Source organism: Lutra lutra, chromosome 10 (genome assembly GCF_902655055.1).
Source record: "Lutra lutra chromosome 10, mLutLut1.2, whole genome shotgun sequence".
Taxonomy (NCBI): domain Eukaryota; kingdom Metazoa; phylum Chordata; class Mammalia; order Carnivora; family Mustelidae; genus Lutra; species Lutra lutra.
Genome location: NC_062287.1, coordinates 15696224 through 15767775, shown reverse-complemented (window position 1 = coordinate 15767775; position 71552 = coordinate 15696224).

Below are 71552 nucleotides of genomic sequence, written 5' to 3'. Positions count from 1 at the left end.
TCATCACAGCAGAAAGCGGGACAGGAAGCACTCTTGCCCTCGTGCAGTTCTTAGTCTAAGAAGCAAACATCGATCTAACAATCAAGTGCATAACTGTGGGTCAGATATATCAAATACAACGCCGTGTGATTTCTTTAAGGTACAGATACGACATGTAAATATCGAATGTGAATCAGGAGCAGGGCTATGAAGGGGAGCTGCCTGCCAGCTGCTACGGAGGCCTGTGATAGAGAGACTAATTACTCAGGGAGGTGGGAAAGGTTTTCCAGAAGCACTAAAAATGAGCTGAGAACCCCTGGACAGGGGTTCTCGCTCTTGGCCCCTTGAATGTTGATAGCCTATTTGAACCTCCTTTCTCTGGGTTTGAACTTGACTTCTTAACTTGGTCCCCGGCTGGGCTGGATCCCCTGACTTTTCCAACTTTCCCAGCCTGAGCTGAGAGGGCCATTCTTCCTGCCCCTCCCAGGATAGACTCTGGCCTTAGGGCAAAGGGAAGCCACGAGAGGGCTTTCCACAGGGAAAAGATTTTTCCGCACCTCCAGCCCCAAGTCCTCTCTGAACTCCACACTTGCCAATCCATGTACCTGTGCCCCAACCTCAGTTGGGTTAAGACCTCCCAAATCCAACTTGGCCAGATAAAGTTTCCAGAAGGAGGGAGTAGTTAATAGCATCAAACGCCAGGGAGAGTAATGGAACGAGAAGGGCTGAGAAGAGCCCGTTGATATGCAATATGGAGTCATATGTGACCTTGGCCAGACAAGGTCAATGGTGTGCAAAGGGCAACAGTGGGCTACATGTGGAGAGGGGCTGGTGGAAGGAGTGTGGTTCCTGGGGCTGGAGGGAGAGGGCCAGGTTCACAAAGTAGAGGAGGGGTCTGTGCAGGGCAGAGAAAAGAGGCTCCAGAGCCCACACTGTGACTATAGCTCACTGAATCCCATCAGGGTCAGCAGATAGGACAGGAACATAGGAGAGATACACACAGGCCTCCCACGACAGGGGCCCATGAACTAGGGCCCAGCCAGCAGCTGCAGGACAAAGTGATAGATAGATACAGCACAGAGAGGGACGAAGGGGTGTTGACATGACCAGCCATTGGGTTATTAAAGGGGCCCTCTCTGGAGGAAGAGATATTTAAGAAGGATGGTAAAGAATGCAGGGCTTGGGAAAGGACCTCCTGATCCAGGAAAAAGGCTGGTTTGGGGCCTCTTAGAGAGGCAGAGGGCAGGAACTGGGAGCCCTGTCTGTCTTGACGAGACAGACACACAGACACACGGATGGAGGAAGAGTCCAGTGTAGCAGAAAGAACATGAGTTCTGAAGGCAAGACACTAAGTTCAGCCTGGCTCAGCTACTAATAAGCCGTATGAGTCGGGGCAAGTTACTTAATCTCCCGGTACCTCAGTTTCTCCTTCTGTGAAGTGGACACGATAGCGTATGGGAAGAGCTTGGGGCCGTTGTTTTCCAGGTTGTTATTACATGGCTCACACTAGTGCTTAGACAGCCTCATACTCCAGTCTCTCTGTCGTATAATATGTAGACAGACAGATGGACAGCGAGAGACAGGAGTCCTAGACCACACTGATCACCTAACCTGCTTCCGACTTTATCAGAAAAAAACAATTTAGGCACCTCTGCCTCTGAGGCACATTTCTGAACTATGGGTCCTGAAATCTGAGAAATCTGGGCAGTGGGCTGCTTGGTCCGTGGGAATGGAGGAAATAACGGGAAGGGGCAGATACCAGCGTTTACACTGTTACCTTCTCTTCAGGTCTTTGGCGCAAAGAAACATGGCAATAAAAGGCTTTTGAGTCCAACAGGAAAACATGGATTTTGACCCGCCTCTCTTCCCCTGCCGTCCCCCACTCCGTCCCTCGGCAGAGATGCTGGTTTTCCTTCCAGCATCCGTTTTCCTCTCCTTCCAGGGCAGTAGAAATTTCCTGGGCACGTGCCACCCAGAGCGAAGACTACAGAACCCAGCGTCCCTCACACAGAGGGGTTACCATGCGTCTATGTTCCGCCCGGAGGCAATAGCATCTTCTGGCAGCTTCTGACAGTCTTCCCTAATTACAGCCAGCGAGCAAGCCCTTTGCCCCTTTCGTACTCCTCCATGAAGCCACCAGGACCGTGGCTGGGACGGCGGCCATCTTGAATAGTGAGGACAAGGCTGTTCTGGGTCCTTCCCAAGTGGGAAGGACCATGGGGGTCCTGAGTGATATATGCACCAAAGTTTCCATCCCTGACATTCCCTGGCTGCCTCCAGATTTTCATGTGAGGGAAAAATAACCTCCTACCTGATAGGAGCCCCTGTTCTTTTGGTTACTTGTAGCTGACTCCATCCCACCTGGAGCGGAGCCCCCAGGCAGCTCAGGCTCCAGGGTCGATGTCTGTTGCAATCTTGACTGCTCCTGATTCAAACGAGTGAACAGAAATACAGCTTCTGACCCCCAGCCTCCATCTGGCCAGAAACTTCCCTGGAATGATAATAGCAACTTGTATAATGCTTTATTATTTACAATGCGCTTTCTCAAACATGAGCTCATTAGATGCGCACAGACACAGAATGAGACGGCCAAGACTGGTTATGTCTATGCTCCCCGTTTTCAAAGATAAGGAAACTCAGTGAAAGGAGTTTAAATATTTTGCACACACCACACAGTTAATAAGAAACAGAGTCAAGAAACCCAAATCTTGCCAGTCTCGGCTCAGGGCTCTTTGCAGAACACAGTGCTGCGTGTCTGCAGTGGGTCCTGGGCAGGAAGGAGCGGGAGGGAAGAAGGCTGCTGGCCCCGGAGAGGCATGATGGGGCGTGGGGCTGTAAAGGCTGCTTTGTTTTTGTTTTGTTTTGTTTTGTTTTGTTTTTTAACAGATTGACTACTTTAATTCCTTGAAACATTTTTCCTTCTTCTTCTTCTTTTTTTTAATTAGAGGGAAAAGAACCACACAACATGAGATTTACTCCCTTGAAATTTTAAGCATACTGGGGCGCCTGGGTGGCTCAGTGGGTTGGGCCGCTGCCTTCGGCTCAGGTCATGATCTCAGGGTCCTGGGATCAAGCCCCACATCGGGCTCCTTGCTCAGCGGGGAGTCTGCTTCTCCCTCTGCCCCTCCCCCTGCTCATGCTCTCCTTCTCTCCCTCTCTCTCTCTCTCTTTCTCGTATAAATAAACAAAACCTAAAAGAAGAGGAAGAAGAAGAAGAAGAAAATAATATGCTATCACAGCAATAGGTTGGCTTGGCTACTCACAATAGCCAGAATGTGGGAGCAACAGAAGTACCCACCGACAGATGAATGGGTAAAGAAGATGCGGTGCGTGCGTGCACTGGGACAGGGCCTCAGTGAGGCATTGGAGCCCTAAACAGGGCACCTTCCGCATGCATCTAGGTTACCACAGGTCAAAGAGAACATCCAAGGATGCTCGTGGGAGACCGTATCCAGAGGGTTCGTCCAAGTGTTTGGCATTTGCGGCAAGGCACCTTACTGATATTGCTGGGGAAACCACATGGTGAGTAAGTTACAGAACAAGAGAGAGAATATAATTTGCAGTGTAAGGCAGAAGGCTGTACGTGCCATTGAAGATGTAAAGATAAATTTCAAGGCTCTAACTGAGCTATATCTTTTGTCCACTATGTGATAGGTTTGGGGCTAGGTACTAAGAACTGGAGGGTGAAAAGACAATAGAGTTCCCATCTCCTGGACTTTCCATCTGGTTCCATCACCCTCCAAAGAGCGAGTGGGTCCCAGAGGAGGCCACTGTGAAGCCTGGGAGATATCTAGATATGTAGAGATAGATCTGGAGTAAGAGATGCAAAGACAAGGACTCTACAGGTTGGGTTACAACACTGAGCTGTGTGTGCCACCAGAGCAACAGAAGTGGGGATTGGAGTAGTCATGGAGGACTTCCTGGAGGAGGTGAAGCTCGAACTGGGACTTATGGAATGAGTAGAATTGGAAAGGTGGAAAGGGCAGAGGGGGGTTTCATGAGTGTTAGGAGTGAATGCTGAAATGTGCCATATGGCAGTGGGCGAAGGAGGAATGACTCATCTGGCCTGAGCCAAGGATGCAGGCTGAGGAATAAGCATTGGGCCAATTGGCAGAGTCAGTTTGGGCTTAAACACCAAGCTAAGGAACTCGGACCCTTATTCCCTAGGTGGTGGGGAAACATTGGAAATGTGCTTTGCATACAGGAGGGATGCGCTCAGGATGGTGTCCAAACTTCAAACAGGCCTCCAGCAGGGTGTGGGAGGACTGATGTGAGGCCAGTGCGGTGACAATTTCAGAGGCAGGTGTGTGGTTAGGTCCTCAAGTGGCAACAGGGCTGGGTATGAAAGATGGCAGGAAGAAGGAGCCCATAGGCCTCGGGTGTCTCCATCAGAGGGGCAGACAGCTTTCAGAGAAGGGCCCGGCTTCTGCAGAAAAGAACAGTCCTGAGCTCTGTTGGTTACAGATGGGGGCTCCCACCTCATGGGGAGCACACCATGTTCACATGACCCTGGCTCTCCATTGTGTGGCCACTCCCCGGGGAGCAGTTTTAGGAGTTTTCTGCAGGAGGGGCGGAGGCCAGCTGGGCCTCTACCCAGTCACTGGGGGGGCCAAGAGGAGGCCCAGCCCATGAGAAGTCAGGAAGGAGGGGAGTCCCCTGAGAGGGGGCCAGGGTGAGAGGCCAACTTCCTCTTTCTACGAGACAGTCACTCCCTCGTTACTACAGCCCCCCTGGGCTCAACTCAGAAGAGTCCAAGTTGCAAACGTCCAAGAGGGGCTGCCAAGAGTCACCGCCGTCCATTTGTCTCTGCCAAGAGTCAGTATGGAGCGCACTAAGGAGGGGCTGCCCTCAGTGATTGATGGGGTTTCCAGAGGTTATTAACTGAACTGGACTTGGTCTCTTTGGGCTGATCTATGATCTGGGGACAGTTTTAAAGTATGTGGCTTTCTGGCTCTGGATTATCGAGAAGAGTTAAAATTGAAGTAGTCACTCAAAGCACCGCCATCTGTCACCGGTTGCTTGCGGGGCCTCTCCGGGTGGGGTGGGGGAGTGGGTGGTGCGCCTTAGCCGCCCCCCATTCCAGGTGGCTCCCTGGAGCACGCGGATGCTTCCATTGTCCTCGCTGATGCCATGGGGGTGCCTACAGCTGAAAATCTGCCCAAAGCAGAAGAGGATGGTGCTTTGGCAGGGGGCGTCTACACCCCAAGCTTCACTTTCTTTGGGTGAGTCCCGTCCTCCTCCTGACGGATGAAACAATGTCACTGATAGTGTTACTATTAACCTGTGCTGAGAACCCATCATGCGTCAGTCCTTTACTTGGGATGACCTCACGGAACCCTAACTGATAACCCGGCCAGGAAGGTGCCACTACTGTCATTTTGCTGAGGAAGACACTGAGGCGCCAAGTTAGGGTAAAGGAACTTGGCCAAGGTTGAATCAAGGGCAGATATAGTCAGGACCCCAAGTGAGGAGTCTGGTTCGGGATCCTGGACCCTACTGACCGCCGTGGGCGGCAAGTGGATGGAGGACACTCACAGACACACACATGCATGTGCACACATGTGCACACACACACGTGCACACATACAGGCATGCACGTGTTCACACACTCTCCCCTTCTCTTGCAGCCACTCCCAGCGCTCTCTCAGCCTCCCCAGCCCTCTGCCTTATCTGGCTTACCCTCCGTGTTCCCCATGGCCACAGAGCCTCCTCCAGGCCCAGGCTCCGTCCCTGCCCCTCTCCTGCTCACCTGCTCCCACCGTCATGCCTCCCTTCCTGGGACACCTCCAGTATCTGTCAGATCTATACTTACTGACCTGCCTGCCTTTCCTGCTGGGCTTTATAATCTAGGAGGTTGGGGAGAGTCCTGTAACGGAGCTCCTGCCTGGGAGGCAGGAGGTGCTGGAGTGGATTCAGTGGCCAGTGCTGCCCCCCCTTTTCAGACACTAATTTTGGGTCCCCAGAGCCTTTCCTCTTCTCCCTTCACACGAGCTCCCCAGAGCCCTCCATCAGAAACACGAAATATGAGTGGGGGGGGATTCGTGCTGGCTACTGGTCCTCCCACCAGGAACGCGACCTACTCGTCATGATGAGGGCCAGGGAAAGCCTGGTGGCTGGCGGGGGTGTGGCAGAGGCCTGGCCCTCACCAAGCTGTGTGGGTTCAGGGACCGGCAGCCTGGAAAGGGGCCTCCATAGGCCATTTTCACCCCGTTCCTGGTTTGGAGCAGGACATGACCGCACCGATTTCTGGCACAGGCCGTGCCCTGGGCTGGGGACAGGGGCAGCTTTAACCCCGGCATAACAGCCTCGGGTCTCCACATTGTCGTAATAATATGTGTTCTCTGCTGTGGGCAATTGACATTTCTCAATCTTATGTAAAGCATGTGAATAAGAGCGAATCTAAAAAAAAAATTCTATTTTTGTCCATTTATAACAAACAGTCTCTGTAAAAACAGTGTGCACACGGCATGTGCGGCTTTGAGATGGGGCCCAGCCCTTCTCACCCCCGCCCAGACTGATTAAGGTGGCTGTCTTACAGCCCCTCTGTGGAGACCCCGGCCAGGAACTCAGGGACCCTGCTTCTGTCCTCTAGGGGAAGGGCAGCACAGGTGGGCACCGCCATCCCCCGCCTGGGGGCTGTGCTGACAGAGGCCTCTCTGGGCTCCCTGGGCCCACAGCACCCTGGGCTTCCTGCATCCAGGTACTCTCTGTGTGTGAGTGGTTTGCTACCCACCTCCCGAATGGCTGTGGTCTCCCCTAGGGCAAGAGTTCTGTGCACCATTCCCCTCCCCCTCGCTCAGTGACTGGGCGTGTTGGTGGCTGCCCCTTCCTTCCTCCTCTCCTCCTGTTTATTCTGTCATTTCTCTGAGTCCTCCCACTCCTCCCACTCCTTCCCAGCTCCCTGCTCCTCCCCACTCTCTTTTCCCACCTGTCTACACCTAGTCTCTCCATTGCCTCCCTCTCCAAGCCCCTTTCCCCTGCCTGGCTGGGTCCACAGATGACTCTTTGGTCAGGATGATGAATGGGTCATGAAAAATATGGCCTGTGGATTGGAAACATCCATTTTCAACTAATTTTCAAGATAAAAATTATAAAAAGCACAGCAGGCAGGTTGGACACAAATCAGAAATGCTTAAACAGAGGGAGGAGACTGCCAAATGGAAACATTCCAGAGTCTTTGCCTTAAGAGTGTCTTTCTTGGTTTTATTTTTTGTTTATGCTTCTTTTTATCTTATTACCAAAAAATATACATGATGGGAAATACAAACAAGCAAAGGGAACAAAACAAACAATTATAAGCCCCTCCCCCCATTCAGACACAACCACTGGGCATATCTTGGTATAGACACCTTGGATTCCTTCCTCCATGTGTGTGTCTGTGCGTATGGACATTTTACCGCTTCCCAAAGAAAGTTCCAGAACTTCAGTCCCTCCATGCTATAACACAGGAACATGAACAGCAACGACAAACCTGGTCAAAGTTTGAAAAGTATTACGTATTCTATTTTCTTCTCGGAGCTTGTAATAGTCATTGTAATGAATATTCATTGTGATATTCCTCATAAATGAATTTAAAGCTCTGGAGAGATCCCCGGCTAAGGAATCTGTTTAACTTTGTTGTTCCCTAAACTCTTTGACTCTCGAGTCCCCTTTTCATCTGGTAGCTATTAATATCCACATTCGTGTTTCTGAGAAAACACTTCACCAAATAATGAGAGATAAATATCTATATCTACAGATTTAGTTTACAAAAATAGAATCTTATCATATATCCTGTTTTGTAATACTGGATAGGGTTCCAACTAATACGGTATTCGGTATTTGAGTTATTTCTAAATTTTTATGACCATTTGTGTTATCTGAACAGTATGGAATAGCAAGAATACGCTGAATGTAAATTAGAAATTAAAAAAACACACAAAAGGAAATAACTCAGGTTCTGGAAAAAGATGGACATAAATGTTTAAAAATGCATAAAAGATTGCCAAACCATCTCCATGGTACAGCAAAATTTTCTAACCCAGGTATAGAGAGCACCCATTTATTTAATAAATATTTATTGAGTACCCACTACATACCGGGCTTTATGAAAGGTTCTAGGGAGGCAGTAAGTTGGAGAGATGGGAGGGGGTGACCCGCAGTTGGGAGGGCAGAGAGTGACGGAAAGAGACAGGTGGAAGAAGGGAAGCTCATTGCGACAGGGGAGGGGAGAGGGATGGTGAAGCAGGGGCAATTTTAAATGGGGTTTTCAGAGAAGGCCTGGCTGACAGGGGACATCCCAGCAAAATCCCTTTGGGGTGTGGGGAGCAGGCCACGCAGACTGCAGGGGAAGGACCAGTCCGGGCATGCTAAGGGCCAGTACTGAGGCCCTGAGGTGCCAGGGAGTCCTGTTCTGCCCCTGCAAAGAGTCATTAGGCCTGGGTCCCCCGAGGAAGAGCTCGTCTGGATTTGCTGCTTTCATGGCGGGCACAGGGTGGGAGCTGGGCTTGAGCATCCTTTATTATGGGGCAGGACAGAACCCATCCGTACCATCCCAAGCTCGGAGGGAGCAGTAATCATTATATCTCACCAATTCATTGTTTTACCCAGAGTTTTGTTGGTACCCATGTGCTTTCAACTCAGCTACCCCCTGTTCCTCTCCAGCCCATCACTCTTTCCCCAAAGGCCAAGGATGCTTTCTCCATGCTGACTGCCCATGATCAAAGCTCCTCGCTCTCCTGAGAGCTCCTCTGCTCAGCCCAGGACTCTGCCTGCTCCGGCTGGGCTGGTCCTGCCTCACGCCCACTCCGAATTGGGCTCCGGGAAAGGGAAGGAAACTGGCCATGCACAGGGGGGAGAGCCTGTAGGATACACGTGCGTGCAAGAGCTCTCTCAAGCACATCACAGCAGATGACCAAGGGCTTTTCTGCAAGGTGTACGAAAACGACAGACAGGGGAGACGGAAGCAAATCCAGGCATGTAGAAAACACAAAAAAAGAATATAGGAAGAGAGAGGCAAGACACGGGCTAGGACACAGGAGGTAATGACAGAGGGGGAGGGGCAGAAGCTAAGAGGAGCACAGAGACAAATAGAAAGATAGACAGGAAGGAAAGAGAGCCAGGATGCGGGGGAAGAGAGGGAAATAGGAGGGATGAAGGGATCTACCCTGGGAGGGGCAGCGAGGTGGGACACAGGCGTTCTGCAACTCAGCTGGTCCTCACCCCCTCTGGCACAGGGAGCCCAGAACCCTCCTTCCAGGAAAAGGGGAATGCCCAGGAGTAGGGTAGACCTGGCGTGCTGAGGGGCAGCTGGCCCACCACCCCCAGCCGATGCCAAGAAGCCTGAAGATTTGGGGTTGCGAGGTATCGTAGGATGGGGGCAGCTCAGAGGTCCAGCTGCCAACAGCTTTGAGAAGCTGTTGAATCAGAAGAGTTTAAGGATTGTCCTTGGACGAAGACTACCTAATGGAGTAGGGTTTGAGTTCTGGAGCCACACCATCTGGGTTCATATCCTGGTTCTACCCCGTCAAGGCTGTGTGACCTTGGCCCAGTTCCATCACGTCCCTGAACCTGTTTCCTCCTCTTTAAAATGGGCCCACTCTTCTTGTGCGGTTCAGATGAGGCAAAGCACACAGCACTGAGCACAGTGACGGGTGCGGAGTGAACATACTGTCGTAACTGCTTGTTGGTGCTATTGTTCTGTCTGGCCCCCTGCCTGGGAGAACAGTGTCTAAGCAGGGACCATGTGGCTGAGGGCCTTGTCCTCTCTTGGTGTGAGTGCACTGGGGCCTGGAGGCTCTCCCAGCTCCCATCTCACTCATTCTCCAAATTGACCCTGACAGGTACACTCTTTAAATCCCAGTGCCGACTGTAGCTTCTAGCACCCTTTAGGCAAGCCACAGCAGGTGCCCGCCTTTGGAGTGCATGATGGCTGGGGGCGCAGGGTCTCGCCAACACTCGTGCCCACAGCTGTCCTGTGCATCCTTCTAAGCTCTCGACCAGCCCATCTTAGCAACCTGGGGTGGAGAAGATCCAGGCAGGCCTAGGTTGGGGCCGTGGGTCCCTGGACCTGCTGGGTCCTGACCCCTGCAGCCCTCTTCTTCCCAAGGCTAGGATTTCTTGCTGCACAAACCCCCCTTCCCTTCCTCCCAGCTGTAGGCCGCACCCCAGGCCCGGGTTCAGCAATAGGACTGGTAGATCTTAGGGGTTCTGGCCTGATGCTCGGGGTTATACCAGCATGGTGTGTTGTTCTTCGTGCCTCTGTCTCCCTCGTTTGCTTTCAGTCCAACAGGTTCAGGTCTGTCCCGGCTCCTCACAGTACGAGAGGTCCCTGTCCCTCCACACCCCTGGGCAAGAACCAGGGCACAAAATCAATCCAACGCCACCATGAATTCATCCCTCTGCACCTGCTCCGAATGGACCCGGGGCCTCCTGCATGCCGGGCTGTGTCTCCCAGACCCTGCGTGTGTCTCCTCCTCTGCTCCTCTCTGACTCCCCCTCTCCCTCCCCCCCCCCCGCCCCGCTGCCGGGTTGTCAAGTATTCCCACCGTCAGCACTTGCCGCCTCGAACATTCTTCCACTTGTGCAGCGAGCCGCGTGGGCAGGCTGGGTAATGTCTGTTTTACCCTCTCTGTAATGAATCCCATCTTCTTCTCTTCGCGGTGATGGTTATTGATTCTGTCTTGACACCTTGGTTTGTTTTCTGCCAGCTCCTGCCTTCCCTTCATCTTGCTGTGGCCATTTCTCCTCTCTTATCTGTAATTTCCTCTCTTGTTATGGCTGCCTCCCCCCTGGGCTGGTGTGGCACTGGCCCTGGGGGTTTTGTATTAACTTGGTAGTGCAGCTCTGTTGGCGCCTCTTTCTCTGATGCACTGGGTCGGGGGTGGGGGGGTGGCCGGGGGCAGGTGAATGATGACCAGGGGGGCAGAGAAGAAAGTGAACCTGGGCCCTCCTGCTGTTGGTTGTTCTAAAGCAGTGCTTGGACCATGCTGCCCTCCCCCGCTTGAAAACCTCCTGGAGCCCCCATGGACCCAGGCACAAAGGATGTGATGCTCTCACGCCAACCTGCGTTCCCAGTCCCATCTCTCAGCACTGCAAGTTTTGCACTCCAGACACAACACACACATCACCCCGGGCCTTTGCTCATGCTATTCTCCCCATTCGTTGTCCCCCCGACCATCCGTTGTTCCCCCTCCCCACCTCTCACTCTATTTTTCACCTGGAAAAATCCAATTCATCCTTCAAGGCCCAACTCACATGTTAGTTATCCCTTCTCAGAAGCCATCCCTGGCAGCCGCCATCTTGAGGCAGACTCAAGTCTTCTCTCCATTGGGCTCCTAAAATTCTTTGTTTCAAAATGGTAGCTCTTCATTTCCCTGGCTCTGGAGGAACAAGCTGGGTCTTGTTCCCCTAGTCACCTAGGAGGTACTCAAGGGAGGTCTGTTGGGTAGAACTGAATGGCATCTTTTGGGTCATTGCAAATCCCCTCCCAGGGAGGTGGGTCCAGAGGAGGTGGCAGCAGGTGCAGCAGGCATTAGATTTGCTGAGGCACAGATGCAGACCATGGGGTCTTAGCTGAGTCTGGAGCCAGGGTCTGGGCACACATCAAGGCATCCTGGTGCAGAGGTGCCCCAGGAACCAACCAGCTCTCTCTGCCAGGGGGTACTGTCTCCATCCGGGCACTGGAGCCAGAGACAAGTGCATGGTCAGTGTTGAGCACTTGGCAACTTCCTTGGGACCTTGGCCATAGAGTGCTGAGCAGATGAGCTAAAGGGAAGGGGTGAGAAGGACTCAGACCCAAAATCCCTGAAGTCAAAGCCACGGACATCCCCCATGCCTCCTGCCTAGCACAAGCTCAGGACCTCGGATCAATGCACCTCCTTCCTTTGCTCCTGTCCTCCCCCACCACCCCACCTGGGGCTGGCTCTTCAGCAGTTCCTTCCTGGTGCTATTTAAGCAGCTGCTTCTAGCAGGCATTAGCATTCCAAGCATTAACAAGTACACTATTATGGAGAGTAGGCTTGTGATTCCCCCAGGCAAGTGTTCACCTGGTGGACAAAGGAGGCAGAATTTGGGGTCCATGAACCATCTTAGAGCATTTCAACCAGACCAGAAGAGAGAGAAGACATACCTCTCTCTTCCCAGCCCTCAGACTCCCATGTGGTGAGCTCCAGGTGCTTGTCCTGGTTAGTGGCCCCCAGAAGATGGACGGTAGGTGGCCAGAACACTTGTGGGGTTCATTGTGACATTGGGAGGACAAGACACTGAAAGGAAGAAATGATCTCTTCCTGAGCCTGACTACGTGTTCCCTACCCTCAAGAAGGGCAGAGCATAAGGCAGGATACTCGTTCTTTTTAGCAGATGAGGAAGCTGAGGCTAAGAGGGCAAGGTTATTTGCCCAAAGTCACACAGCTAGCAGGTGACTCGGTTGGGATTCAATCCCAGATCTTTCTGACTCTGAGGTCAGTTCTCTTCATATCATCTCCATTCCCTAGTCTCCCAGTCCTGGGAGAAGCCTCATCCTGATGCCATCCCTACCCCAAGCCATTTCTCATCCTGGCTGTGATGCCCAGATTCCTAGATGACCTCATGGATGCTCTTGGACTTGGGCTCTGGTGTAGTCCCCTCCCACACTGAAGCAGGCCTACACTATATGTCCAGTGGAACACAGTGGGAGTGTGGGATTTTCAAGGTTAGATCATAAAGGGCGCCACAACTCTGCCTCGGTCTCTTGGATTTCTTGCTCTGGGGGAAGCAGGAGCCCCATGGAAAGCCTGCATGAGAAGAAGCGACTTGCCAGCCATGTGAGAGGCCATTTTAGAAGTGCCCCCCGCACCTGTCCCAGTCCAACCTTCGGATGACTGCAGCCCCAGGAGCATCCCAACCGCAACCTCATAAGAGACCCTGAACCACCCCACCAAGCTGCTCCTGAGTACCAAACACTGGGAGAGATAATAAATGATTAGTGTCATTTTCAGTCACTAAGTTCTGGAGTGATTTATTGCACAGCAATAGATAACTAATATGACCGTCCTCCTCAGAACAAAGGGCACTAATGTCTTCAGAGCTTCCCACACAGAGCCCTCAGCCTGAGGGATAGATAGTTTCTGGATTCTTCCCCTGAATGTAGGAAAGGCCCTAAGGTGCGCACAAAGCCAGAGACCCTCTCCCGGGGCCTCCCTTTGTGCAGAGACACTTTCTTCTTAGAGAGGGACAGGGACCTCTCTCTCCCTGGGATCTCAGGAGAACACCCTGCCCACTGCCCCGGCTTTGGGGTGAGACAGGAGGAAAGTGAAGCAGTCTCTCAGACCTCATCAGAAAATGTCTCTTTCCCTCCCTAATGAAGATAAATCCCAGCATCTGAGGAGGACACCAAATGGATACAAATGAACCAGCCGGGCTATCAGATGGAAGTTCCTTCTCGAGACCCACAGTTGAAGGCACGTGGATCCCTATCCCTGCCAACATCAGCCTGCGGTCCCTGGAGGGGGGGACGTCCCTCTGGAAAACTCTGGGGCCATCTTGAGGAGGATATAGCCTCTTGGCCCTGGTCCCTCCAGATTCTAGCTAGAGCCCTAAGGGTGGTCTTGGCAGGGGCGTCTTGTTCCCCTGGCTCAGTACCAGACTTGGTACAGAATGGGCTGGTCCTCGGGCCCTCACCCTGGCACGCTGTTAGGTTTCCACAGATGCCACCAGGCAATCGGTGCCCACATCACTGCCTTGACTGCCTCTTGCTCGTTGGTGGGGGTGCCGATCAAGAAGACTTATTTTTAGGCTGGCATATTGCATTCTTATTTGCAAAGCTGCCTTAGAAAGAAACCATCTGACTGGTTTATTACCTTCTGATTTGTTATTACCTTTTTTATCCCTCTGCCTTTAGGTATTGACAGCGTGTGTCTGGGGCGGAACAGGCCTCCTAAGGTGGGACTAGGGGCCATCTGGATGCCTGGAGACCCCACCTCTGGTTGCAAGGGGAGCACGGGCTATTTGCGCTTCTCGGGCTTTTCAGAACCAGCAGTTGAAAGCTCCAGGGGAAAGAAAAATGGTATCCATCAGAGACCCCCATCTCCCTTCAGCTCCAAGCAGAGAGAAAGCAGTAGAAAGTTCATCCCTCCCCCACCCCCACCTTCCATACCTGTCCTCATCTATCAAATACTTCCGTCGTGCACAAGCAGGCTTCCCTGGCCCCAGTGCCCTCCTGCACACTCACTCCCCTGGCACCGTGCTCAGCATCTGTCTCCTTATTTACTCGTCCTGGTTTCTTTGCTTTCCCGGCACCAGCCACCGTGATGTTTATCCTTGCTCAGGCCTGTCCCTGCGGCTGTCTCTGGATTATGCTTGTCTCGCTAGCCCTTTGCTCTTCCAAGGACCACAGCACGGCTGGCAGGAAGTCCGTCCCTTGATAACATTTTCCATCACAGCACCAGTATCTCTGCAAACACTCGAGTCCTTGGCCAAATGTTCTGGGAGAGGCCCAGGGAGCTGCCCGCCCTGTTTCCCAAGGTGTCCGGGGAATGGCAACCCCCTCCCTCTTGTGTTCACTGCTGGGAGTACTTATGCTGTCCCACCTGCTGACAGGAGGTAGGAGGGGCCAAGTGTGGGGCCTGGCATTGTAGGTTGAGTGGGGCCCTGGCCATAGATGAAATCCTGGCTTGATCACTCCCCACTGTATTCAAGTCTCGGGAATCTCAATTTCATCGTCTGAGAAGCAAATGTGATCTGCTGCATAGAGGAGCGAGGCAAGGCACGAAACAGCTAGCAAATGGTGGTTTTGTGACCAAGAGTAGCAGACGGTGACAACGAGGTTGATCTGAGCTGGAGTGGGCCTGGCCTGCACTGAGAACTTGGGGGGGGGGGGCCTAAGAAGCCGGAAATTCTGCACGAAATGCAGCTCACCTGCACGAAGCAAGGATCAGCTGATTGTGCCTTAGCCCTGAATGGGGTTGGAGTCTTTTAGGGCAAATATCATCCCCAGGCCTCTAGTTCTAACCCCTCATTTTCCAGCAGACAGAGGCCTGAGGTCACCCCACCCACCAGTGGAAGCCTTGTCCCTGATGTTCATTACCACTTGGCCTCAGGCTGCGTCCGCCCAATACAGGGGCCGATAAACCAAGGCTAGTAGAGGCAGGCGCATTCCTGAGACTCCATCAGCAGGAGTGAAATGAGGGCCGTGCTCCCTGAGCCAGACTGCCACCCCAGAGAACTTTCTGGAGGTCCCTCCCACACCGAGCGGCCACTGCTCAGAGATGGGGTCCTATGGGGTGCCTGGGTGCCTCAGTTGGCTGGGTGTCTGCTTTTGGCTCAGTGGGAAGCCTGCTTCTCCCTCTCCCTCTGCCTGCTGCTCCCGCCTGCTTATGCTCTCTCTCTTGCTAGCTCTCTGTCAAATAAATAAACAAAGTCTTCAAAAAAAGATGGGGCCATCTAAGAAGAAATCATCAGGATCTGGGAATGTCCCCAGAAGCAAGCCTTCCCCAGCCCTTTCACTTTCTTCCCAGACTGAGTGCTGTCTGCAGTTTCCCTGGGAGCCTGTACCTCTGATAATCAGTCCATCTCCTCCTGCAGATGGAGGAGGAAGAAGGTGATGGGCGCAGTAGGGGTGCAGGTCAGCGGAGGGGATGCACAGACGTGACCTTGGCAAGAGAAGGAATCCCCACCCTCCTTCAAGGGCCTCTTTGCACACGAAGGTGGTGGATCTGGGAATTGGACTGGGAAGAAGGCGGTGGAGAGGGGAGGGAAGGAGAAAGACAGACAGACAGGTTGAGACTGAAGCTGGGTCTGAGGAGAGGCCAGGGCAGGAAAAGACTGAGGGGGCTCGGAGGCCCAAAGCCGCAGTGCCTGACACCAGGCAGAGCTCGAGTCCAGGCAAATTCCTGGGAAGCCTAATGGTGATCTGACCCCAAGTATGCGGCTTCCCCTGCCTTGTCACCGGCCCCCAGCCCTGTGTGGTTGCAAGGACCAGCCACGGGCTCTTCATGCAAGTGAGTTCACTACAGTCCAAGCTGGTGGTGTGGTCTCCCCGACGTCCCCCAGACAGTCATGCCTTTCCTATTTATTATTACTATTCCCCTCCAATTTCATAAACACCTAGAGGAGGCTTGTAATAAAATATACGCTCATAAAAAAGTGCTTTGGATTTATTTTTTTCCTATAGGTATCTGGTGCTCTCTGGGTGCCTGGTATTGTTCTAGAGTGAGGTGGAAACAAAGAAAGAGAGACCCCCTGTTCCCACAGAGCTTGTGATCGGGCATATTAGAATCTTGTGCTAAGTGCTCTGAAGGAAATGGGGATAAGTGATCGTTACTGCAGGGTGCAGGACTGAGAGAGTGATCAGGGAAACCTGCCCTAAGGAGGTGGCATTTAAGCAGGTGCAAAGGCCAGAGGCAAACTTGAGTGGGGTGTGTTCGTGCTGCGCGGAGAAGGCATGGGCTCCCCGAGTGGAGGGAACAACGCAAGCTGAGAGATCAGGGAAGGGCCCCCTGGGAGGCCTCCACGGGGAGGAGTCAGAGTCTAAACTTAGCAGGATGGAAGCCACAAAGGGGCTGCAATGGGGCGAGCGGCATGATCCCATGGACATCTTGGAAGGATCCTTCTGGCTGCCTTGGGGAGAATGGGCTGTCCTGAGGCTAGAGCGGAGGCACCTGCTGTGGCCCAGATGAGAGCTGGTGGTGCTGAGACTAGGAACAGCAATGGAGCCAGAAGAGGAAATCAAAAGTGGGGTGAGAAGGGGAGGCGAAGCCAAACACTGGAGTCGAGTTCTCAGCACTGTCCTGACCGGGTCTGACCAGGGAATTCCGGCGCTTGGGAACGAGCAAGATGGTGGTCTTGGGAGGCCCAGGGTTCCCGCAGAGGAAGGGCTGGAGAGAGAATTCGAGGAGAACTCTCACAGCAGCAGCCCCTAAATGGCAAATCCAGCATGAGGACCACAGACAAGAAAGGAACCACATGGAGAGAGGCCATCCAACAGGGCCGACCAACTGGGGACACCTCAGGGGTACTCCTCCAGAGAGCAGTGCTTTGAATCACATGGTGGCAAAGAGTAACTCAATTTTGCATTGCAGGAAGGCTCAAAGGAGCGTGGTATAAAGCCAGACAATTTGCTAACCCCACCTCCACACCCACACCCATGCAGACATTACTAATCAATTGTGCCAATCTTCCCCCGAGCCCAGACTCTGCTGTGTTGTCTCTCAACACAGCCCTCCAAGCTGCTATCCCCACTCAGCCTGTGAGGGCAGGGGGTCAACCTCGCATCACTGCACCCCATGCAGAGAAATGAGCCCCAAGTTTGGAGTGCAAGACACTTGGGGCTTAGCTTTGCTGGTCTGTGGACAATTTATTTTGCCTCTGGATCTCAGTTTCCCACCAAAGTGAATTCTTATCCCTAAGTCACGTATTTGCTGTGAAGACCAAATTCAATCAGGTTTGAAAAGCTTTAGTGTCCAGTAAAGGAAGGCATCAGTGTTTAAGAAAAGAAATATATATATATATATATATATATATATATATATATATATATCTATCTATCTCCCTGGGGCGCCTGGGTGGCTTAGTTGGTAAGTGTCCAACTCTTGATCTCAGCTCATGTTTTGATCTCAGGGTGGCGAGTTCAAGCCCCACTTTGGGCTCCACGCTGGGTGTGGAGCCCACTTAAGAAAAGAAAGAGCCCCCTCTGGCCTACTCACACTTCTCCTCCCAAATGTGCACACGCATATACGCACGCACACACACACACACACACACACTCTCACACACAGTGCACATCTACGTACACACTTCCAAACACATGCACACACTCAAGGCATAAGAGGCTAGAAAAACTTATCCTAACAGCTGGTACTGGAATTGATCTTAGGGAGGGAAGTCTCTTTTGTTCAGGAAATTACCTTGATAAGTCTCTAAGGATATGGATTAACAGAAGTCAAGGAAACAAAAAGACAGCTGAACAGCTCTGCATTAAAATTGAGACAAAATTCAGGGGCAGCAGAAAATACAACAGCCCAGTGCTTTTGGAGCGAGCAGAGAATGTTTCAAGAATACATATGTCAAATATTTAACACAGAGCTGTTTGCATTTCTGGGCTATAAAACCTCTCCTTCTCAAAAACGAGTACACTACATGATTTCATTTCTAAAAAACTCTAGGAAATGTGAACCAATCCGTAAGGACAGGAAGCAGATCAGTGGTTGCCCAGGGCTCGGGGAGGAGGAAATGCCAAGGTAGGGGACCCTGTTTACTATCTTCAACGGGCGATGATTTCAGAAGTTAACAAACTGAACGCTTTAAATATGTGTGGTTTGTTGTGTGTTAATTATGCCTCAGTAAGCTGTCAAAACGTTTCAAAAGTCATTTATACCAAGTTGATCCATTTTTTTGGTCTCTTGCTTTTCAGTATCTCAACTTCCCCTACATTTCAACAGGTCCTGAACCCCCCAAAACACGTTTTACTGTCTCCCCACACCTCAGTCAAGGCAGACGCAGGGGGAATGGCTTGTGTGAGGGGTCCTGGGGGAGAATTCGAGAGCAGGAACTGAATCCCGCATCTAAGCAGAAACCCCAGAACGGGGACTGCGCAGGTGAGACAGGGCACATCCATAAACTGAGCAAATTCAGCAGAAATCTGAGTTCAAGCTGCTCACGGGGACTCAGACTCACCTCTGGCAATTCTTAGAAGTCTCGGGAGAGAACACAAGCTTTACAGGCTGCGCTGTTAGGGTCTAAGCCAGCATCGCGTGTCCCCACGGGCACCCCTCTTTTGAGAGCACTGCAGAGGGCGATGCTCCCTTGTGGGGCTGGGAACAGCTCTGGGGAGACAAGGTGGCTGCCAGCTGAGTTGCATTTTCTCTACAGAGAAACATCATACAAGGAAGATCCGGGCCAAGAAGGGAGGCTGGTCCCTTGGCAAATTCATGTGGACCAACCACTCCCTTTTCCTTGGGACCCCCCAGCGGGCCCCTCCTGAGGAGCTCTCTGGCAATGTCCAGTCTGAGTGGGTACAATGGCCATGGAAACGTGAGGTCACTTTGCTCCCTGGGACTGGAGCCCAGGCAGCCGCCTTCAGGGCCCTTGGCTCTGCCAGGCGCTCTGCTGCAGAGACACAAGGTTCTCCGTCCTGCTCCCCTCTCCCTCACCTCCCCCCTTGCCCACCCGACACCACTCCTCCACTCTGGGAGCAACATAGCAGAAACCAAATCAGCTGCTCCTTCTGAGGGGATAATCAAAGTGCAGCGTCTCTGGAGAGGACCCGGCTCCGTGGAGCAAGTCTTTAATTTCAAGCTGACAAGGTTGGGAGCCTGTGCCGTGGGCTCTCCAATAGGCAAGATGGATGGGTGGCCAGGAAGACCAGCCGGTGAGCAGGAACAGGCAGAGGGTAGAGGGGCCGAACGAGGAAGGAGCAGGGGAGCTTCCCAAGCAGGCCAAGGAGGCTCTGTGCTCCGGAGGTCTGTGCTCTCTGCAAACCCGAGCTGCAGGCATCCCCCAACACCTCCAGGAGAGATGTTGCCCTAGCCCATTCCCCCACCCCCACGCAAGGGAGCAGGAGGAAAGCCTGGAGGGCAAACCTCCTGCCTCAGGTCACAAAGCACCCAGGGGGCAGAGATAATCTTCAATACAGACCTGGGTGAAGCTCAGACTGCCCTGTGCTTGGACCCCAGCGGCGGGGCTGCCCTAGGGGCAAGGCCTCACGGACACTGAGACTTCGCAGAACACTTTTACATGCCTGGAAGCAGGTGTCACTGGGGCTCTGGTCATCATCCTGCAGTTAAGAGAAAACATGCCCAGAGAGGTTAGAAATCCTGCTCAAGGTCACAAAGCAAGGCAGCAGCGAAACCAAGAGTATAACGTCGTAGGCTCGGGCATCCTGAGACCTCGGGGCGGAGGGGGGGGCCCTCCATTTCAGCCAAACACAGAAACAAATCCCACAGAACTCCATTGACAACACCTGTGCCATCCTGATCGGCGGCAGCTGGGTGCGAGGCGAGGGCCTGGCCAGCTCAGCCACCACCTGTGGGTCAAAGCCGAGCCTCCTCAGGACAGACTGCTTCCTGCCCACAGCTTCCCAAGGCCCAGAAGAGCAAATGGCACCGCAGCAAGTCCTCGGTCTTCTTCACGGTTCCCTAAGCTCCTGGACCAGTCGGGCTCTGGCCGCGCCGTGTAGGGTTGGGGACCAGGAAGGTGTCTGAGCACAGAGGAACGAGACTGGGATGGGGAGGCAGCTGTGGGGGGTAGACAGCTCCAACTCTGAACCCAGAAGCAAGCTGCCCCCTTTCCCTTCCTGGTGCCTCACCCGCCAGTGCTGGGCACCCCCAAACCCAGAACTAGACAGGGGTCCCGTTAGGAAACCCTCCACCTCTCCAGGCTCACGGGTGCTCTGAGCAGCTACCCCGCATTGCCTGAGCTTCCCATCCTTCTACCCCCAACACTGCTGGGTACGGTGCCAGGCCATTACTGGGTACTTGGGGTTTGCTGGATAAATGAAGTTTTCTGTGTGTATGAATCAGGCTGACTGCGGTCTGCCCCTCTTTGAGCCTAGCTCTGCCCTCGGCTCTGTCTCCAACAAGATGTGGGACTCTTGTAGGGATTGCATACCCCAAAAATCTCTACATTGAAGCCCTCTCGGGGCAGTAGTTTTTGGAAGTGGGGCATTTGGGATGTGGTTAGGTTAGCTTTAGGTGAGTCATAAGGGTGGGGTTCTCATGATGGGATTTGCGTCTTTATAAGAAGAGATCAGAACTCCCTCTCTCTACCCTATCTCTCTACCCCACCTCTCTGCCTGGTAAGGGCACCGCCAGAAGGTTGCAAACCAAGAAGTGGGGTCCCACCAGGAACTAAGTCTGCCAGCACCTTGATCTTGGACTTCCAGCTTCCAGAACTGTAAATAGCTTCCAGAATGTTCCTTAAGGTACCCAGTCTATAGTACTTTGAAATGGCAACCCGAGCAGACTAAGAGGGGAAATGGAACTCCCCCCAAATTCCTCCCAACACAGCTCAGAGCCCTATCAAGTCTTGAACCTCAACTGTGAGCAGGAATGGGCTGGGCTGGCCTGCTGTTTATCAGCTCTGTGAGAACCCAGGTTCCCTATCTGTGAAATGGTGGGAGACAGGAGCCCCCACTCAGCCTTTCTCAGGGGCCCGGGGAGCAGGGCTCCTATGGGACGAAGGGGAAGCACAGCACCCTGTCAGAAGGCATGAGAAGGTGAGGCGTGGTGGGCTCAGCCGTGGAGCTGGAGGGGGTTTCTTGCGGAGCTGGAGGAGACGTCCGGCAGCGCCCAGCTACGCACACCCACATTCCTCAGAACCAAGAATCTACCCATCGTCTCCAGCACCTTTGGGCCTGTCCACGTGCATATTCGGACCGCCCTGGGGCGGCTGTCTCGTCTCCTGGCTGCCCTGGGAGTCCCCGCAGGGCAGTGTCTGTCTGTCTCTATGATGGCCTCTGGAGTCTGCCACAGTGCCAATCGCACAGGGACTCGAGTTACCCCTGATCTCTGACGTGACCTTGCTGTGCCCCATCTGGAGAGGGGGCTGACCTTCGCCCCAGGAACCTGAAGCCCACTGCTTGGGCAACTGGCCCTCTCCCCAGGAGCAGGAAGAACAAGACAAGGTGGCCTGGAGTGGGTCCTTGGTGGCATTCCCGGGCCTGTCCCGCCTCGGCCACAGCCTGTGCCCCCCAGGCCAGCACACCCCTCCCTTCACCCACCCACGCCACACTGCAGGACACTCTCCACCCACCCCCTGGGGCCTGCCGAAGCCAAAGAAGTGATGACTTCAACTCTTAGTAACAAGTCTTCGTGACACCCCTCCCCCCCACCAGTCCCCTTGGCGGAGGAACCCAGCTGCCCTTTATCCCGTGCCCACGTGCCTGCCGCAGTCCCCGGGGAGCCAGGTAGGGGTAGGAGCTGGCCCAGCTCCTGCCTCTTGCCTTCTTCCCCAGTCTTTAATATTCATGAGCACTCCTAGCAGGGGAGCTAAAAATGTTCCGCTCCTAAATCTAACTGCTTTATGGAAGCCTAATTAAATTCTTTCGTGGAAGGGGGAAAAAGTGACCTTCAAAACTGCCAAAGCTGCTCGGAATGGTGTGTCCCAGAAACCTTTCCCCTTCCCTCCCCTCCTGCCAAGGGTCAGGTTGGCGGGGGGAGGGGGGGTGCTTTCCTCTGGTGATGAAGTTCTCTGCCTCTCCCCTCGGGCTAAGGGTCCGGGGGTGCTCTGGGGGGGGTGCCCCAATGACAAGACCTGCTGTGTAAGAAACACAGACAGGCAATGATGCCCGATTCCTCCGGTGACCAGATGACCCTAGCCCTAGGTAGAAGCGGCGGTCTCAGCCTGCGGTTGGAGGGAAGAGAAACAGCAGTGGGGAGGGGTTGGCCGAGGTGGAGAGAGAGCGATAGACTCTCCACCCACCCCACCCCCCATCCCCGGAGTGCGGCTTGAAGCTCCTGGCCCAGTTTTTTCTCCTGTTTATTAAGGAGAAGCAGTCCCTTACCTCTGAGGGGACAATAGGGTCTGAATCCCCCACACTCTTCCCATGCCCCGAGAAGGGGTCCCTCCTCCTGAGAAGGTGAGAGAGATGTGAACAGGAGGGGACGAGTGCGTGAACCCCTGAGCCCCTCACCTGTGCGGTGTTGGGATTCACTTGTGCCTTGAGAATGGTTGAGACACAGGTGAGCTCCAGCCGGAGCCTCCTGCACAAGACCTAGGAGGCTGGCGGGGAGCAAGAGGAGCCCCAGAGGTCCAGGCTGGCTCTCACAGGACCCGATTACAGATGCTGAACGAACGTGAAGGAGACAGCATGCCTGACAGGACAGGACAGAGGAGGAACCTGAGCGACCGGCGGGTTTGTTTTCCACTTTGGGAGGAGGTCGTTTTTATCTGGTCCAAGGTTGCCTTCTCCTTTGTGGCCAGAAAGTCATGCTGGGCAATGTCACGGACCACAGTGTGATGACTGCCGGCCCATGAGCCTGGGGGGCTCTCTGGCCCCTCACAAACCCATTCATTCCTGGGTGGCATATTCTTCAAAATCAGTTTCTGGGTCATTTCTCAGGAAGTAACCATGCCCAATTCCAGCCCACACCCAAGTGGAGCCTAGAAAGTAAAGCTTCTAGGCTGTCTCCAGAGGTCAAGGCCCTGTCATCTGCTCCAGAAGGCCACAGATGAAAGCACGTCCTTCCTTTGTGGCCCCCATCACACCCCCACTGCCCCACTCCACTGGTCTGCCTCCTCCCTCCCTCATCCCTGACCCCTCCTCTACTCCATTCCCCTCATCCTCCCTGAATCCTCCCCACCGCAGGGTCCAGACTCATGAGGGAGAATTTCCCAGGCCAGGCCAGCCCATGGCGGCCTCTCCCCTGCTCTGACTCCCAGGCTGGCCAGACCATTCATGCAACATCTAACTCCCTCATGGGTGTGACTCTTGACTCCCCAGCTAGGTTATGACTTCCGAGAAGCCAATATTCACCCTCTAAATGCCTTTGGGGGCTCCCCGCATGCCCTTGGAAGGCTCCAACGCTTCACAGAGAGTGAATGAAGGAATAAAGGAGGCAAGTCACTCATTCAACGAACACTGAGGGTTGTGTGCCGGCCACTGTGCTGAGAGACGAGGGGACCTAAGACCATACAGGCTGTCCCCATGCTCAGGAACCCTCCCTCTGAAGAAAAAGACCAGTGCATCAATGAGGGCATACGTGAGCAAATGGAGAGCATGACGGGTAAACAGGTGGCTAGACAGTGTACAGATCCACAGGCTTTTGAGGGTCCCAACCTTGCTCCCCTGGACGGCGGGGCTCCTCACCCCTCTGTTCCCTCCCCAGTCCAGCCCTCCCTCCCCAGGCTCTCCAGGAGCTGGCTCTCCACAAGGTGAGTGTTCAGACTGCCTCCTCCGCTCTTGCCTCCACCACCGCGTCTATTTTGGTGTTTCTGCACCACACAGGCTGACGCCTCCCTCTCTCACAGCTGCTGCCTTTCCCGTTCTGCCTGGAATCAAGTGGGAGCGCACAGTGCCGCCTCCAGCGCCGCCATCTTGGGCTGAGGCCCAGCCAAGTCAGGCCCAAGCGCAGGGAAGAACGAGGGTGCCGAGCAGCCCCCATCGACGGCCGAATAAGGACACCTGAGTTAGTTGCCAAACCTGCTGGCCTGGTGTGGCTGCCCCCCAAGCCAGGGCATGGGGAGGGGGTCCCTAGAAGAAAGAGGCAGGCCCAGTGCCCCCCAGGCAGTTGGGGACCAAGGAACTGTCGGCCTCTGGTGGGGTCCTAAGGACACCCAGGAGATGGGCTACCAACTACACAATCATGAACGCACATATTTCTGAAAAATATAAATAATCCTTCGTTGTGTGAATTTAGGCAGAAATGATAAATATTTTTGATTAAGATACATTTAATGTTGGAACAAATCTTTTGAGTTTCACAGACTTGGCTTGTCTTAGCACTGCTGCCACTGTCTCATTTCATCTCTGCGGACTCTATTCCTAGGACATGAGGCCGAGCCCCCCTAGCTTCCCTGCAATGTGCTATGTGTGCACATGTGTGGGTTTGGATGGGGGATGGGGTGTCCAGCTAGGGTTCCAAATTCTATGCTAGTGTTTTATTTTATTTTTTTAAAAGATTTTATTTATTTATTTCACAGACAAAGATCACAAGTAGGCAGAGAGGCAGGCAGAGAGAGAGGGAAGCAGGCTCCCTGCCAAGCAGGGAGCCTGATGCGGGGCTTAATCCCAGGACCCTGGGATCATGACCTTAGCTGAAGGCAGAGGCTTTAACCCACTGAGCCACCCAGGTGCCCCATATGCTAATATTTTAAATAGAACTCTGTAGCTTTGAGCCTTGTGGAAAGGATATGTGACTTGAAGTTGACCAAGGAGCCCACACAAAGCTGTGGCCTTAGACAAGGCCATCTCAGAGTCTCTGTTTGCCTAAGTGGGCACTGCAGAACAATGATGCCACCCAGACCCCCCCTGCCCAAAGCAGACCTTTGGGCCCCCTGCTGGCTGATGGCTGTGCTGAGCCTCTCCCCGAGAATGTCCTGGGCAGAAGGGAGCTGCTCTCCCCAAGTTTAGGCACCTTCCCCAGCAGCCACCGGCAACTGGGGTACAGAGGGACAATCCCCACTCCCTGTGCTTGAGATGACTCTGAAGGACCCTCCGGCCTTCAGCACTGGGCTTGACTGAGGCCTTACTGAGGCTACATCACGGCCCCCTTCTTCTCCCCATCCGGCTTCCCTCACTCCCTTCTGGGAGTGTGCCCCAGAAAGCCTCCAGAGCACAGACCCCTGCCTCGGGGAGTCTGCTCCCCAGGGACCTGAGAGAGAGTGGCCAAGATGTGGAGGGTTATACACGGTAAGGTAAGCACGGGGCTTAGCACGGTGTCTGACCTACAGGGAGGCCTCCCGTCACGATGCTGTTCTCATTCTCCTTGGAGGTCATTGCTTCCTAGCCCCAGAGGAACAGCAAACCCAGCCAGGAAGCCTGGGAAGAAAAAAGCCTGGGAAGAAAAGGGGCAGGGGCTCTCTGGCCTCTTCCCCAGAGAGTTCGATTCAGCAGGGCTGAAAGCAGCCCCAGATCTCTGTGATTTCAGAAGTTCCACAGGTGGTTTCATAGACAGCCGGGCCCGAGAGGCCTTGACCTTGGCCATCTTTCTGTGTCACTATCGCCTCTTAATTTAGAGGCAAGAACAACAGACCCGTGTCAGGCAAAGTGGCCTGTCCAAGTATAGACAGGTACTTAGCTGCCCAGACAGGGCTCAACTACCTAATCCTGACTCACTCGGGGTCATCACCTGCAGGGCAGGGGGCTGTGGAAGGTCTTGGATTCCAACAGAACCACAAGGTCATCACACGTACTAAGCAGCTCCCTCCCTGACTGGTGATACAAAGGCAATATACAATCAAGCACCCTGAGCACCCGGCAGACAGAGTCCTCATTGTGGGGTGGTTATCAAGGAGGCCTTCTGGGAGGAGGTGGGCCCTGAACCAGACTTGCATGAATCAGCTTTGGATCAGGAGCAGACAAGAAGGATGCCAGCCCCCAGAACTGGTCATCTCATTCTGAGGTCAGTCAGTTTCTAAGGAAACCGGTCCTGATATGTATTCTCATCACCCTTCCAATAAGATCTGAGGGATCTCTGGGGCACCCAGACTCATGCCCAGTAGGCAAGGATTGCCCAGTTTTTAGAAAAACATATTTTGTTCTGAAGATTCAAACACGGGTGAGGGTTTGTTTAAAATCTGAGCCATCTTCCCTTCAGTGGCCCTGCTCCTCTCTAAGTGCCCAAGTCCCACACACCATGGGGCCATGCGGTGTCACTAGGGCAGAGACTCCAGCCTGAGTTTACATTTGTAAGCTGTGCGACCTTGGCCAAGTTACCTAACCTCTCTGAGCCTCTATTGGCTCAACTTTAAAATGAAGACAACGAAACATGCCTTCCTCCTTCTCTCTCAGTTATTAAGGGGATCAAATGGGATGGTGATTGCAAGGACACTTCTGTGAACAGCCAAGCACGCTACAAGTGTGAGCTGCTACTATTTTCCACACCTCCCTTTTTAAATTCAGAATGCAGAAGCCCAAGAAAGTTCCCGCCATTGCCCAGCGCCCGATAGTGAGCCATAAGGGGAGCAGAGGCAAGACCAAAGTCCCCCAAATCCTACCCTAATGCTTTTTCCAATACTGCGCCATAGCTCTTCCCCAAATCTTTCTTCTTCCCTAATTTCTTAGGCACTGCAGGGAATTGTGCATTCTCACCTTGCCCTAAATTTGTAGTCTTTGATGCCTAGTAATCTTTTGATCCCCTCTGCAGCAGCCTGCCTGCCTGCGCCCTTCCTGCCTCTGTACCATCTCGAGGGTCCGTCTGCCTACACTCTGTTGGACATCCTAACTCAGCCTCGGATCAGCCCACCTTGGGCCCCCTGAGACGCTTATGACGCCCTCATCCATGGGATCTCCAGATTGCCACATATAATAAGGAGGCGCGGGGTGGGGGGGATGTTACCTGCTGATTCATTCACAGAGAGGTACTTAATTAGGCACTTGGAATACAGAGTCCAAAAGCAATCCACAAAAGAGCCCTCGAGCACTCATCACTGGTCAGCGCCGGGCAGCATAAGGAGGACGTGGTGATGGGACACAGCCTCTTACAGAGGCTGGGCTGGAGGACTGGACTCCAGGTTCCTGACCTCAGCTTATTCCTCTTCCTCATATCTCGGCCTCAAATCAGCTGTTTGCTGCAAAGACCTCCTGCTGCTTTCTGCCTACCTTCAGGTCTCCAGCCGCAAGCCCAGGGTTGGGGGCCTCCCAGCTCCCCACCCACACCCCATTCCTCCGTGGCCAGCCCCACTCCCTTCTCCCAGAGGAGGGCCGTCCAAGTCCAACTGCCCTGCTCAGCCTCTCAATTCCAGGAGACAGGTCATGTCCACCACCCCGGGGGGTGTGGCGAGAGCCAAACTAATCAATGGCAGAGCCGTAGATGAAGGGGCCCAGCCCCAGGCCATCCATCACTGTCGTTTACCCGGGCCTGTCAGCCTGCAAATGGAAAAGGAGATGATGTGAAACAACCCATCTGCAGGTTTTTAACGCTCTTTACAAATTGCCGTGGTGAATAACTTGTTGCCTGTATTTATCCCTTTTCAAATTGTCTCTTCGCTACAGTCATCCGTCTTCATTCTACACCCTGATGGCTTGCACGCAGCCGGTTGGGCAAGCTCATTATTTCCCTGGCTGCGGCCTGGAGGAGGAAGGGGAAGAAGGGACAGAGGGGAGAGAGGGGACGAGGGAGAGAGAGGGGTGGGGGGGACCCCTGGAGCTGCCATGCTGTGGGCCAGGACCTGGTGCCTGGGCCAGGATCTCCCCCAGAGGCCCCCTTCCTGAGTCCCTGCCAGCAGGGATCCTCGGGTTGCTAGACCCGCGGTCAGAATCGGCCGTCCAGAGACTGCCGCGGCTCATCTCCCCATCCTTAAGGAGAGTCCAGCTGGCAAGCAGTCGCGAAACTTTATCCCAGGGATTCGTGTTCACATTTCTCCCTCCTCCTCCTCTTGCCACTTCTGTGTCTCCACTGAGACCCGCCCTTGGGTGTTGGTTCCCCCTGCCCTAAGTCTGACTCCCCCGCTGAGAGCCACAGCCTCTACTAACTGGGTGGTCTCCCCTCCAGCCCACCCTCCTCACTCTCAGCAGAAAACGAACACTTCTTCTGGAAGCGACGTGATTTCCTAACTCCATCAGTATTTGTCAGGGACCCGTGTGCCCCCAGCATGAGAATCATGTGGCCACCCTGCCCTGGGACCTCTGAGGCAGTGGGGCGGAAGACTGCATTTTAAACAAATATCCCAGCTGCTTAGTGTGCCCTGCAAAGCTGGAGGGCCAGCCCTAGAATCCACTGACCCCTGAGGCACAGAGACGGAGACTACTCTGCCCCAGGTCACACAGCTAGCCAGCTGCTGAACAGGAAGCAGCAATCCACTGTTCTTCCTGCTATACTCTGCAGGGAAATCCTTGGCTGAACAGTAGCTGTTTGTGTGTTTATCTCTCAGGCTCGAACATAAGCTCCTGAGGGCCAGGACACCGTCCCAGACACCCCTGTGTCTGTCATCCTCCTCAGGCTCGACACAGGGCTTGGTGTGTTCTTGGTAAGCCAGGAAAATGAAGAGCCACAGACCCAAGCCGCCACATTTCAGTCTTGCTCCAAAAAGTAAACCCCAGCAGGTGGCTGAGGGCAGAAAGCCGCCTTGTAGGGCTCGGAGCTCGGCCCTTCTTGCTGGTGTGCTTCCGGCCAAACCCACCGTGTGGCCAAGTGCTGTGTTTCTCACACTGCTTCCAATATTTCCACTCTGTCTTCCACACCAGACCTTTAAATATTTGAAAACAGCTGTCAGGATCCACTTAGATGTTCTCTCTTCCAGGTTTCAAGTCCCCAGCTCCCTCCACCACCGCTCACGTGGCATGGAATGAAGACCCGGGGGCTTCCCAGTCTCCCTCCTCCAAATGCCATCCTGTGTGTCAACATCCTTGCTCCACGATGGCTCCCAGGATGAAATGCAATGCTCCAGATGTGGTCTGGCCACTGCCAAGCACGGAGGGACATGCCACGATCTCCCCTCTTCTGGGCTCCGTGCTCACATTAATATCATCCAAGATTGCATTAGCGGTCCTGGCAGCTTCCCCCTACTGCTGGCTCACTTTGCACTTTGCCTGCTAATCCATCTAACTCTATTACTGTCTAATCCACAATTCTCCATCTCCTCTCTGAGGATTACATCAAAGTCTTTACAAAACACCGTGCTGAAATGCACATATGCCATGTCCATAGCACACCATATAGCTACCGGTCTGGAAAACCTCTCCGCCTGAGAAAGGAGGTCGTTTTGGCTGGACTTGTGCTTGGTGAACCCAAGATGATTCCTAGTGATCTCTCCTTTTTTTTCCTCCCCACCATGGACTCATGAACCATCCAGTCAATCATCTTTGCTCACTGTCCTCTACAGAGCTTTCTTCACCCAAGGTGCTTGCTCAGTGTCTGGACTGAGCAACTGTGACAGGCTGCCTGATTGATTATGCGTGTTGTGAGGTTTATGGTGGTAAGCAGAGGCTGCCCGAGGAAAAAAGCAGCGACAGGAGCAAGTCTAAATACCACACACTCAAGAATGCCCATGGAGGTTGTAAATAGCTTGACAGAGGGATGTTTTGAGTCTCTGGGCAGGAAAATTTATTAACAATGCTTCATGTCGTTCACTCTCCCTGCACAATGTTTGTTTCAAAGAAAATATGAAAACACCACTGCCAAGCCATTTCCTTTCTCCTATAATTAGGTACTCTGGATTTTTAATATCATTTTGGGTGTGTGTGTGTGTGTGTGTGTGTGTTTGTTTCTTCTGATTTCCACAGGCTATTTTTAGAGAAATCATGACTTACTTTTTGAAAGGCATAAGAGAAAAAGTCGTGTTCCCCAGCAGTCCAACGTACCTGTCCCCTGAGTGACACACATTTAGGTAAGTCATAGCCGGCACCTGAGGGAGCACCCAGGAGGAAGCCCCCTGCTGCAGTGGTGGGGGTGGTGAGGGAGACATCTCTCTGCCCCTCCCTGCAGCCTGCGGCCCCAGGTCTCCCCACTGATTAACCCTCTTCTTCCTGCAAGAGGGAGATGGATGCAGGTTCTCAGAGAGACATGCTGGTAGCAAGGAGGCACAACTGGCTCTGGAAAAGGAAGAAATGAGCAGCTACCAGCAGTGGGAGGGGCTGCCCCACAAAGGAGTGAGCTCCCCGTCTCTGGAAGGCTTCAAGCTGCACTGCATAACAACCTCAGTGTTCAAGACCCTTTCTGAGGCTGACTGTGTGAAATCTTCAAGGGAGCCTACTGGAAGAATTTTAGCTCTGGAAGGGAAACCAAGCCACCATCTGGAGGGATGATCCGACAGCCGGACTTCAGGAAGCAGGGGACACCAACACCCGCGTCCGCGCCGGGTCCCCACACAGAGATAAGGTAGGGAGCGCTGAGGGCGTGCACCTCCTCCATTCAGCCTTCCTGGCCTGATCCTTCTGGGGATGGAAGTCCTTGAACACTTCCCCCGTGGCTCCCAAGGTAGCATGCGTACTCTCCCTGTCTGCCTTCCGTGGAAAAAGGCTTCTAATGCAGTTTACTAGCTGGTCACGGATTCAGTGTCTGCTTCCTTCAAGCACTCACAGCCATCTAGAGACTCCTGTGGGCACCAGTTCCTTCTCTCGGGGAGTACACAACCTAAGATCAACCCACAGGAGGTCAGCGCCTGCGCAGAGCATGCTGCCTAACACACAGCACCACATACACCGGAGCACATCTGTGCCCTGGTGTGGCAGAGAGAGCCTATGTGTGCCTGTGCACACTTGTGAGTGTGCACGCATGCGTGCAAGGGAGGGGAAGGTATCAGATTGACTTCAGGTCACTGCCCACCAAAAGTCTGCCGTCTCCCCCTTCCCATCCCCACAGCATTTAAGAATCACCCACGTGGAGGGCCCAAGTTACAAAAGGTTGAGGAACCATTGGTAGAACTTTACAGTTTGCAAAGCCCTTCCTCATCTGTGATTCCGGATGGTCCACTCATTCACCAAATATTTATTCAGCGCCTGCCGTGCTCCAGGCACTGTGCCAGGCATGGGGTGACCAAAAACTCACAATGCCTGACTCATGAAGCTCACAGCCTAGTGAAGACTGATGTGAGCAAACAACAAGAGAAGTGTGTATTTACAGTCCACTCAGGTAAGCGTGAGAACGGAAAATTATACAGTGCTGTGGAGCGTAAAACCAGAGCTGACCTAACCTGAAAGTCAAGGAGGACCGCCCAGAGGAGGGGGCATTTGGGCTGAAGCTGAGGGGTGAGAGAGAAACTGGTCACCAGATGAGGAGTGGGAAGAGGGGAGGATAAGAGGGAGCCCGGGTGTTATAGGACTTAAAGATACAGCCAGACTGCGTTTTCATCCAGGAAACACGGAATGCTTGCACACACGTTCAGGGGTTCCTGGGTCCAAGAGACATGGGGCAGTCGAGACAGACACAGTCCTGCTCTCCCAACCCCTCAGTTAAAAAAAATCTTTAAACATTGCCCATCATTACGTTATGACCCTCAGGAAAGTGCACCCATGGAAATTATTTTTGTGCAGGGCAAGTTTCTTCTTCTATAAAATAGAAACAGAAGATCCCTGAAACATACCTAAAGTCAGAATTAGTCAGACTCACTGGCTGGATGAATGGTGGACAGACTAGGGAGGCTGAAGAGAAGGAAGGGATTTCTACCACCGTCATGACCTCAGGTTGGCAACATTGGAGCTGGAGCCCTTCCAGCAAGTTCCATGAGCATGATTTGGAGTGCATCCAGTTTATCCCAGGGCTGGGTTCTTCCTAGGACACAGTGAAGAGGAGTTTCAGGAAGGCTTCTAAGAAGAGGTCCTAACTGAGCTTGTTCTGGAAAGGCAAAGAGGTTGGGAGGGTGAGGGAGGTGCACCGTGGAGGGGGACTCCAGGAAAGGGCCATGAAGTCCTGGAGGCGTGAAGCAGCTCGGCTTAGGGAACTCACAGAGCTGGGCTTGGCGGGAGCATAGCGGGCCACAAGTGAGGTGGGAGGTGAGGCTGGAGACCCAGGCTTGGACTGGTTCAGTCCTTGATCTGAAGGGCTTGGACTTTTTCCTGAAGGTCAAGGGGAATTACTGAGGAGTTTTGAGAAAGAAAATAATGTGGCGGGATATGCGCTCTGAAAAAAGAAATCCCATAGCCTGCAGAATGGAAGGGGAGCTGGTGGGAGTGGACAGAGAAGCGGGGAGGCGGGCTCAAAGCCAGGAGCACTCAGATGCTCAGAATGACGGGGCGCAGGGACTCCCCGGGTGTGGAAAGGCAGAGCAGAAGGAGACAGTGAAAGTGAATCCCAAACTGATTTTCTGCTCAGCCGTTGGATGTTGAACTTGAGGGTCTCGTGAAAAACATACCGAAAGACAGCAGAGGTGGCTGGAGAAGTGAAGGTGAAGGTCAAGACCTTGGCAACAATGACGTGACAGCAGCCAATGAGGTGCATCCGGGTTTTAGGGGGAGATAGAGACAGAGGCCATGCCCTGCCCCTCCATCCTCTGGGCTCATGTGTGGACTGAACTTTTGTCCTGTGGCTTAAGGCAAACCCGAGGCATTCCCAAATCTTGCTTCTCCTTTATCACCTCTGGGGCCCTCTCTCCACACCATGTGGGCCAGAGTCCTCTTTCCAGGGCACCAGCCCAAACTGCCCCCCTCCCACTCTGGCCAGCTCCCTGCTTCCCACAGCACATTGCCCTCCAGCAGTGACCAGATCCCATTTCTACAGAGCATAAACCCTCCAGGGGCTCCTATCATCCCAGAATCAAAGGCCACCCCCGTGCCTGCTTTGCCGAGCTGAGTGTGATCACCTCCTCATCCCGCCTCCCGGCTGGCCCCTTGATTGGCTCCTCTCTGGCCTTCCCCCTGCTCGTCTGGGGGTCTCCCCAGCTCCCCACTCAGAGCCTTGGAGTTTGCTCTACTCTATTCTGGGATCCTCTTGCCCCCTGGCCACCCCAGGTTTCATCTTCTTGTCTTGTGGCTCTCGGTGGAGAGGCCGCCCTGAGCACCCTTGATAGCAGCCACTCAACTCCCTAGCATACTCTCGCATTTTTTTTTTTTTAGAGAGGGAGAGACAGACAGGCAGACAGAGGTGTGTGGTGGGGGAAGACAGAGGGAGAGAGAATCTTAAGCAGACTCCATGCGCAGCCCAGAACCCAATGCAGGACTCCATCTCATGACCCCAAGATCACGACCTGAGCTGAAATCAAGAGTCAGATGCTTAAGGGACTGTGCCCCCCCCGGGCACCTGGCGCTGCTGCATTTTCATGCTGTTCACAATCAGTGCTTTTCTTGTTATCAGCTTGCTCACTGTACACCTCCCACACTCCTTACACACACACACACACACACACACGCGCGCTAGGTATAAGCTCCGTGAGAGCTGGGGTCTGTTCGCCATCACACCCCGGGCCCTAGATGAGGACCTGCCCGGCTCCCTGCCAAATGAATAAATAAATAAATTAATGAGTAAATTGGCTCAAAGTGATGTCTGGTGCTGGGAGGACGCAATCCCCTAAAGACACAGTCAGTACAATCCAGAAGGGAGCGTAGCCACAGAAGAAAGAGGAGAATCAAAAGGCACCTTTATTGAACACGTCAAGAGAAAAGAGAGGTTTCAGGTGGACGGACGGGCCACCACATCACGTGCTGCCAGAGAGACCTGGGGAGGCCCCAGGGTGCCCACCGCCCTTAACAAGAGAGGATTACGAGGACCTGGCCAGAGCAGTGGGGCGGGGGGCGGGCAGCTGGCTCCTAGGGGCTGATGCGGTTGGCTGAGACAGAGGGACATGCCTGGGTGGAGCAGGTGGGTGAAGGTGTCTGGGCCAAAGTGGACTCTCTCTTGCAGCCTGGCTCCTGGACCTAGCAGAGACAAAAGAGAAGAGGGGACACTTGAGATGACACAGCAAGGGAGTGGCACTGGGCTCCCCAGAGATGTACAGAAACACGCAGTTGCCCCAGGCAGAGTCATCGTTTGTCACGCATTCAAACGGAAATGTACTCCACAGGCACTTAGAGGTAAGGTCAAGGGCAGCAGGAGGAAGGAGCTAAGGGCTAAGGCTACTGCATGGCCCAGCCTCCCTCTAGCTCTGGCCCCAGCTGCGTCCTCCACACCCACAGAGCAAGGCCAAGGCTAGCAGCCAATTGGGCATCCTCCCCAAAAGGTGACCGAGGGATCAGTCAGCTGTTGCTACTCAAACGTGCCCCTTTGAGGTCTCCCCCAAGACCCTAAGCTGATGCTCATTGTATCCCTCCGGGCCATCATTTCCACTCCCCACGGGGAGCACCCGGCAGGTCAATAAGGCTCTCAGGAGCCTGTCCTGTTTCCAGTGATATTTTAGCACCCGATTTAGACAGACACCCTGGGATCCATAACGCAAGGGTGGGGGTGGCCGCTGGAACTTGACTCCTCAGTCCCATCCAGTTCCAGCTTTCTCAGAGACAACCTGAGCGTCTGATAAGACCAAGTATCCCTTCATTCTAATGGCTCACTCTCAGAGGGAGTGCGACCGAGACCAGTGATGGATGAACGACGCTCCTTCCGGGATGCCTGGAACAATCCTGCCGTCTGAGTGAGGGTGAGGAAATGGACAGAAAGTGGAGCTAAGAACACGCGCTTGCGAAAGATTCTCAAATCAAAACACGATGCCACATCTCATAGGCACATCAGATGCCTTCCGAGACAAGAACCACTGTGTCGTGGGGGCAGAGGGAAAGGGAAGGAAGTAGCTGGTCCGTTCCGGAGAGAAACTCTAGTCCAGGGGAAGTGGACACACCGGGGTCGGAGGGCTGCGTGAGGTGGTACGGAAGGCGCCGCTGGCCTCCGAGCCAAGCAGAGCTAATCCCAAACAACTGCAACAGGACATCCATTTTTAGCAGTTTTGAGGAAATTGGGGATTAGGAATTGGCCCAGAGGTGGTGGAGGCTTATCCAGGTTGGGGACAGAGAAGGATAGGAAGTGGCCAAAAAAAAAAAAATTACAAAAAGTAGCTGCTGGCAGTCAGGAGCAAACCTTTCCTGCTGAGGGCTGTTGGCCTCCGGAATCTTCTCATAAGGAAGATGCGGTGGTCCCGTCGTTTTGTTCATTTAAAGCCAAATGGGCCAGAGCCCCGAGCACGAATCACAGGGAGCAGCCCCGGGGAGAGATAAGTGTGTGAGTGCGTCTGGGGCACATGCCCGGCGGGGCGTGTAACGAACTCTGTAGCTGCGATTTCCCTGCCGGTCAGCCCTTGTGAGGGTCTCCTCCAGAGGCCTGAGGAGGAGCCGTCCAGTTCTGGCCCCTGGTCCCCAGTCCTGGGGCCTATTTTCATGAATTTCACCCCTTGCTTGACTCACCTTGAGCCCTGGGGACGTGGGAGGCCAAGCTCAAGGCTTCCAGTGAAAAAGAACAAGTGAGCAGAGCGGCCCAGCGAGGGCATGCACATACACTCGGTGGGCTCCCCACTTTAAATATATGGGGGGCTGAGCCCTGGAATATTGATGCTTCCTTTTATCCTGTCTCCCTCCTGCTCCACAGGGCCCCGGGCTTCCAGGAAATAAGATTTAGAGGCTGGAGGCCGGGGCCCCTGTGCCAGGAAGCCCAACACTGCTGCTCTGTGATAGATGCTGAGTGTTGCCCTCATCAGAGGAAAAGGGAGTCTGATTGGGAAAAACACCTGCCAGCTCTCCAGCTGAGGGAGTCCAGACCAGCTAACGAGGGGAGAGCCTCCCGCCAAGGAGCTGGAGTAATCCAAAGGAGGCTCTGTGCCCCCCTCCCCCATTCTGCCCATCTGGGAGGGGCCTGGGCCTCTCCCCTCTCCCCGCCATCAGCACCGCCTCTTCCCAAACCTCCTTTGCCAGTCTGAGCTTAGAATGCCCAGCTGACGAAGCCATTTCCCCACACTGACCACAGCCAGGGTCCGAGGTCGTGTCCCGCAGTCCGCATACCCCCAGGGAGAGGGCTGGGAATCCAGACACGTCTGCCCGCTTCTCTAGAAGCAGAAACAAAACCGGGCAGAGAGGGGCGCCTGGGTGGCTCAGTGGGTTAAGCCGCTGCCTTTGGCTCAGGTCATGATCTCAGGGTTCTGGGATCGAGTCCCGCATCGGGCTCTCTGCTCAGCAAGGGGCCCGCTTCCCTCTCTCTCTCTCTCTCTCTCTGCCTGCCTCTCCGTCTACTTGTGATCTCTCTCTGTCAAATAAATAAATAAAATCTTTAAAAAAAAAAAAAAAACGGGCAGAGACTGCCAGATCCGGCAAATAAAAACACAGAATACCCAGTTCAATTTGAATTTCAGATAAATGATGAGTAATTGTTTGGTCTAAGTATGTCCCAAATAATGCTGGGATAGACTTATATTAAGCAATTATTTACTGCTTATCTGAAATGCACGTTTAACCAGGCATCCCACGTTTGGTCGGGTGGCCCTTTTCCCTGGACCTTCTGTGAGAGGTACGCATCCTGAAAAGGAGACTGATCAAGGGGGGAAATCAGCCCCCCTCTCCCCCTGAAGACAGTATCCAGCCTGCGGCTTCTAAGGCTTCCACAGGGCTCTGGGAAGTCTGTTCAGGGGTCTCTGTTCTTCCAGGAAAGCCTGGGCGCTCACAGACCCTACAGGAAGCATCCACATAGATGATTCCAGAGCTCCCTCTCCCCTACTCTCCAAGCCGAGCTCCTGAGCTGAAGACCTCGGCCATCTTCCCACCCCACCCCTACTCAGCGGTTCTGAGAATCAGCTTCCCAGTAAGCCCTCCTCTCTCCTCTTTAATGAGAGTCCATTTACTCTCAGCCCTGGTCCAGATGCTTTCAGTGAGAAAGAACTTCCCGTCCTGTGGTTTTGATTCTGATCTAGAACATTTCCCTTAAAACCATGAGAAAGCGGAACACCTGCCTTTCTTTGGTCTCCCCCCACAGAGTCCCCCCAGATGCTATCTATTCCTCCCCGACCAAGGCCCTAGAAGGGAAGCCTCAGCTCCACTCTGCCTACTGCCTTTTGCTCCTGCTGGCACCGAGTGGCGGCCACGAATGGGCTTTGTCCACACCAGCTCCCAGCTGGCAGATGGGGACTCAGTTGCCTCCTTTCCTGGCCAGCAAGTGGGTCAGCCAGGCTGAGCAGCCCAGCATATGGACTGGCAGGGGTGTGGCAACTAGGCATTGCCCAGCTCCAACCCAGAAAGCAAGGGCCCAGGGGAGCCCACTCAAGGCACTGCGGGCTGAGGCTGGGCGAGACACCAGGGCCAAACTCCCCAGGAGAGCAAGCAGTCAGGCTGCCTGGCCAGAGGCTCAGACCTAGGCCCTCTCCACCTCCATGCCTTCAAGCCGGGCCCTGGGTCTCTGAGAGACATCTCATTGCTCCCTGCCGTCGCCAGGAGATGGAGCCAATTGGCAGCTGACCCCAGGGGACTCTGGTGGAGCCCTCGCCAGGGGTGAAGAAACAAGGAACACCCGCCTCTTAGAGCACTGCCACTAACTCCTACCATCTCCCAGAGGTTCAGTTAAACATCGTTGCCTCCAGGCAGCCCTCTGTGATGTCCCAAACCAGGTCAGAGCTCCCAACACACATTCCCTGAGCCCCTGAGTTTCTCTTGCATATCACTCCCCAAAACCGTAATTACATAGTGGAGGGTGGTGTTTGTGACAACAACTTGGATAGGCAAGACCAAGTAACTTTATTTCCTGCCCCCGGTTGCTTCTTGGTCCAGGTTCCCCATTCTTGCTGGGAAGTGGGGTCTTGGGAAGGGAAGGAAGTGGTAGAGAGGAGATGAACAGGCCAGCAAGTAGTAACTACATTTAAAACTTTCTCTTTTAAATAGTCAGTCAAGAACCAAAGCCCCATTTGGTACCCCCAAGCTCCATCTTCCTTCCTTAGACGACCTTGGGGCAGGGGTCCCTGGCACACACCTGCTACCCTCTGGGTTATTGTCAGCCTCCTGAGATAACCCCCAGGCCACCTGTCCGTGGTTTCAACCAGGTGTCCTCTGGCCCCACCTGATCTTTCCTGACATCCCAGGTGCTCTCCCAGATGAAATCCGGGGCTGCAGCCATGCCGTCCAGTCATATGGCCACCTCATCCTGGCCTTGGGCCTCCTGCCATCAGCCCCTGCTCTGAGACCCTCTGCGAGCTGGATGCGGGGCGTGTGACCAGGAACATGGACCCAAGCCCACCCTGGACACCTCCATACATCAAAGCTACAACCGAACTCTGGGAGGCGGGTCCTCTCCTCAGGCTGCCCTTAGAGAGCAAGGCCTGAGCCCCAACATGTTCAGGCTCCCCACAGTTTCTCAGGAACATCTCTCTCTCTCACCCACCTGCTCTGGATTTGATGGCAGAGAGGGTGACACGGAGAATGGAGGGTGCTCAGGGCCCCCCTCTCCTCTCCTACAGAGCCCAAAGAACGTTCCTTCCCTCTCCTTCCCTCTCTTGTGTCTCCTCACCCCACCCTGCCTTAAACACTCTGCTCATTCAAACCTCCAAGCTCTGTTCTTAGAACGTAAAGAGATGCTTCTTTGGAAATGCAGAATAGCCTTTTATCTCTACAAATGAGGTGGTCAGGACCAAAGTTCACTCAGGCCTTTAAAAAGCCAAGCAATGACCTTTTCGATCCAAGTCATTCCCTTTCTTCTGTGTTTTCTCAGGTATAAAAGAAAGATGAGGGGCCAGTCCTCCAGCCCAGGTTTTCAAAATAACCTTAGAAGCACATGACAAAGGTAAACACCATCACTTGTGTGCCTCTCCACAAGAACAGGGGAGAATCTGCAGCCCACCATCTCCCAGGGTCCCGGCAGCCAGTGGTTTTAAGACCCCCCCCCGCCGCAAGGGAATGAGGCTAATATACAAGTAACTGAGGCCAAAGACGGGACCCGGAAAATGCCACGAGAGAGGTACGAAGGCCCTTATTAGGTCAACCGAGGAAGAAGACTGATCAATTACAGTGCCCGTCCTCAACGTATGTTTTAACTCATGACCCCGATAATGCTTTCTCTTGCTACCTGCTGTGTAATTCTACCAGTCAAGAACAGTCTGTCAACTTTACTCTCAGCAGTTTTATGTACAAAAACAATAGACATGTTGATTATGATTTTTCAAACTACACATTCTCCCTGGCTACCTCCCACCCCTACTTTGTGTGAATTCTCAGGAAGCCCTAGCAAGAAGGTGTTTAGTGGTTTATTAAAGTCAGGGGAAGCTCTCTGGGTGGTATGGGAACAGGACTTGAAAAAATGGTGAAATCCAAACAGATACGAGTGAGACAGTGTTCTAAGCAAAGGGAACCCCTCAAAGCATGAATGCAGGCAGGGAGAGCTATGGGCGTGCCCAGAGAATGGCAAGGGGCTGAGTCCGGGTGGCAGTGGGGGACACAGAGGGGAGCGATAGGAGATGAGTCTGGGTTGCCAAGCTGAGGAGTTTGTACTTGGAGCTGAAAGCTGCTCTGAAGGCTGTCTTGGGGCTGATCAAGGGAGAATGTGTTTACCCTACTGAGCAGGAAGGGCCTGATCATCCAGGATGTAAAGTCTCTGTTCTTTCACTCCTCCTTCCTTCCCTTACCGCACCAGCCACATCCCTGCTCCTGGGGACAGAGCCTGTCTGAAGTCCTGCCCTTCCCTGAAACCCTGCCCAACCCAGAGTGGCATGTGGGTGGGCTCCGCCAGAGCTTACGTGAAGCCTATAGTTGGAGGAATAGAGGGGGTCAAATGCAGATGTTACATTAATTAGTATACTTTCAACTATATGTAACAGACAATCCAGCTCGAAGTCACTTAAACAGTAAGGAATCTACTGGCCCATTTAATTGGAGTGTCTAGAGGAAATGTGGGCTTCAGGACGAGTTTGATCCAGAGGTTTGTGACGTCCCATAGGTCTTAGCTCCATTTCTTTCTTTCTTTCTTTTCTTTTTTTTTTTATTCCCTCCACTCTGCCCTCCTAATATAGCAACGTCATTCCCAGACTGAATCCCTTCCTAGTAGTGAAATGGTTGCCAGCAGCTCTGGAACACACTACTCCCCCCCTTTATTTAAGGTTTTATTTATTTATTTGACAGAGAGAGAGAGAGAGAGAGATCACAAGCAGAGAGGCAGGCAGAGAGAGAGGAGGAAGCAGGCTCCCCACTGAGCAGAGATCCCAATGTGGGGCTGGATCCCAGGACCCTGAGACCACAATGGGAGCCAAAGGCAGAGGCCTAAACCACTGAGCCACCCAGGCAACCCCACACTTCGTTTTTTATAACCAGGAAGAGATAAAGGACTTTTCTTAAACCACTTAAAAAAAAATCCCAACTTTCTCTCTGATTGGACTCTGATGACAAGGTAACACTTGAACCAATCGCCAGGGCCAGGAGAATGCTATGCATTGATTGGCTTGGTCCTGGGTCACATGCCTATTCTTCAACCAATCCTGGATCCAGGGGGCTGGGAATAACCAGGGGTGGCTTAAGGCAGTTTGGGACCAACTCAGGAGTTCAGTCCTCCTCAAGCCATGGGCTCTACACAGTGAGGGAGGGGCGACTGGATGCCGGAGGAGCAGACAGTCCTGTCCAACACCTGTCGATTTTGCTTTTTTCATGACAGTTCGGGTCAGAGTAGGAAGAGATTAGAATCAGAACCTCCAGAGTAATTTGAGTAATCCTCCCAATCCCCAAGTCCACCCCAAACTGCAAGCTGGCTGTAACGGATTTTTCTTCTTTCCCTTCCTTTCTCTTCTCTAACCTTTCCATGTTTCCTCATCCCTTCTTATCTGCTTTCCTTCCTCTTCTCCATGCTGTTCCCTCCTCAGTCTGTTCATGCCTCTCCCCCTCTTGGCTCTTCTCTCTCGTCGCGTCCTGCCCTCCCAGCCCACGTCTCCACCCATCTTCTCCTGATGCCTCTGAGTTCAATTTCAGCTTGCCCGAATTGCTTTATTGGTTCCGCAGAAACACAAGGCTAGCTAGAGCCATTACAGGTGCACGCACAGTGTGCATTAGACTCAAAAAATATTTAAGGAAAATACTCCGGCAAATGGAATCAATAAACTCCAAATCAAACACTCGCTGGGAAGAGGAAGAAGTCTGCCTACAGCTACAGCGTGCTTGGAAACCGCTCGGCAATTCAGAAGGGGGAGGCCGAAGCTGGTCCACAGCCCTACCCACAGCGCACGTGGGCTGCAGCAGGCCATGAACGTCACAGACCCCAGCACCCCTCTCCCAGCTGCAGCGTCCCAGACCACACCTCCCCAGTTCTCGGCTGCGCTGCAGAGACCGGTGGCGTCCACACCTGCCCCCTCCAGTGTAGCTCTCAGGGGGGCCCGATTAAGAAAGGGAGCGAGAATGGGAGGGGAGGGAAGAGGATTGGGGGAACAGAGGCATTTACATTGAGGTATTTTTAGACTCAAAGATTAAATCTTTAATAATCATAATTTTTTCTTGAAAGAAAAATGAGTTTGGTGTGTGTGCGTGTACTCTCCCTCCTCTGTCCCTGCAGCGGTATGGGAAGAAGGCTAGAGGAAGGGAAATGCAGAAGAGGGATGAGAGAAAACCAGAAGGGAATTGGCCCCATGAGGCAGGAGTCAGGCTCAAAGCAGAGTTCTGGTGGATTCTAGCAAGGAGGAGCCCAGGCGGCAGTCACACTGGGAGTTTGGAGCTGTCTCCAGAGCTTGGCGTTCGCTCCAGAGACTGTCTGATAGGAGAGAGGACAGAATAGACTGCAGGAATCATGTCCTCCAGCGGCACTGAAATAACCCCGTCATTCTGTCCACCAGCCTTTGCTACTCTGCAGTGCCTTGTGGGTACAAAGCAGCTAGTATTGATTTCCTGGGCCCCTCAGAAGAGGGGTTCCTTCTTCCAGAAGAGGTTCCTGGGCCCTCCACCCACTCATAGTTCCCCAAATGATCTCATGAACCTGATTCAACCCCAAGCAACCAGAGGAGCTCACCATCCCCAGCTCAACACCGAGAGAGAGAGAGAGATTGAGAGAGAGAGACAGCGAGCTGCCTCTCATGCATGGCCGGTGCCACCACCCACCCTGGACAGGCTGGAGGCTGCAGGGGGAGTGAGCAAGGACCAGCACCGGAGCAAGGATCCAGACAGTTGGGGTAGAGTCCCAGCTCTACCGCTATCCACGTCAATTCGGACAAATCTCTTCCCCAAGGTAGACCCCAGTTTCACCAAATTCCAACGAAGGAGTGGACAGACCAAAGGAGTTCAGACTAGGATCCATGAACCTCCTGCATCTGCACAGGGAAGGTTGTTCCCTTTGTCATATTCGCAAAGTGGCCTGTGACCCCAAAAGTGTTGAAAGCCATAGAGGAAGCCAATGCTCAAGTTTTGTGTGTGGCTCAAATGTTCTCAACCTTCCCAAACCTCCGGGTGGAAGAGCTGTTCATAGAGCCCTGGCTTGCCCCTAGAAAGGATACCATGGCTTACCGCCCCCCCCCACCAACCCCACCATATCTGCCTTCACGGGACTATGGCGCCTCCTTCCTTCCTCCATGGCCACACCAGTACACAAACCTGTTTCTTCCTTTTAGTAGAGTTTACACAGTCTTCTTATATTACAACAAATTTTACAAATGAAGGAAAATAAATACATTACAAATGACATTTAATTAGTCAGTTTCTCAAAACCCTACAGATTTCACCCAGAGTATCAAAGAGTTTATTTGGAGCCCAAATGATCTCTTTCTGAAATAACTGCTACCTTCATCGATGGGCCAAAAACTTCACAGGCACAAGTTTGGGTTATTTTTTTTTTACTATTGTCTCATAAATTTATTCATTGCTTATTTGAATCAAGGTACAGATGAGATCCATACATTGCAATTGGTTGATCTGATGTTTTTTTTTTAATTTAAATTTTATTTATTTATTTTTAAACATATAATATATTTTTATCCCCAGGGGTACAGGTCTGTGAATCTCCAGGTTTACACATTTCACAGCACTCACCATGGTGAGTGCTGAAAAAAAATGAAAAAAAAAAAAGGTAAGTTTGGGTTATTTCCCATCAAATGGCCTATCTTCCTCAAACAGCCTCTGATCCCCAACATCATAGACCTCTGGGAGCCATCTTGCCTTTGGGCATCCAGTTGCTAAGTTCCTTAGATCTCTTGCTTCATTCAGGGACGAGCGTCCCTCTTACACTAAGACTTTCCCATTTTCTGACCAAATGCCAGTGAAAGCAGCTCAGGTCAGGTAGTCCATAAATCCATGTTGAATTAATGAATAAGACAACTAAAAAAAACTGGATGAATGAATAAGTGTGTGAAGTAAATGAATGAAGACTCTTCTTCCCCCAACTCCTACTAGGAGGAGGAACACCTGCCAGGCAGGGACCTTAGCCTCCATTTCCATCTAGGCTCTGGGATTTGCTAAGTACCAGTTCCTGACCCTCCAGTTCCTGATCTTCCTCAACCAGGGAGTGACTGATTCCTCCTGTGTCTGGTACAGATCAACTCACTTCTGGAGGCTTCCTGACTCTACAGGCTAATGTCTTCCTTTAGCAATGGAAAATCTGATCACTTCTTCTGCCCCTCTCTCCTCTTCCCCATTTCCTTCTGAGGAACCAATGACACATATATTAGAACTCATCCCTTTGCGGGTACCTGGGTGTTTCAGTCAGTTCAGTGTCTGACTTTTGATCTCAGGGTCAGGAATTCAAGCCCTGTGTTGGGCTCTATGGTGGGCAAATAGTAATTAATTAATTAACTTGTCACTTTGTCCCCCTTTTCTTTGTCCTTTCTGTACCTCCATCTTTCAGTCCCTAGGTGTTATATTCTAGACAGTTTCATCGGACTTAAATTTCAGTCACGCCATTCTCTTTTTAGCTCTATTGAATCTCTTATTAAGCCCATCCATCAAGTTCTTAATTTCAATTGTTGGATTTCTCATTCTAGAATTCCTTTTCCAAAACTGTTGTGTGTTTTCTAGTTTCCAGTTCTCTGCTGAAGTGTTCAAGCTGGATTTTTATTTCTTGAACATTATAAGTAGAGCTGTTTTATGGTCGATGTTAATACTTCCAATACCTGGAGTCTGTGTGACTCTATTTCTGTTATCTGTTGTTTTCTCCTGGTTCTCGCTCATGGTGTCTTATTTCCTTGTGTGCTGGTCATCTTCAAATGTCTGAGGATGTTCATTTTGCCCCAGCTACCATGTCTCCAAACTTCTCCGAGAAATTTCACAATGAAAGACATTAATTCAAGGGACTGCCCTTGACAGTACGGGGCCTGCTAATGTTATTATTCATAGTCTAGTTAGAATTTCAGCTACTCAAAGAGAGCTGAACCAGGCACCCATTCCTGTTAACATCTGCTCCGCTCTTGGAATGTGCTGATATGTCCTGGGGTGAAGGGGCAGGGAAGACATAAGGGAGGAGTATCTTCTGAGAGACATCTATCCCACCACATGGAAAACTCACCATGATCCCACCAAGGGCATCAGCTCCATTTCCTGAGTGCCCAGAGAAGGAGGAGTGTTCAACCGAGGTTGCAGGGCACAAGAAAGGGATGAGATCAGACTTCAGGGGTTGCAAACCTGCCATGTGACAGAGCCACATTCCATCTTTAAATACATTTCGTCTGCTTATTGACTTATTTTAAAATACTGCTTAGAACTGATTGGAACCAACTTTTAAAAGTCAAGAAGCTTTAGCTTCTTTCAAAGGATTAGAGGTTCTGACGACACTGCTCCCTGATGCCAGTACGGAATGCTCGGCTGGAGCTGAGGAGCTCCTGAGAAGCAAGTGGTTATCCCTCAGGAGCTGCAGTTGCCACTTCTTAAGCAGCAAACATTTGCACTTACTCTGGCCATGTCCCACTTTGCGTGATTACTGCCTGACCCTCAGGAATTCAATTCTTCAGTCTTTGACCAAGAGAAAAGATGGTATGTAATTTTGACCCCCAGGAGATTCCACAGCTAGGAGAAATAGAGAATGCAGGGTGGGCTGAGCAAGAGATCAGTGAGGCAAGGTGACTTCCCAGAGGCCCTGCTAAACACCCTGGAGAATGGCCACTGCCCCACCTGACCCCTCCCCAGATTCTTGGCCAGGTGCTCTGCCCAGGGCAGGCGGTGGTCTCAAACTCAGCTCTGCCACTAGCTGCCACACCAACCTTGGGCCACCCATTTGACATCTGGAAGCTTTCATTTCCTCCTCTGCCAAAGTAGGGAAAATAGTAGTGCCTGACTTATAGGACTGTTGTGAAATTGAATAAGGCCATGCAAGAAAATGGCAGAGTATGACATCCTGTCCATAACAAGTACTCGCGGATATCAGAGGTGTCTGCCCTGCCCACCTTTACGCTCCCTGTGGACGCTTAGGTCCAGAGACTCTGAGAGGCAGGCTTGCCCTCATCCTCTCTGATGTAGTAATGATGAAACCAAAGCCCAGAGAGGGCAGGCTGCTCTAGATGCTGGAGTGTGAGCATCTACTCTTGGTCCAGTGACACAAATCTGGCTCAAAGCAGGGACTGGTACCACCAAGAGTAGGGCTGAGAGAAGGCTTTCTGGGGACAGCAGGCTATACACAGGATTTGGAAGGAAAAGTGGAACACAGATTGGCAGAAAGAGGGGTTTTCTTATATTGCTCCCCACATACTTTGAAACAGCAAAACTGAAAGCATTTGTGCTTTGAGCCCCAAACAAATGATCCCAACCCGACCCTCACCCAGCTATCCTATCCAATAAATAGGCTCAAAGATAACTGCGTAGTCTCCCCTCCCTACCTTCCCAACTTGAACTGGAAAAGGACACGTGCGTTCCCGCACGCACACACTCACACACGCACTCCCCAACCCCCACGCGCACACGCACATGCGCACACACCGGTGTTTGTCTTCTCCTCTGTGGGGCCTTGCATCACCAGCTCATTTTTCCTGTGGAGAATCCCCACACAGATACACAACCAGACATCCCTTATCAGAATCACGTTTTCTCTAAGACAGCGATCAAAGCAATCTGACTTAACGGAGGAAATTAAGAAGCCTCCAGCAGGAATTGCCATGGAGAACCAAACTCATCAAACTCAGGCACTTTCCTTTGTTTTTTTTCTAATGAGTTTTAAACTGGGCCCCATCCCCTTGGGACATTTAGCAAATATCAGGCTTCCAGAAGTTCCTTTCCTCCCTCTTCCCTGCTGCCTACTGGCTCCTTGGCTGGGTTTTCAGGACCCTCTCCCTTAGCCAGCACCCCTCCCACTCCTGAGAGCTCTCTTCTTCCTGAATTTTCCTTAGGCTGGTAGCTCCTCACTGTTCTCTCTCTCTCTCTCTCTCTCTCTCTGCCATTGCCACTCATGCGGTTCTCTCTCTGCTGCCTTTTGCAATACAGCTTCCCTCCGCATCACTCCCCTGGAACCACTCTACCCAAGCCAGTCAGCTCTCGGTCCTCATTTGATTTGATCTCTCTGTAGCCTTTGACCCAAAAGACCACCTTCCTTCTTGAAACTCTCTCTTCCCCCCAAATGCTGGACCAGAAGGAGGTTCCCAAGCTACAATACAGATTCACTCCAACCTCACGCACACATTTTTGTATTTCAAATCTTTTCTAATCTAATGGCCAAAAAGTTTTGTATTATTATTTAAATTTCCATTTCTTTTCTAATGGAAAATTCTGTAGGGCCTTGTAGTCCATGGTAAAGAGTTTGGATTTTATTCTAAACCCCAGCAGAGGTGTCATATAATCAGATTTTCATTGTAAGACGTCTGGCTGGCTGACATGAGGATGCTGGGCTGGAAACAGAGAGCCCACATGGAGGCTACTGCAATTGTCCCAGCAGGGCACAAGGCACACTTGGGCTGGGGCAGTGGTGGAGAGATTAGAAACAGACAGACTCTGCATTTACTGGTGGCTTAGATGCTAGGATGAGGGGAAGGAGGAATCCAGAGTGATTCTTGGGTTTTGGGCCTGAGTAACTAGAAAGATGATACCAGCTACCACTTCTAGAGTTCTGACTTCGTGACAGGCACTCTTCGGAAGGTTAGACATATTTTCACTCATGCCATCTCCTCAACTCAACATGCCAACTGAAGTAGGCAATATACTTTCCCCTTACAGTGGAAGGCACAGAGTCAAGTCTGGAAATGCTAGAGGCAGGATTACAACCCAGAGTCCACACTCCTAGCAGACATGCTCATAGGCTCTGTGGAGGAAGGTGGAACCATTCAGGGAAATATAAGAGACTGGGGGTCAGGGCAAGGAGAGCCTCAGGATGGGAACTGGAGGAGCTGGGGCGTAGGCATCTGCATTCTTCAGCACCCAGAGGACCTGACCCTGGTTGGGTTGTGTATTGTGACCATCCCCATGAATCCTTCAGGAAGCCAGCAAAGAGGCGGACAGTGGCAGAGCTGAGCAGGCTCTAGGAGACATCTTCAGGGACAGGAGGGTCCCAGGTGAGGCATGGGGAGTGGTTGAACTCTGCACTGTCACTTGGGGTTGCCCTCACCCTGTGCTCATGGTATACTTAGCTCCCCCCACAAACACCTCCCTTTCCTACACACCAGCCCATTGCCTCTTTTAAAGAGATTTACTTTTTTATTTCAAGATATTTTTTGCTATTTTTTAAACTACAAAAGTATATGCTTATGGGAAGACGTTACATTGAAAGGTGGAAAAAAATTAAACTCACCCATAGGTCACCCAGAGAGTTAACTTGTAACATATGGATGCTTATTTTAGATAGAAAGAAAGATAGATGCTACTTTTTTAAAACTGGCATTTTAATCTGTACTGTTTTGTATCCTGATTTTTTTCCCACGTTATTTTCTCAAACCATGGTGTTTGTAACCGAATGGTGGCCCTTGTCTAGACAATCTACCACTTAACCTCTTAACCAGTGAACATTTATGTTGTTTCCAGTTTCTTATCTTTATAACTAAAATAGTAATGAACGTATTTGTATGTAAAGCTCTGTGTGCATGGGATTATTTTCTGGGGATAAATTCCCACCATGGCCTTGTTGGTCCCAGGGGTTTAAACTTTGTGAGGTTAGCTACCCATCCCCCTGCCAGGGCCCCGTTCGAGCACCATCATCTCCCACAGGCACAGCGACCCTAGGCTCCTCACTGTCCTTCCTGCTTCCTCTTACCCAACCCAGCCCACTATCACAACACCCAGAACCTCATCACAAAACAGTAGCAGCTGGTGCTATCACCCCTCTGAAGCCCCGGTGGGGCTCCCCTTGCACTTTACAGACATCCCTCCCCAAGTTATACTTCCCACCATGCTCCCTCCACCCACTGTGTCCTCTCTGCTTTCTTGTCAGATCATCAAAGATCTCTCCCACCACAGGACCTTTGCTTATGCTGTTTCTCTTCCTGTGGTTCACTCCTTCTTATCAGCCATGACGCAGCCCAACTCTGTCTCCTTGGAAAAGCCTTCACCGGCTTCCCCTCCTCCCTTTTCCAGCTCCCATTAGATGTCCTTCAGGGTCCTTCACGCATATGAATATTTTATTGTATTTTCACTTGCTAATTTTCAGTATCTCTGCACTAAATGGTATGCTCTGTGAGGGCAAGGACTTAATTTCACTAAATGCTATGTACTCACTTCCCAACCTAGTGCTTATCAGAAAGTAGGTCTCTATAAATATCATCAAACTGTCCAAAAAGGTTGTACTCACCTGTGCTTCTACCAGTAATTCATGAAAGTACAGGTCACTACATCCTCCTCGACACAGGGAATGATGTTTTTTTTTTTTGAAAAAAAGAAATCTTGTCTAACATGATGGCAAAAAATAATATTTCATCATTTAAATCTGATGCCTAGTAAGGTCAAACATTTTTTCATGTTTATCAGTCTTCTTTTGTAGTGAATAATAAAAGGGCCTATTTATAACCCGTAAGTAGTGGTTTCATTCTTAAAGCTATTCCAGAAAAGAAGGTGTTCTAGCCTCAACTCTGGACTCTTCTAGAAAAAAAAAAAAGTTGTTTCTGAAGCCTGACCTCGATCCTTCCTGCCACTGACTGTTTTTATCTCCCTCTTATTGGGCCCTTGTGAGACTGGCAACAAAGCCTGTGAGTGCCCTTCGGGTCCTCTTACTGGCGTCCCTCTCCTGCCTCCTTGGCCCAGTGTGGAGGAGCGATGCCCACGTGCCCCTCCCCGCCCCCCCCACCCCCAGCGCTGAGCAGCAGATTAAGTGATTCAATTCAAGAAGGAAGGCTGCTCTGGTAAGATGCAATCATCTCTGACTAAAATCTCTTTTTCAGATATATAATGGTCTAATCAATATTAATAGAGAGGCTTATCTGTTTTCCTCATCTCCCATGTCCTTAAGAGTAGATAAAATGCTTGTAAAATAGGATTCTATTCAGCATATACTGATTGCTTCCAAAACGCATTTTCTTGAGATCTGTCATCAAGTGCGAGTCATTACTGAACCGCTAGGCCCAGTGCTGCCGTTGACAAATTTGGGGAAGATTCTTTGATTATTTTACCCAACATGTGATGTAAGGGCTGCAACTTCTCTCAATTCAAATTGCTTCTTGCCAGTCCCACAGGGGCATCTCAGAAGGTAGAGGGTTTTCAACAAATGGACACTCAGAAGAGGCCGGGCTCCAGAAGCAAGATGTAGGCCTAGCTCCGCCAAGGGAGACCACAGGGCATTGGGGCCAGCTGGGTGCCCTCTCCCTGGTGGGAAGGGAAGGGGCTGGGAGCAGACCCCCACCGATACGGCATGGCATCCCACATCAGAGTCCAGCTCTGAAGGGAAGAGAAGCAGGGAGAAAGCAGGGCAGCCTCCAGAGGTCTGCTCTGTCCTGGGCTTGGCTTGCTGAGACATGGGTGTCACCGCCATTTTTGCCGCTCATGGGCAGTGTGAGTCTGGGCGAGTCACCAGATCCTGAGTGCTTTTACTTAGCCTGAATCCAGGATGCGTCCAATGCCTTCCAGACCCCAGGGCTTACCCTTATCTACTTCTCAGTGGTTTTTGACAACAGCTCCCTTTTGGGATGTCTCAGTTTTCACAGCAGTGGTCCCCAGTGACTACTTCATACACTTCGAATATGAGTTCATACTATATTCAAGTACAGTATGAACAAAAATCGCTGTGGGAGCAAAACAAAAAATTAGGAACAACCTAAAAAGCCATAGCTAAACAATCCAGTGACTTAAACGGGCTGTACATGACAGTTTGTGACAGATACCATAGATAGATGTCACACACAGATGTAATCCAGTACAGCAGCTTAAAAGAATCGTGGAGATCTGGATATGTCAACAGGAAACGCATCCAAGATACGTTGCAGAGTAAAAAAGGGGGGATGCAAAATGATTCATACGAGGTTAGCTATGGGAGGAAGAAGAAAACAGTATGTGGCTAGCATGTATGTAACATCTTAGAGAATAAAAGTCCAGAAGGATAAAATAAACTGATGGTAAGGAGGCTGGGGGAGACGAAGGGAGGGTGGGTCAAAGAGGACGTTAGCATCATCTGTGATGTCTTGGAATTTTTAAATGGGGAATGTATTCATTCACTTCTTGTGTAAGTAAAAATGATTAATAAAAACATCTGGGTTAATTGGATTTCCATCTGTTGACCCCTACCTTACATCAGACACAAGAACTCAATTGCAGATGGATCACAGATCTAAATGTCGAAGGTCTAATAATAATAAAGCTTTTAGAAGAAAACAGAAGAATCTCTTTAGAGTAGGTAGGCAAAAAAATAAATTTTTTTTAACTGGACACAAAAGACGTTCACTATAAAGGAAAAAGCCACAAGTTAGACTACATTGAATTAAGCTACCTTCAAAGGGAGGGCTCCCGCTCACAGTATAATGCTGACAGCCGGCTGGGAAAGGTTGGGGGAGAGCAAGACGAGGAAGATCATTTTTTGTAACCATTATAGTAAAGATTGGTTCAGGCAAAAATCATCAATGGATGCTAAATCTAGGGGAAATTTTGATGAGAAGTGGAATATTTGCAGGGTCTTCAAGTATATCCCCACAAGCTGTTTATCAATTTCCAAGAAAGAAATATCATAACCAGATACCACCGTGACCAGGTGATGGAAATTGGCATCATTAATGAGGAGCAGAGGCTCCAGATGTGAGTCCCGGAGAAGGCCACGACACCACTCATCCAGATGCCAGCCGGCGAAGCAATACTTCGTCTACTCCTAAGAAAATATCAGACAAACAAAATGAAGAGCGTTCTATTTAAAAGGGGAAGAGGGGGAGGGACTGTATTCTTCAAAATGTCAATGTCATAAAAGACAAAGAAAGGCCATGGAAATGTTCCTGATTGAAAGAAACTGAAGAGAGATGACAACTTAGCACAATGCTTGATTCTAGACAGGATTCTGTAGGGGGAGAGGGGGAAATGCTACAAAGGGCATTATTAGATCAACTTCAAAAATTGAAACACTGATAGCGAGGTAGATAGAAGTAATACAGCCATGTTAAATTGACTGAAGTTGGCAGCTGTAGGGTGGCCATGTAAGGGAATATTCCTAAGAAATACAGACTGAATTATTTGGGGGTTAAAGGGTCATCCTCTGTGCAACTCCCTTTCAAATGGTTCAGAAAAGCATGCAGTGTGTGTGTATGCGCGTCCGTGTGTGTGTGTGTGTGTGTGTGTGTGTGTAAGGCAGTGTAGTAAGAGAGTACAATTGATAAGAGCAAATAGGACAGAGCGAGCTAGCTCCCTGATCTCATCTTATAAAGGGCACTAACCCTATCAGATCAGGGCCCGCCTCTTATGACCTTAGTTAACCTTCATTACTTCCACGGAGGCCCCATCTCCAAACACAACCTCACTGGGAAGCCCAAGACTTCAACAGAGAAACTGGGGCAGGACACAAACTTTCAGTTCATAACAAGTGTGAGACCAAGACACAGTCCCACTCCGACAGAAACGTGTGCACACGTGCCCCACAATACCGCGCGAGAATCTTCCCAGCAGCGTGATTCCCAACAGCACAGAAAGCCGTCCAAATACCCTTCCAGTATCGATGGGTAAATAAATTGTGTAAAATCATACAGATGAATACGATACATCAATAAGAATGAAAAACTAGAGCCATATGCGACATAAATAAATCTCTAAAATCATGCAGAGGGAAGAAAGCCTTTACCCAGATTCTCCTACTGCTCAGGGAAATCTTGCCAGACACAAATGAGTACATGTTTATGATTTCATTTACATAAAGATAAGGGAAGGTAAGGACAAAATTAATTTACAGTGTTAGAAGCCAGATTGGGGTGACCATTGGTGGAGGGACTAGAGAGGCTGGAATAGAACAGAGAGCACTTCTAGGGGCCGGTGATGCTCTGTCCCTAGACATGCTGTGTTCACCCCGTGAGAACTCATCAAGGTTCATGACTTTGCACATTTATGTATGTATATTTAATTAAAAGTTTACATTAAAGGGGTCCCTGGGTGGCTCAGTCAGTTACGTGCCTGCCTTCAGGTCATGGTCCCGGGGTCCTGGGATGGAACCCCATGTCAAGCTCCCTGCTCGGCGAGGAGTCTGCTTCTCCCTCTTCCTCTGCCTGGCGCTCGTGCTTTCTCTCTTCACTCTCTTTCTCTCAAATAAATAAATAAAATATTTTCTTAAAAAGGTTTACATTAAAAAAGAGACATCCAGGGGCTCCTGGTGGCTCAGTCAGTTAAGCAACGGTCTCATGATTTCAGCTCAGGTCATGAATTTAGAGTCGTGAGATCAAGTCCTGCATCAGGCTCCAAGGTCAGAGAGGAGTCTGCCTGAGATTCTCTCTGTCTTCCTCTCTTCCCTCACCCTGCTCTATCTCTCTCTAAAAAAAAAAACAAACAAACAAAAAAAAACTTTAAAAAAGAGACATCTGGATATTTGTTATGTTTGGATTCTGGAATCACTCAGGGTCCCTCTAAAATTCCAAATCTGTGGGTAAGGAATGGGGTGAATGGGAGGTGGACAGGTCCAAATCTGCTTTTAAAAATTTTTTATTCAATTTATCTAAAATAGATTTTTTAAAAACAGTTCACCTATTTTTCCCACCCCCTCCCCCTACCTCTTGCAACCACCACACCAATCTGCTCCCTGTGTCTGTAAGTTTGGAGTTTTTTGATATTGTGGTTTATCACTTTTGGGATTATACTTTTAAGAGAGACTGTACAGTATTTGTCTTTCTCTGACTTACTTCACTTAGCATGATACTTTCCAGCTCCACACATGTTGTCGCAAATGGCAAGATTTCATTCCTTTTTATGGTTGAATAACATATATGTTACAATTTCCTTACCCACTTATCCACTGATGGATGCTGAGTTGTTTCCCTATGTTTACTATTGTAAATAATGCTGCAGTGAACCCGGGAGTGTAGGTATCTTTTCAAACTGGGGGGGGGGGTGTCCTTGCTGTTGCTGCTTCCCTTAGATAAATACCCAGTGGATGAATAAGTCACATGGCAATTCTTGTAATTTATTAAGGAACCTCCAAAGGCTTTTCCACAGTGGCTACACCAATTTACGTTCCCACCAACCGTGCACCATGGTTCCCTTCTCTCCACATCCTCGCCTACACCCGTGATTGCTTGTGTTTTTTAGAAGAGCCACTCTGACAGGTGTGAGGTGGTGTCCCATCATGGTTTTGATTTGCATGTCCCTGATGATGAGTGACACGAAGCATCCATTCCGGTACTCGTTGGCCATCTGTTCACCTTCTTTGGGAAAATGTCTACTCAGATCTTCTGTCCATTTTTTAGTTGGATTGTTTGGGTTTTTGCCATTGAGTTGTATAAGATATATATATATATATATATATATATATATATATATATATGGCTATTAGCCTCTTGTCAGATAGATGATTTTCAATTTTCTGTCATTCCATAGGTGGCCTTTTAGTGTTGTTGTGGTTCTGTACAAATTTTAGGATTGTTGGTCCTATTTCTGTGAAAAATACCATTGGAATGTTTATAGGATTGCACTGAATCTGTAGATTGCTTTGGGTAATAGGAACATTTTCTCAGTATTAAATCATCCAATCCCAGGAGCATGGAATATCTTTCAAATTATTTGGGTCTTCTTCAATTGCCTTCATTAATGTCTTATAGTTTTCAGGGTACAGGTCTCTCACCTCCTTGGTTAAATGTATTTCTAGGTATTTTATTCTTTTTGATGTAAATGGGATTGCTTTCTTAATTTCTCTATCTGATAGCTCATTATTAGTGTAAAGGAATACAACAGATTTTTGTGTGTTGGTTTTGTATCCTGCAACTTTATTGAATCAATGTATTGGTCTTAACAGTTTTGGGGTGGAGACTTTAAGGTTTCCTACACATAATATCAGGTCATCTGCAAATAGTGACAGTTTTACTTCTCCCTTTCCAATTTGGATGTCTTTTTAATCTTTTTTTCTTTTTCTTTTTTTTTTTTTTTTTTTTGCCTAATTGCTCTGGCTAAGACTTCAAATACTTTGTTGAATAAAAGTAACAAGAATGGGGGCACCTGTGTGGCTCAGTCAGTTAAACTTCTGACTTCGGCTCAGGTCATGATCTCGGGGTCCTGGGATTGAACCCCGCATCAAGCTCTGCACTCAGAGGGGAGTCTGCTTGTCCCTGTCCCTCTACCCCTCCCCCTGCTTGGGCTCTTGCTCACTTTTTCTAATAAATAAATAAAATCTTTTCTTTTGAAGTAGCAAGAATGGACACCCTTGTCTCCTCTGATCTTAGAGGAAAAGTTTTCAGCTTTGCTGTTAAGTATGATGTGAGCTGGGAGCTTATCATATATGGTCTTTATTAGGTTGAGGTGTGTTTCTTCTATATACACTTCATGAGAGTTTTTATTACAAATGGATGTTGAATTTTGTCAAATGTTCTTTCTGCATCTATTGAGCTGATTTTATGATTTTTATCCTTCATCTTTTTAATGTGGTACATCACATCGGCTGATTCATAGATATTGAACCATCCTTGGATCCCCAGAAGAAATCCCACTTGGTTATGGTGTATCCAAAATCTTCTGAACAAGCTGACAGGTAAGTCCTGTTGGTTCTGGGGCCGCTCTCAGAAAAACACTGGTAACCATTTCCATTCTAATAACAGCACAGTCCATGTCCATACAGTGACATCATGGAGAGGAAGGAATATTTTTGTAGAGTTATCTTTTCAAAGTATCCCTTTGCCCCAGCCAATGCCAAGGGTATATGATGTGGTTTTTGAACTCCCTGCCCTAGATGCTTTCACCTGCCTGCCCCAGGTATCATGGACTTGGTCTCAACTCCCAGAGTCTCCTGTCCCCCTCACCCTCACCAAGAGACTCTCAGGCAGTGGTGATTGTCATCAAGGAGAGATCTTCAGCCATCTTTGGTTCCAATACCCATACAGGCACAGGACTCACAACAAGGAAATCTTCATGCAACCTCCAGGCTGTGGCTACTCATCCCTCACGACGCTCCGGCTCTTCTGTCACTATTTCTGTCACAGATAGAATGCATACAACCATGTATGCATTGTCTCTTATGCTGGACCATACTTCTCCATGCTTAGTACAGTGCCTGGAACACAGTAGGTGCTTAATATACGCTTTTTTTTTTTTAAACTAACTGAATAGAAGGAACCAAAGCTGAGAGCCCCCACCTTTCCCAGAATTCTCCTTCCTAGTCTTCCCTGGCCTGCCCTTGCCTCCAAAACCCCTATTACCTGCTGTCTTTCCTGGATACACCCACGTCCTCTTCTCAAGTCCCTTTCTCCTTGCTCCCCTGAGGCTCAGCACCAATCCCTCTTTTTCTCTTCCATTCCTTGTTCTCCAAGTCTGTGCACCTGGGTAAGGGGCAAGAGGGCCTTTCTAACGCTCAAGACAATTTTCATCTTTATTGGCTACCATAATATTATCACTTGACCAAATTCCCAGCTTTGCCAATTAAGCATCCTCTCCAGTCCTCACCCCAACCCCCCCACCACCCTATCCCTGTAGAGAAACGACCTCGCTGTGCACACCTCTCCCAAGTCTCTCAGTTCATAAACCCTCACTCCTGCCATCAGAACGAGGCCATCAACTCACTATAGAACCCCAGTCTTTGAAGAGGGAAGGAGCAGGCAGGAGAGATTCCCACTGGGCAGGAAGCAACTTCGGGGACTGAAGGAGATGTTGCAGAAGAGGAAAAGTGTCCTTCTGCCCTCTTAAGTTTCCGTGGCTAGCCTCATAATTAAAATGACACGAGACATAAGAAAACAGGAAAAAAGCATATACACTTTAACATTTTTACTTGTACACAAGAGTCTTCAAAAGGAAAATGAAGACCCAAAGAAACCATAAGGCCCCAATGTTTGTATCCTTTTTAGATAAAGAATGTTATATGCTGGGGGTGTGACGAGCCAGACAGGCTTAGACAGAGCCAGTAAGCTGTGGCACAATGACCAGGAGACATGCAGAAAGTACTAGAAGATCAGGGTTACTTTGGTAGGTCTGTCTGTCCAGAAGCACCTCAGTGTTGACTCTCAGTTTCTGGTGCTAAGAGTGTTCTCCTCTGCCCGGTACAGGGAGGGCATCTTTCTCCCGGGAAATGCTGTGACCTGCTTTTAGGTAGAAAGGGGAGGTCAGAGAGCCCTTCCTGCATCTACTGTTTCTCAAATGCCTCCAGCTTAAAAATAATCAATCAGCAAAAGCCGTGTGTTTTGAAGTGGTGTGTCCTGTACCCCCTTCAATGTTCAGTAGCTTAACTGTGGCAATGGTCCACAATTGAATCCATATGTCAACAGTACCCATTTGAACAGGTTAAGTATATGCAATTTTTTTTTTAAAGATTTTATTTATTTGTCAGAGAGAGAGAGAGAGAATGAGCACAGGCAGACAGAATGGCAGGCAGAGGTTGAGGGAGAAGCAGGCTCCCCACTAAGCAAGGAGCCTGATGTGGGACTCGATCCCAGGGCGCCGGGATCATGACCTGAGCCGAAGGCAGTTGCCCAACCAACTGAGCCACCCAGGCGTCCCAAGTATATGCAATTTACTGTCCCTCAAATATATCTCAATAAAACTGCAAAAAAAGGAGGAGGAGGAGGAGGAAGAGGAGGAGGGGAGGAGGAAGGAAAAATAAGGAAATTCAGTAAATTTTTGGGACACAAAATCAATATGTCAAGAAAAATCAGTTTCATTTAGGTACATATGTGTACTCTTTGAAAAAAAAAAAAGACATCAAAGTCCTAGAAACAAAGAGTAGGGGCAGAGGCTGAGGAGAAATAGGGAGAAGTTGGTAAAAGGATACAAAGTTTCAGATATGAGTTGCGTAAGATGTGAAGATCTCATGTATGACATAGTGACAATAGTCAATAACCTGCATAATTGAAATTTGCTGAGTAGAAGTTCTCACATTTTAAGAAAAAAAATAAATATGTGATAATTAACTAAGTAGGGGGGATCCTTACACAAGGTATACATACATCAAATCATCATGATGTACACTTTCAATATCTTGTGATTTTACTTGTTAATTACCCCTTGAGAAACTGAGCAGGAGAAAAAGAAGGAAATCCAAAAGAGGGAAGTGACTTGCCCAAGGACCATCTGAGAATTCTAACATACTAGGGTCTTGATCTCAAATCTGTCTTCCTGGCCAGCATTCACACTGTGGTTTTCAAGCCAAGCGAAAAATTTCAAGAAGCTTCTATTTTTAATATGTAATTGGCCACAGGAAGGCTGGACTTGGTCTGCAGAGTCTAAGGGAGACTTGGCCCTAGCCTTGACCAGGCTTCGTTGTCACAACAGACTCGCCACCGGGCAGACGTGATGGGGGTGTGGATAGTCTGTTGCTTCCACCTTGGTCCCTTGACTTAATGGCTAAGAGTGGGATCCTGGGGTGCAGGAGAAGCAAGGCAGCACCCCCAGGAGCTCAGTCCAGTGGAGTGTGTGGATCCCTACCCAGATCAGCACAATGGTTCTGCAAGACAAGGAGGGCATGCTCAACCCAGCCTACGCCAGACTTCCTGAAAGAGGTGATGCCCCTGAATGGCTTTGCCTCCCACTCTGCCACCCCCCTGCCCTGGCCTTTTCCCCTGATGCCCCTCTGCCTGCCCCAAGTGTTCCCCAAACCCAACCCCTTCCTTTTCTTCTCAACACAGCTGACACAGGCACCTTTTCAGGGGGAACTTAGCCAGAGGTGGAAAAGTATAAAGAAAGATAACTACGAGCCATTTGGTGGCCACGGGCCAAATTTCTGCTCCTGCCATGACTGGCAATTCCACCCCACATGCCTGCTTGTCTCCCAGAACCCAACACATTTGCAGCCGTTCCTCCCTCTCCATCTTGATGCCTACCTCTTCCTGGAAATCCACACCAAGAAGACATGCTCTGAGCAAGCAGTGGGTAAGAAATGGGCTTAGCACCCTCTCGTCTCTGTCCCCAACAGGCTCAGAATCCCTGATCTCTCACTCCATTCTTGAGAGTACCTCAGGGTCTTCTCCTATGGAGGGATCCCCAGAAAACTTTGCACCCAGGAGGGCAGGGAGAAGGGCTTCAGAAGAGAAGAGAAGAGAAGAGAAGAGAAGAGAAGAGAAGAGAAGAGAAGAGAAGAGAAGATGTGAGGCATGGAACCTGGAGGGGGTACCATGAGGGGAGATTAAGAGGTTGGCAGGACTAGCCTCTGCTTCTTCAAACCCATTTGCAATCCCCCTCACACCCATGATCCCCTTTAATCCCCACCGTGATCTTTAAATTAACAAGACAGAAATAGTCTCAAAGGGGTGAGATAGCATGTCTAAAGAGAGGAAATAAGTAGGCATTGAGTGAGATCCACTGGGTTTGCTGTAGACAGAATAACGTCTCCCATGTGTCTGCCTCCTAGTCCCAGAGCCCGGAATGTGCTCCCTTCCGTGGCAAAAGGGACTTTGCAGATGTGGTTAAGGATCTTGAGATGGAGAGACTATCCTGGGTTATTGGGGGGTGGGGTGGGATGGGATCACAAGTGTCCTTGTCAGTAAAAGAGGGGGGCAGGAGAGTCCGACTCAGAGTGACACAGCACAAGGAAGACTTCCTTGGCCATCCCTGGCTTCAAAGTTGGTGAGAAGGAGCCGTGAAGCCAAGGAAATGTGGAGGCCTCCAGAGCAAGAGAAGGGATTCTCTCCTGAGCCTCCAGAAAGGAATGCAACCCTGAAGAAACCTGAATTCTACCCCGAGAGACCCAAGTTGGACATCTGCCCCCGAAGATGGTGAGATCATCAAGGTGTGTTGTTTCAAGACTCAAAATTTGAAAGGGACCTAACAGAGGGCAGGGAGTTCCCCTGCTGCACATCCTGTGGTTGTCTCAGCAAATCCCATGAGCAGATGCTGTCCCCACCTCGTGGTTCAGAGCACTGAGCTTCATGTTGTCAGATGACCTGCTCCGGGCCAGCCAGCTGGTCTTAGGCTTGGGATCCCTACCAGCAGAGCCTGAGGCAGGCGTTCTCGGTTCATGACTTCTTGAGGGAGCAGTCTTCAGCCAAAACCCATAAAGGAAGCCACAGAGGGAAGGGAAGAAGATTGGGGTCTTGGGGCAAGTCAACACTGGGCCTGACGCATGGGTCTCTCCGGAGCATCAATCAGCCAAGGAATTTACCCCCATTCCTGGCAAGGGGCTTGGCCCTTCATTTCCTGGGTCAGTGGGTCACTGGTGGGCTGGGGTGCTGCCCCAAGGAGCAGTTTGAGGGAACCCTTCCCGGCAGAGGGCAGTTCTCTGCCGAAGGGACAGCTGTGAGCCCTCAGCAGCCTGCACTCACACCACCAGGGACAGGCAGGCCACGACAGCATCCCCACCGGTGTGGCTTGGCCCCCTTGCTGATGGGACATGTGAGAGACCACAGCCCAGGGCGTGTGTGGGCCGGCCAGAGAGCAACATGCTCAGCGGCCCAGAGAAAGGGCAGCTGGGGCTGGGGACACGTGTCCAGGCCAGTGAGGACCCCCCACGGGGCGCAGGCCTCTGCATCCAAAGCGACAGCAAGCATTACGGCCCCGACCCGGGCCCCCTCACCCCCCAGCAGGAGCTGCTCCCCCGAAGCTGCAGGGCAGCCCTCCAACAGCAGCTCCTTGTCATACCCCCAGCCCCAGACAAGAGCCTTGAAGGGTTCCTGAGTCTCTCAGGAAACTGGATGGTAATGGTGTTCACAGCTTCCTCCTCTCCTTCCCCTTCCCTCCCCTCTTTCTTTCTGAGCCTGCCCCTGAAGCTATTAATATCCAACTTGAACTAAACTGCGACTGTATTTCAACTTTCCCGTTTTATTTGCCACAAGCGGGCTGTTTCTCCGGGGTGGCGAGGGGAGCCAGGATCGTCAGAATCTACCAGCCAATCTCAGGTCCAGGAGGGAAAGGAGAGTTTCATTTTCTGCTCGTTTTATGTGGTGGCAGCGTCTGTTCCCGTTTCAGGAAACTCCGAGAACATTTCATGACCACCTAATGGAGCAGAAATGTGCTCTCAGGCGGGGCTGCTGCCAGACCACGGGGAGCTCTGGGAGGGGCTCGGCACATGGGCCACTCACCCTTGTCTGGACAGGACAAAGGAAAAGGGGTAGCAGGCAAGAGGGCTGGAAGCCTGCCCAGAGGAGGTGCGAGGTGGCACTGGTCATTCTCAGGGGGGTCTGCCGTCTCCGATGTCTTATCAGCCCCTCGATGATACTGGAAGGAATGCTGGAGGGCACCCCAGTTCACGGGTGGGAAAACCCATGCCCAGATTGACTTCGTGCCTTGCCTATGGATCCTGGAAAGGTCAAGGCTGGAGTTTAGGTGTCCTGTCTCACAGCCCGCCCCACTCCCCACCCTGGGGCTCCAATCTGTGATGCCAGAATGAGAATAAGATGGGGCTCTCCCATCTGCTCCCTGAGCTTTCCTCCTTTCCCAACCAGTAACCAAGCAAGGTATGTGCTTCCCACCAGGCCTTTTGGCCCCAGAACACTGTCTCCTCTTCCCCATTCCAGGGCAGGTGGAACACAAGGATGACTTTAAACCCCCAGAGCCAAATGTCACACAGTCCCTCACCCATCCGGGGCACACGGCCCCAACAGGCCCCCCGGGACTAGGGACCTAGTGCTGGGGACTGCTTTGTCCCAGAGGCAGGATGACATCACTCCCGAGGGAAGCTCATCAGGGCTTTGCTTGCCTGGGGCAAAGAAATCCTGGAAGATGCACGGCCCAGAGAGCTCCTGGGCCTGGTCTCAGGCTGCAGAGCCATCTGTCGGGAAAGAGGCAAGCACAGGGTCGGGCTGTCTGGGAAGAGAGCTGGCCACGTACGAGACGTGGCTGCTTGTGTCGACTTCCGATGCGCCCCACACACTGGGCCAGTGGCGCACGTGAGCCATCTCGAGCACCCTGTGCACCGGCCCTGGGACATCAAGACACCTCGCCCCATTTCACAGACCAGACTGTGGTCCTCGCGTGAGAAGGCCCTTACCATCCCCTTGTGTCCTCTTAGCCCCGGGAGATCATCAGAACAGAGAGGATGAGCCTCCTTTCACCACCGAGGAAGAGAGGCTGGGAGGGACAAGACCCCTCGCCCGCAGTCTCCTTGCACTGATGACAGCCTGTCCCTGCAGGACCAAGACCCGAGGTCCCACTTGTTCCCTGAGCTGCTTCCACAGCCGGTGTCAGGGGCAAGGGGAGGGAGCTTCTAGGTCCAGGATGGAATCCCCACACCGGACACTGAACAGGGGAGCTGGAGGTCCCTCCCCATACACCCAGTCTGCAGAAGGCAGCCACTGACAGACAGATGACAGACATGGCTCCCTGGGAGGAGAAAAGCCCCACAACAGCCCTGCTCAGGACTCTGGGCTCTGGGGTCTGTGCTGGGGACACCTGCATCCTTTTAGTGGGTGTTGATTAAATATTTATTCCCTAGCAGATATTGTCACCTCCCTGCTCCCTGTCACCCAGTACACTTTGTACCCCACAGCATGCTCCTCCTGTTTCACATGTTCCCAGAAATGCCTGCATGTGTACACATGCACACGTGCGCGCGCGCGCACACACACACACACACACACACACACACACACTTCTCTGACCAGCCACCCCTAAACAGGTCAGGTCCTCAAGCCAAAGTGAGCACGAACAGGACAGATAGAGGAATGTGGTGGCTCAGCAGAGCATGTCTTGGAAGAAGAGGACATGAACAGAGATGGAGAGGGGACGGGGCAGGTGTGATCCCTGGGAAGGGGGTGGGGAGTCTCAGGGAAGCCGCAGGGACTCTCTGCAGGGAACCCCACTGTGACATGGGAGTGGGCAGCCGTTAGCAGCTTAGGTGCAATGCAGGGGTGTGGATAGGTTGGGAGTCGGTCCCTTAAGAACTTGGAGCCCTGAGGCAGGTCTGCAGGCTGCTCTGGGCCTCCATTTCACCATCCGCAAAATGGGGTGCTGGGACATGGTGGGGATTCCATGAGCTGGAGTGCGGGATGTGGAAGGACTTCAGAGGCGTGAGTTCCCTGCAGGGTGGGTATGTCTGCTCGGCCCCTGCCCTGCCCACGACAGCAAACACGAGCTCAGAGGGCACCCCGTGCCTGGCACTGTTCTGGGCATCCACGTGCCCACCCTCGGAGCTTGTGCTCTGACCGTCATTTCCAAGCAGGGAAACGAAGCACAGCACTGGCCCGGGGTCAGAGCAGAGCCAGGCTTCAAAGGCTCCCGAGCCTGCCCTCTGTCCCTCTGCCTCCTTCCCTCCATCCCACCTGCACACTCTGCTGCTCCCTCTGGCCCCCAGTCTCGGCAACAAAGCTCAGCTTTGCGCCGGGGGGAAGATACCCCAAACGGCGTCCCTGATGAGAGGCATCTCCCCAGCTGGCTTGCCCCAAGACCCTTAGAGGAAATTGAGATGCCACCTCCAGGGAACCCCTGCTGACATACATGTCAGTATGCGGGAGGGCTCTGCCATTGTCTCTTCAGCAGAGACCGTCCACTAGGGTTGCTGAGTTGGAGGACCAGCTTTGATTTTAGAGGTGATCTGGAAGAAGAGCACAGAGCTGTCCAGGGTCCGACGAGGACAGTCTACAGGGCAGGGGCTGAGGGGGACATGGTCTGGGGCAGGCGGGAGACTGACGCTGGGTGGAGTGCAGGGCAGCAATTCCACAGGGTTAAAATACATTTGGCTTGGAAATGAAATACAGATCAAAGAGGAGGGACTGGCTCTGACTCAAAGGGAGAGGGAGGAGAGGGGGCAAGGTCCTTTTCACCCAACCCCCATCACCCTTCCTTCATGGCCCCTCCAGGGCATTGCCACTGGCCTGGGGCACCCCCAGGAACCCAGTTTGCAAACCACTGATCTTACTGTGAAGAACAGTGGCCCTAGAGTCAATTCAGGGGATCTTGTCTATAAGGTTTCTCCTAGCTGTGACCTTCTGGGTGGTTTGGGGAGAGGACTAGAGGGGGCTGGCCAGGGACAGTATTGCTGACTGTAGACCCACCCTGGTTCAGCCAGGCTATGTGGTCACATTTCCTTTTCACCCCCCAAGCCCTGACCTTGAGCACACACTTCCGTGGACAGCTGGGATCGGCGTGCGAGACCGGGAAACAGAGGATAGCCGATGAGGTGTGGGGTCTTGTCCTCGATCCCCCAACTTCTCACAAATGCCACCCGCATGCATCCAGTGCTCCTTCCCCACCAGGAGACAGCAGGGTTCGGTGGGATAATATCTCGAGGTGTGGAGTCAGCAGCTTCGCGTTGAGCCCTGCCCTGCCCCTTCCTGGCTGAGCATTCCTAGGCCCTGAGGAAGCACTGTGGCTTTCTCTGCTGTCAGAAACCTTGTGGGGCCAGGAGGGCAGAGGCGGCTGTCCTCCTTGTACAGCTGAGTGCAGCGGGGCTCAGTGACATGAAGTGACTCATCTAAGGTCACGCAGCTAAACCCTGGCCGAGCTCTAACTAGGACCAAGTCTGCTCCCCCGCATGCCTCCCACGGGGCTCAGATGCACCACGGGGCAGGGGAGAGGCCCACGTGCCCTCTCTGGAGGGCAGTGGGGTGCGCAGACCCTCGCCCAACAATAGAGCCTGGTTCCAGAGAGACAGCGGAGCAGGGCACCGGGGGCCCCAAGGGACAGCAAAGACCTCCACTCATCCCCAGCACCCACCACTGCGCCAGTCACTCAGCAGAGCGAGGCCTGGCGTCCAATAAATGAGGAGACCCAACCACAGCAACAAATGAGCTCACTCAGGGTGAGGCCAGGAGCCAGCACAGGGCTCCCGGACGAGAGGTTCTGGCCCTTGGAGTGGAGGGAGACCCAGGGCCTCCCGCAGAAGGGAATGCGGACAAAAGTCCCCGGCCATGACCTGGCCCCGGACCACCTAAGTTCACAGTCCAGGGCAGAGTGGAAGGAAAGGCCGTTCCGGAGTCTGTGTGGGAGCCCCAGATCCAGGATCTGGCACGAGGCTTGAAAGGAGAAGGGGTCAGGATGAGGATAATAAGCTGGCGTATCGCAGGGGTGGGAGAAGGCGGCGGAAGGCCAGCAACGCAGAAGATGATGCCATCCCCGCTCTGGGCCTGCACCCTTGCTCCAAATCCCTTCCTCTGGCTGGGATGGCCCGGGAGGCCCCTCCCTCCATCCCCCCCGACTGCAGCCACTGTGGCCTGTCTGTGGCTCTGGCTGCATCATCTCCCCTACCCGACCCTCTGCCTCTCGCACTGATTCAATTATTCATCGACTGAGTTCTCAGCGTCGAAGTTAATCTCTCCCCCTTCTCAGCCACCCCCAGCTCCCCCAACCACGAAGTTTGGGGTAGGGAAAAGCGCTGGCGGTTCCGTGTGGTGTTGATTAGTGTATCGATCCTGCCTGCCGCCCATAGTTGCAGCCGAGCATCCATCAATGCCAGGTGGGGCGGGCGGAAGAGCGGCCCAGGGCCTCGGCCGGGCCAGACCCCAGCGTGCCCAGCGCTGCTCCGGGGCTGGGAGCCAGTGGGAGCCATGAGGTGGGGCTGGGGTGTTGCTTCTTGTGTTCCCTGCATCTTCTGTCTCATCTTCCAGCCCCCAGTTCCCCAGCACTCTCTCCCTCTTGCTCTGTGGCCTGTTGACTCGTGGCTGCTTTTCTCTGGTCGTTCTGGCTGACAATGGTCCCTGTCCTTTACCACACACCTCCAACATGCTGGTCCTCTGCCCAAGTTCTTCCTTCTCCCGGCACTCCAGGGAGGTCCGTGCCACTCCCCGCAGGCAGAAAGTGAGGCTCTCCGAGGTAAGGGGAGGTCAGGCCGCTGGAGCAGAGGAAGAGCCAGACCTGAATGTCCCTTCTCCACCAGGCCACGCGGCTCCCCTGGCAAAGGACCAGGGACTCTCACGGAGCCGCTCTGTGCGGGGACGCGTCCTCTCACTGACAACTCATCTTTATCTCATGATGTAGAGATTCATTATCCTCATTTTACAGATGATGACCCTTAAGGAACTTGTCTCCCGGGTGCACAGCGAGGGAGGGGCAGAACCAGATCCAGACCCTTATCTGGGAAACTCCGGCCCCAAACTCCTTCCGTTTGGATGGCAAATCCCAGCTGAAGAATGGTTTTACCCATATTCTCTCATTTTTCTCTTTACATTTACACTGCAAGCAAATTGATGCTCTTATGCCCATTTTTAAATCAGGGGACAAGAGAGGAAACTGAGGCACAGTGTGGGGAAGGGGCTGGATGGAGGTGGCAGAGCTGGGATTCTGGGCTAGGTCTGCATACCTCTGATGCTCATTTATGCCAAGTCCACGCCCACGTGGCCTCTCCATGCTGGGCTGCCACCAAAATCCAACTTCCTCCTTTTAAAGGAAGACTTCTTGGACTTGCCGGGGTGGGGGGCAGCCCCTCTCTGGAGCACAAAACGAGGGGGGCATGAGGGCACCTCTCTCACCACGGGCGCAGCCCCTCTCCAGAAAGGACCCAATATGCTCGGTTCCACTTTAAGCCCCTTCCCTCCAGCAGGCCTCCTCCCTTCCTTACCTGCAACCCCGATTCAGGTGTGCTGCACCCAGAGAGCCCGAGCTCCCCTGAGCCCCATCACCCACCCCTTGGTCTTGGAGGGCAGGCTCCTGATCTCACCACTCAGTTCAAGTAGACCTGGGCAAGGCACTTCTACTTCCAGATTCTTCCTGTGCCCCTCGTTGGAACCACCGGGAATTTCTGCAAACAATTCAAATATCACGGCCCCACTCAGATTCCAAGTCCGTAGCTCTGGGGTGAGGCCGGGTCACCTCCATTTTTTAAAGCAGGCAGGTTTTCATTCAACAAATATTGATTGGACATCTACTATGGGAAGTCCGGCAAGGACACTGGAGCCACCACACTCTGGGTGGCCCCAGGGGGTGGCTGCAGCTCTGCCCTCTCTACCCGCAAAGCATCACCCCCTTGTACAACAGGAGTATGATGTGAAAAGATCCGGATGTGTGGGGAGTGGGATGGTGTCACCCTTGTCTGTGTGTTGCAGTGGTGATGAACCACCAGGCTGGGTGGCCTGTAGGGTCCCTGCCACTCGGAGAGAGCCAAAGCTCCCTCCACATCCACACCCTGGGATCAGTGTCCTGGGAGAGGACCCCACACAGGGGTTGTGGCTGGGACCTGAGTCCCAGGCCCCCACCTGCTCCCTCCCCCACCTCGAGCTCTAGCCACAGAAGGCAGGAAGGAAAGCAGGTGGCGGACATCCCAGCGCCAGCCCTGGAGTTAGCACTGGTGGCAGTGAAGGGGGCTGGAAAGCAGCTGTGATTTCAAATTGATCTGTTGTGCACTGAGCCTGGTTATTGAGAAGACAGAAAGCAAGTCGTCGATACTGCATCACCCACTGGGATCCAGAGCCTCTCCCTTGAGACAGAGAGGTGGGGGGAGCTGCTCCTGTACCACTCAGAGTCTTTGCAGGGCCCTAGGGAGGGACCCCAGTCTTGGTCTCAGCCTCTGCTTCTAGGTAGCCCTGGGCTCTCTTCTTCCTCCTCTAGAACCAAACTCACAGCTCAACCAGGAACAGAAGAGCTAGAAGAGCAGATCATTTAGAAATGTGTTTCTGTGCGGTTTGTAATTCTGTAGTCCCACGTGGGTCTGGGAGCAGAAGACAGACCCTTTGCCATCGCTCAGCTGGCTGGGCAGGGTGGAGGCTGTGTTTGCATTTCTGCAGCGCTGTGGGGGTGGGAGGCTGGGAGGGCGCCTGGCACCTGAGGCCCTGGGAAGGGAACCCAGCCTGGTCACTCCTTGGAAGCTTAGCCGACAGGTAGTTCTGTGACGATGAGTTGGGTCCTGCCAGCTCCTCAGTGAGCCCAGGTCTCTGGATGTTCCCGTCCCAGCTCAGCACCATGTCAGGTGCTGGGCTGGCAGTGACAGAAAGGGGCCCCATGGACACCAGTGCCCAGCCGATGCTGGGCCAGAGACCCTCACTTTGTGCCCAGGCTTCCCCTTCCCCTTGGGGTCTCCAGCTGACCCATACTCAGGGTCTCTCAGAGGGACTCCCTCTGGCCCCAGCCTGGCCATGTGACCCTCCCCATAGACACCTATAGTTCAGTCTCATGGGGGCCCAGTGGTACAGGCTTAGCCTGGGAAACCTCACACCCCCGCTGGAGCTGCTGTCATAAGCTTTAGACACAGGCTTGAATTTGAACGCTGGGCTCTTCCTAACCATGTGATTTGAGAATGCTGCTTTACCCCCCTTATGCTGGGTTCTTTAGCAATGGGAGGACAAATCCATGTTCATAAAGGTACAGGGAGAGCTGAACCCCAAGCAAAGGCCTGAGCATGTAGTACATACTTGACTTCTGATGGCCTTTACTGTTCTTCATGCGGCACGGGCCACGCTTGACCCCTGCTGCCCAGGAAGTCTCCCCAGACACCCAAGTTCCTGCTGATTCCTGCAAGATGTCCCTTGCACCTGGGAGAGGGGAGCACTTCCCTGTTCACGGAGGACCTCCTTCTTCTGATTACCTGTCTGAGGACCCTTCTCCTCTCTGGGTGACTCATAACAGCCATGTCCTCCTGCTTTGGGGGAAAACGCAGCCAGTCCTCACGGACAGCATTGTCCTACCAGATCCTCTGCCAGTGGCCCCAGCATTCAGTCAGGGGTACCCCCATACCGCACTCAGTAGAGGCTGCCACATACAACGATGGGGGGGTGGTATTTTTAAATAAAAGACCCAGCCCCTGCTGTCCACCCAGCAATGGCCACCTACTAAGTATCCAGCATGCACCGAGTATGGTGTCTGGCCACGAGGGAGAAGCACTGATGTGGGTTAGTCCTGCTCCGGGGGCACCTGGCCACACAGACAGAGCCAGGTAAGAGCTGCTGGGGTACATCTGAGGCTCCACAAGAACCAGACCACTGGGTGAGGGGAGGCTTCCTGGAGGAGGTGATGTTCGGGCTGAGTCTCGAAGGAGAAGGGCTTTTCCAGGCAGCTGCATGAGGGAAGGGCGTTCCAGAAAGAGGCCAAGCTCATGCAGAGGCTCCTGTGACCCCAGTCTAGGGACCCACCTCAGGCTCCATCACTGAGTTCCACCACCCACTCTTGAATACCTACGAGGCCCAGGTCCAGAGCAGGGGCTGAGAGGCTGGAGGCAGGGCTGGTGGGCCCTGGAGAGACAAGTGGAGTCATTTCAGGTCCCTGTGTCCTGCGGGTAAGTGAGACAGGTGCCCAGCAGTCACCAATACCCAACAGAGAAGCAAGCAACGTGCAGAGCGAAACAGAAGGGGGAGGACGGCTCTGATGGGTGCGGTGGAAGGGTAGGGACTTGGGAAAGCTCCTGGGAAAGGGTGCGGTTCACCTGGGTCTTGGAGGAAGCCGGGATGGTGACAGGTCCTGGGACAGTGGGACCACCGAGCAGTACGGAAAGCACATACCTGATGCAGAATGCACACACCTGAATTCAAGCAGTTGATGACGTGGGGTAAACCAACCTCAGGTTCCACTGGATAGCAATGGCCAAACAAATTGGGATGGACTGAATAAAGGGACATTTTATAAATGTGTTGGCATGGCATAGGCAGCAGCAAAGGCACTACCACCTCAAGGTCCAAAAGGAGCGAGCGGTTTCTGGAATGACATGAGAAGCACAGACCTTCAGTCACGGGACATGGCCAGCCCAAGGCCACCAGCCCTGCCCTGCCCCTGGGAGGGAGACAGGAACAAAGACTCCCCAGTTGGTCTCAATGATGCCCTGCGGGAGCTCCCCATTGGCAGGTAGTCCCAGACCAGGGGACTCCAGAAGCACAGGATCAGCTTCCCTGTGGCAGAGAACAGGGACAGAGGGTGGAGAGTGAGCCGGGGACAGAGCACATGAAAGCTATTGGCTCCCGTTCCATCCCTGACTCTGACAATGTTCCCCGCAAAGTGGGGTGTGATCATGACAGTCCTAAGAACCTCCCAGAGTTTTCGAAAGGACCAAGCGAAATAACAATGTCAAGAGGTTTTATACTGAGATCAATGCTGCTCCTCGTGGTGGGCCTGCTGGACCTCACCCTTCAGTACCAATCCTTTCAGGACTCATAAGGAGATAATTTCACAGACCAGGAGACTCAGGTTCAGGAAGGCTATGGCACCTCTCTCTGTTGGTCAACGTCTTACTCTACAAGAGACAGAAACCCAAGTCAAACCAACTTCAGCAAGAAAGAAAAGCAACTGGCTGGTGGAAGTGGACTGTCCTGGAATAGATACAGTTTCAGTGTTTCAGGTGTGGCTGTATCCAGGCGCTCAATCAAGGTTATTAAGTATCTGTTTTCTCTGTCACACTACTGTCCTGTGTGGGCTATATTCTCCAAAAGAGTCTGCTGAGCACAGACAAAGCAGCTTTGGGTACATTTCTATCTGCTTAGCCATGCCAGGGGAAAGAGGACCCCTTCCAGAATTTCCAACAAACGTCTTAAGGCTGACTTCCTATCTCCAGACCCATCAATTTGGCCAAGGTCATGTGAACATGCAAACCAGCAAAAGACTGGCCAATAAAAGACTGGGAACAGGAAAAACCAGGCCACCCAAAGCAAAATATGGCAGGGCTACCAGAAGCAGGGAGATGGAACAGCCCACCCAGGGGCCAATTTGACTGTCCAACTTCCAAGCTCTTTTTGGTTGGGTTTTTTGTTGTTGTTAGCTTGTGTGTATTGTTGGGGTTTTTAATGCTATATCCTATATGCCAGGGAGCTGACGAGAAGCCACAGAAAGCATGGGGGTTGGGAGCGGTATCTAGAAAGGGAGGGACAGCTGTGAAGTGTCTGGAGTCCTCAGCCGAGGAGTATGGGTTTGGGGGCAGGTCCCAACACCTGGGCTCTTCTAGGATCCCGGCACTTCAAGCAGGCTGGTGGCCACAGGATTAGCTCAGAACCCCCCAGAGTTTGAGTGCTGACCTATGCAGACACGTGCCCTGGTCCTGGGCAGCAGCCTGCGGGCCCCAGGGGAGCAAGGCCCTGAGAAGCTAAGGCCTGCGTGTATGTCTCCTACTTGCTTCCCTTCACTTGCTCATTCCCTTTTAAGAGCCTTTGCACTGATAAACATGAAGCACCAATGTCACTGTGACCTCTTTTCTTTCCCACTTAAAGGCCTCCTTCCCCCTCCCATGAAGGCATAGAGCTATGTGTGAGCTGTGTGTGTGTGTATGCGCGCATGCGTAAGCATACACACACGTGTGTGCACAATGGCCTGTAGCAAAGGAGGCCTTCCTCTCTGCGATGGTGACACCCATCTGGGGACAGCAGGGGAGAGGGCATGTGAGGCTCCTGGGCCTGGCCCCTCTCCAGCGCAGCCTCCTCTTTCTGTATTTACAAGGGCATCCAAAGAGAAGACGGGGAATGGGATTTCGGGCAAAAGCACTTCAGGCTCAGAAGAGATTAGATAAGAAGCAAGAAAGAAGGGGGTTGGGATCACTGAGGAGCAGAGAAAGAGGGAGAGGCAAGGGCAGAGGTGCAAACACACGCTTCCCCGGGTGCACAGAACAGGGGCCTGACGCGGCCAGGCAGCGAGCCGTGCGTGGGAAGAGCGCACCAGAAACCATCAGGCCTGGGACCCAAGAGGAGCAGCACCATGGGGCAGCGGGCAGTGAGAATGTCTTGGCCTGGACCGGGAGACAGATGCCCCCGCCAGCCTCTCTGGCATTGCCTCTCCCTGCCCACTCCCCCTTCCCCAGAGGGCCGAGTTCCAGTACACAAAATCTAAATGGACATGAGGGCTCTTGCCCCTCTGGGCTTCCTGTCTTGTTCCCAGCTGGTGCGCCTGCAGGCCCACCAGCCTCCGCAGCACTGTCCTCCAAAGGGCTCAGCACGCTGGGCTCATCTTGGGGTCCTTCCAGCTCGCCCTACATCCCAGCCAGAGCCATTGCCAGGAACTGCCGGCATTGGAAGGATGGGGTGTTCTGCAGCCCGCCCGGCCCTTCTTCACCCAGGGCCCAGTGCAAGGAGCCTGAAATCCTTGCCGCCTGACCCAGCCCGGGAGCCCCTCACCTTCAAGGGTATGAAAGGGGCAGACAGCAGTGTGAATGCACCTGCTGCAAGAAGTCTCCGTTCCCATCTGATGACCTTGGAGAAGAAGGAGCTGGACCAACATGGAAGCTTGACTCAGGTTTCCGGAGACTGCTCACCACAGAGAGGCTGCTTCCCAGTTACCACCAGTGCTTCCCATATCATGAGCTGTCCACTATTCCAGAGATGCCTCGTCTGATGGGGCACAGGAGGCTCACATGAGTTGGGACCCTGTGCTTCTCTCTCTCCTGCCTGCACCTGCAAACCTCTGGGCTGGTCCATCAGCTCTG